Source organism: Hydra vulgaris, chromosome 01 (assembly GCF_038396675.1).
Source record: "Hydra vulgaris chromosome 01, alternate assembly HydraT2T_AEP".
NCBI lineage: Eukaryota > Metazoa > Cnidaria > Hydrozoa > Anthoathecata > Hydridae > Hydra > Hydra vulgaris.
This window is the reverse complement of record NC_088920.1, coordinates 2,397,703-2,455,000: the sequence shown is the minus strand read 5'-3', so window position 1 is coordinate 2,455,000 and position 57,298 is coordinate 2,397,703. Positions and strand designations below refer to the sequence as shown.

The 57,298-nt window shown below is 27.6% G+C and overlaps 4 protein-coding genes and 2 long non-coding RNA genes across 6 annotated transcripts; all 6 read right to left on the bottom strand.

The window, feature by feature from the left end:
- Positions 1 to 2,702: 2,702 nt before the first annotated feature.
- LOC136073961 (uncharacterized) lies at positions 2,703 to 3,380 on the bottom strand. Its single transcript, XM_065786259.1, has one exon. It carries the CDS (start codon positions 3,378 to 3,380, stop codon positions 2,703 to 2,705), a length of 678 nt encoding a protein of 225 aa, XP_065642331.1.
- Positions 3,381 to 28,620: 25,240 nt separating this feature from the next.
- On the bottom strand, positions 28,621 to 31,296 carry LOC136074731 (uncharacterized). Its single transcript, XR_010635377.1, has 5 exons — positions 31,154 to 31,296; positions 30,172 to 30,270; positions 29,416 to 29,574; positions 29,036 to 29,117; positions 28,621 to 28,951 (listed from the first exon to the last, which is right to left on the bottom strand). It is a non-coding gene; the product is annotated as an uncharacterized LOC136074731 (long non-coding RNA).
- Positions 31,297 to 34,026: 2,730 nt separating this feature from the next.
- On the bottom strand, positions 34,027 to 41,318 carry LOC136073960 (PIH1 domain-containing protein 2-like). The gene is made up of 3 exons (XM_065786258.1): positions 41,004 to 41,318; positions 40,819 to 40,899; positions 34,027 to 34,080 (listed from the first exon to the last, which is right to left on the bottom strand). The coding sequence occupies exons 1-3, from the start codon at positions 41,316 to 41,318 to the stop codon at positions 34,027 to 34,029; spliced, it is 450 nt and encodes a 149-aa protein (XP_065642330.1).
- Positions 41,319 to 41,477: 159 nt separating this feature from the next.
- On the bottom strand, positions 41,478 to 43,513 carry LOC136073959 (uncharacterized). Its single transcript, XM_065786257.1, has 2 exons — positions 42,995 to 43,513; positions 41,478 to 41,657 (listed from the first exon to the last, which is right to left on the bottom strand). The coding sequence occupies exons 1-2, from the start codon at positions 43,511 to 43,513 to the stop codon at positions 41,478 to 41,480; spliced, it is 699 nt and encodes a 232-aa protein (XP_065642329.1).
- A 2,374-nt stretch (positions 43,514 to 45,887) lies between these two features.
- Positions 45,888 to 46,556, bottom strand: LOC136073957 (uncharacterized). The gene has a single exon (XM_065786256.1). It carries the CDS (start codon positions 46,554 to 46,556, stop codon positions 45,888 to 45,890), a length of 669 nt encoding a protein of 222 aa, XP_065642328.1.
- A 2,279-nt stretch (positions 46,557 to 48,835) lies between these two features.
- Positions 48,836 to 51,060, bottom strand: LOC136074730 (uncharacterized). Its single transcript, XR_010635376.1, has 3 exons — positions 50,779 to 51,060; positions 49,978 to 50,108; positions 48,836 to 49,419 (listed from the first exon to the last, which is right to left on the bottom strand). It is a non-coding gene; the product is annotated as an uncharacterized LOC136074730 (long non-coding RNA).
- Positions 51,061 to 57,298: the final 6,238 nt, after the last annotated feature.

Below are 57,298 nucleotides of genomic sequence, written 5' to 3'. Positions count from 1 at the left end.
AATTGGTCTATCCTGTTTAAAAATTGGCATTGTAGATTAAAAAATTGGCATTATATCTCCATGTATAAGTTTGTTTACTATACAGATTTTACACTCTTCACTTGCATTGTCTTTTTGATTTTTTTTCCACTGCTATGTCTTTTTGATTGTAGTCTTAGTGTTAGTAATATTCTTGTAATGATCACCTATCTAACAATACATTTCTACAGTAAGTTTTTACATTTTTACATTGCTGGTGTTAATGGAATTTTCTTTTTTTTTTAATTTTTTTAATTCACCACCTCATAAAGGCCACTACAGTCATGGAGGAGAAACAAGTTAAGTGTGGTGCTACCAGGGACGTGGCAAGGAGCAAACTCGGAACCTCTTAATTACCAAGCAAAGTATCTGCCACTAATAAAATTTTTTAGACATGTTTTGCTTATGTAAATAAAACATTTATAAAAAACATGGATTTAAATGTTGTAACTTCTTAGGGTTTAGGTAACAAAAATTGGGATTAGTTGACAAAAAAAAAAAAAAAAATTTAAATTTAATGCAGAAAAAAAACTTCCGGTGGAGTGTTTTTCTTTCGTTTATGTTTACTTATTTTTATTAATGATACATTTCTTTGTAAATAAAAAATGGTGTCTTTAATAAATATATATAAAACATGGTGTCTTTAAAATAATGTCTATAAAAAATGGTGTCTTTAAAGCATTTTGTTTATGTTAACTTTTCAAATAAGGTAGTTATTAGTTTACTTTAGATTTTTGAGTTGACTAAATTTCTCATAAAGTAAAAACTCCAGCTTGTAGAAACTTAATAGCAAAAATCGCTGGTACCATAAATGGATAAAAATTGCTGGTAACAAGAATGGATAAAGAATGGATAACTACTTTAACAACTGTTGTAATAAAACAATGAATTTTTCAAACAAAATTGTTTAAAAAAAACTTTGAATTAATTGTAAAAAAAATATTCTTTTTTTCAGGTTTCAATTCATTTAGCTTTTAGATTCAATTCATTCTAAATTTTTTTAATACTTCTAATTTATATGAAATTATTATTTAAACAATAACTATTTATTGCAGAAATTTAACAAAATAACAATTAAAATTATTTATAACAAAAATTCAAATGTTCATAATGTTAAACATAATGCTAAATTATTAACTTCATCTTTTGTCTTGCAGCAACTTCTAACTCAAAAAGTGGTTGCTCGCAGGATTGCTGGATGTGATGTTAAAAAAAACAAAAAAACGGAGAGGGTTTAATAAGCTGGTGACTCTATGTTTGCTTTTAATATATTCATCTAATCATTTTTAGAAAACTTTTACTGATACAGATAGCACAAAAGATGGAGGAATACGACTCCATACAGTGACAATTCTATTAAGAATAAAGTTCTTTCTTAATGGACATTCTTTTTTAATTCCTTTTTGAATCATTTGGGATTTCTTCTGTATGCAGGTTATTCTTTTATTAACTGTTATTTAACTTTTGTAGCAGTGACCAGTGGTTTTAAAAATTTAATAAAATTAATGTAATATAATAATTAATATAATTAATAATATAATTTAAATAACTTCATTTTACAAACTGCTTAAAAGACATCTTAAGATATTTAAACATTTAAATTATAATAAATACCATAGTCTTAAATACAAAAAAGCTCTAAATCCTTAAAAGGATTTATTAATTGAAAAATTAATTTATATTTTTAATCTTTAAAAACATTTTTTACAGAAATGATCTAAACTGATTTCAATTAAAATATGTTCAAATATCATCATCTGACAATTGAAACTTACAAGCAAGCATTAATGACACCATTTTCAAAACATTTTAACAATGATTTCAAGTAGGAAAAACAACAACAAAAAATAAATTTACACCTGCAATTTTCACTTACAAAAATGAAACTAAAAAATGAAAATGAATTTTTATTGAATAACTTGAAAAAATTTAAAACGAAATTAAAAATCTAAAAAAAGATGAAATTTGAAAATTTTTCTAATAGAGAAAAATAAAAAAATATCAGAAAGATTATAAAGTGTAGTTAACAATAGAGAAACAATTCATAATAAAACCCTTTTTTGAAGATGAATGTATTTTCTTTGACAAAATTGGTTGAAGTTTTGATTACCTGAACTGAAAATCAAAATTATTTGTTGTGTATGAATTTAATTTGTTTACAAAATCTTTGCAATATTTTGTTTGTAGGCAAGACTGTAGTTTATTTTTAAAAATTACTTTTAAAATACAAATTCATAATATCAAAACATTTAGTGGTAATTATACTGAGACTTTTAAAATATATTTTAAGAGTAATGATGAAGCAGATGACATTGATGTTGAAATGGCAGCATTGTTAACACAAATGCTTTGAAGATTAGGCATTGAACATGATCTTGTGAGATGATTGGTGGAGAATGTAGGTTTCTTTACTGGTGACAGAAAACACTGATTAAATAAACGTGTGCCAATAGCATTTTTGTTAAGAGGGAAAATGCCAGTTCCCTTAAAACCACTTTTCACCTTTTCTGAAAAAGGGTGCGTAGTAGCCCTGGAAAAAATGTTTCTTGGATACTAGTCCATTATGTGTTCTTGCATATTTTATAAGCAAACTTTGCCATTTATATTTTACAGGTCGAAAAACTGATGTGTCTAAAGGTTGAAGAAGATGGGTGAGATGAAGTGAAATGCGTAGGAGAATAAAATTAATTTTTTTTTGCCAAATCAATAAGTGGGGAGCTTATATGAGAAATATGACCATCAAATATAAGAACACGTAGGCGGTTTGCAAGATGCTTTGTATACATTAGAAATATGCTTTGAAACCATTCTAAAAAATGAGGGCACTCTAGCCAGCCCTTACTAATAGTAGTATAAATAGCTCCATTAGGGCCACCTTTAACCCAGTCCATATACAAATATTTTCCTTTGTAGATAATATATGGTGGCAATATATGCCCACTAGCAGAACATGCACAATTGACAGTAATTTGCTCGCGGCCTGATTCACCAATGCTTTGCGACACTCGAGAAGCACCTCGTTTTGCTAATACAATTTGCTCCTTTGGGTCAGTGATGAACCCTGATTCATCAGAATTGAATATTTGACTAGGAAGGTTATTAGTTCCTTCATTTTTTAATGTTTTTTCGACTAGAGCAAACCAAATTTTGCTGGTCTCAGGATTTTCAGCATGGTTTCTTGAACTGCTTAAATGTTCAGTTTTTCTTGGCGTAATTTTGGGATTTCTTTGCAAGAAAGCATGCAACCAGTCTTTACTTGGTCGAGGATCTATGAATGGAGTATCAATACTGTTTGTTTTAAGAAAATCTTGTATCAGATCTTTAACTTTACCTCTAGTAAAACCCCATCCCCAATCAGCCATTAAAATAAGACATTCTGACAGCTCTTTTTCTTGCTGTGAGGTAAAATCTGTTTTTCGTCCTGGATGAGAGTCGACTGATAGTTCACCGTTTACTCTTTTCGAAAGAGCTCTCCTGTCTCACCTAAAATGTTTGGATGCTTGGTTTATTGACATTTCTTTATTCAAAACAGAACTGCAGGCAACTATCATTTCCTGGCTATTTGAGTAGGATTTCCTTCCTCCCTGCTTTAACTTTTTGTATGTTCAAACCATTCTGAAAAAAAAAAAAAAATTTATTTTCAAAAATACATTTACAAAATTTATTTTTACATTAAAAAGTTGCTTTTAATTATAGTCATTACTTTTTTAACTAAATAGTATAAAATTTATAGCTGATTTAAATTTATTAGAGAGTTTTGTCATTTTTTACTAGTCAGGGAGGGCATTAAGACCTACTTGTTTTAAAATAAAAGTTTTATACTTTAAGTAAACTAATAAATAAAATTTTTTGTAACAAGTATCTCAAATGAGTCTTACCTTAGATAGTATAACTAAAAAAAAATTGTGTGCAAGATAATTTTAAAGGTATATGTTTAAAATATTAAAACCTTGATTGGACGGCTCAATGACTCAATGACTTTAACTAAAATAAATATGACATTGAAATTATTAATTTTATGTCTAAATATTACTTAAGTAGAATGTGTAACTTTAAAAAAAGACTTACTAAACTTAAATAGTACTTTACTTTCAAGAAAAATAAAAGCAAACAACTTGTTATAGACTTTTAATTTAAAAACTGAGGAGCACCGATATTGGAAAAGTTTTTCATAAACTTCGAACAAAATTAAAAGCTGCCGTAAAAAACATCGATATTGAAAACCAAATTAATCGTGGTAAAAAATTAGTAGTTAGTCCAAGAAATGATTTAAACTACTCGCTTACGTAGAAAGTATATCATGAAAATATATCATGAAAAACTTTGAAAATTATTATTTACACAATAGCATAAAGGTATTTAGTATTAGCTCTGCTAAAAAAGATCTTATTGCCCCTCTGATCTTATTACCCCGCTTGACCCTATATATAAATATAAATATATACTAAATATATATATATATATATATATATATATATATATATATATATATATATATATATATATATATATATATATATATATATATATATATATATATATATATATATATATATATATATATATATATATATATATATATATATATATAATATATATATATAGTATATATATACTTATTTTTATTTCTATATGTAAATATATGTATATATATATATATATATATATATATATATATATATATATATATATATATATATATATATATATATATATATATATATATATATATATATATATATATATATATAATATATATTATATATATATATGCTTATATTTTTTCATTTATATAAATATATATATAAATATATACATAAAATATATATATATATATATATATATATATATATATATATATATATGTACATATATATATATATATATATATATATATATATATATATATATATATATATATATATATATATATATATATATATATATATATATATATATATAATATATATATATATAATGTATATATATACTTATTTTTATTTCTATATGTAAATATATGTATATATATATATATATATATATATATATATATATATATATATATATATATATATATAAATATATATAATATATATATATATATATATATATATATATATATACTTATATTTATTTATTTATATACATATATATATATATATAAATATGTATACATAAAATATATATATATATATATATATATATATATATATATATATATATATATATATATATATATATATATATATATATATATATATATATAATATATATATATATAATGTATATACATACTTATATTTATTTCTATACGTAAATATATGTATATATATATATATATATATATATATATATATATATATATATATATATATATATATATATATATATATATATATATAATATATATATATGTAATATATATATATATATATATACTTATATTTATTTATATACATATGTAAATAAAAATATAAATATATATACATAAAATGTATATATATATATATATATATATATATATATATATATATATATATATATATATATATATATATATATATATATATATATATATATATATATATATATATATATATATATATATATATATATATATATATATATATATATATATATATATATATATATATATATATATATATATATATATATATATATATATATATATATAATATATATATATATACTTATATTATTTATTTTTATATTTATATATCATATTTATATATATATATATATATATATATATATATATATATATATATATATATATATATATATATATATATATATATATATATATATATATGTATATATATTCTCTCGTTTTTACAAATATATAGTTTTAACAAGTTTTAACAAAATGATTCTAAAATAATTGAAATAATATTAAGATATATTTTATGTACAAAGTTTTATAGTTAAGTATTACATTTTAAATTTTGAGAAAAAAAGTCTATAAATCTAAACTTAAAGTTATGTTGTCAAGGGAAACTCGCAGAAAATTGTGTAAGATCTTGTCTTCGAGAACCAATTTTGAAATTAGTTTCATGAGATACTTATTTATATAATATGTTCACGACTTTTTGTTTGAAATATTTTGATATTTTAATAACTCATAAGATATCAGAAAATTTCTATATTTGTTTTTTCAGATTAGCTGATAAGGAATTTATATATTTCAGAAGTGACATTGAAAATTTTTGGTATAACTTGTTTTACAGATAACGGACTGTCCATTGTATAAGTCAACATTTTTTAGGCAATTCTTACATCCCCCTCCCTCTTGTCAACAACTTTTTAAACCTCCAGAGAGCCTTCTTCTCTATAAAATTGCGTCAACACAAAAAATAAACCCATTTGTTTTTGTTTTTTAGTTTCTGTTTTTTGAATATTCCAATTTTATTATTACTCTATTTAGTTTTTGAAACTAACAAAACTTATAATCATTTGTTGCCTATTTTAAATGATTGTTGATTTACATAAATTATAGCAAGATACCGTTAGAAGCCGCCAAAAAAGAGTAGATACTTTAACTGATCTAGTATCTATCTCTGTATCTGTTGCTTTAATGTCGAAACTATTATAATGATCAGTCATTAATGGCAAACTCTCTATCAGCAATATTTGCTCATACTTAATGACTTATGACAAACTATAGGTTGATAAGAATAATTGTACTCCTCTTAAATCAACCTAAACTTTAACAACGCGACTTAGTTTATCGTCCACTCAATTGTGTCATTTTCTCAAACCTTACAGGTTATTCAGGTAAAGGAATAGCTTTAAATATTTTGATCATCAGCAAATTGTGCAAGAAAATTAGATTTTGATGCAATTATAAAAAATTTTGCAAGCAAAGCGGTTATTATTTTTGCAAGATGGATTTTTTGGTTATTATTTTGGTTATTAATTAAGCTATTTTGATTTTTACTAATGATTAGACTATACCTATTTATAGAATACTTTTTATTGACGCTTCATTTATAAAGAAAAAATTGTAATAAATTAAGACAATGATAAAATAGTTTGAATTTTTTTATTTTTTAGACTCCAGAAAACCAAAAGCTCTAGAAACCAAAAATTCTTCAAAAAATTTTTTTAATTTAAAAATCGAAAAATGCTTTTTTTCATTGGGAACCGTAAAGAATTATATTATTATAACCTTACAAAGTCTATTGTTTGTTTAGCCATTAGTTAAATAAAAAAGAATATTAAGGTGGCTTGGCGAAAGATACGCGTGGCTTAAACCTACACAATAAAATTGATCCTATAATGCTCTTTTCCATTTTTCAACTTTTTTCAACACTTTTTCTGCATTTTGTTGTTTTATAAAAACTATGTATTATCATTGTTTAGAACCGCCTTTAGAAACGCAGTTACTTGCAAATTACTGTTAAACCACGTATACTTATGTTTTTGTGTAACATTTCTTTGCATGTAAAGTTTCTAAATTTGTAGTCAGTTTAATTTTCTTTCAAAAGCCTTGATTGTATTTTTAGAGGAGATGCTAAAATTATTTTCTCCTTAGGTTAACCTATCGCCATGTGCCTTTATATCACTAACGACGCCCCACCTCACACTCACGCTAATTAGCTATTTAATTAAAATAAACTTTAACAAAACATTGACAAAAAATGTTTTATAATTTTTCAGTCGAATTCCACGAAAGTCATGCTGTCATTTGCCTTAATTCTTATTTACAACCACTCGAACCAATACACGTAAAATAACTTCAATTCGTATGAGGTTATAATATAACGCCATTTAATAGCTAATTGTTCTTTATATCTAGAATATTTAACCGGCAAAGTAGCTAGGTAAACCTCTTTTCACAAACTTTGTGTTAATTCTGCATTTATAAAAAAAGACTTTTTTTCAACTTGATAATCTTTTACGCCATGTATATCTTTAGATCAAATACTTTGGCCTCAAGAAACTGACTAGTTATGTTGATTTTAAACAGCACGTCCACACTACCATGTTGATTTTAAAGAACACGTCATACCACACCACCAAAGAAAAAACGAACTTAAAACTAAAATTAGCTTTTGAAATAATTCTTGCATATGTTAGTGTTACCTTGCATATGTTAGTGTTTTATGTAAAACTCATGTAATACTTGCATTTACTTTGGGAAAAAAAATGAACTATGGCTATATTTATCTTTATAAATTTGATTGTATTTTGCATTTTTCTTGTCAAACGTCTTATTTTCTACGCTTCGATATTTATTTTCGACACTTATTTATTAACTTATTCTTGCATAAGTTACCGTTACCTTGCATATGTTAGCATTACCTTGCATATGTTACCGTTACCTTGCATATGTTAGCATTACCTTGCATATGTTAGCATTACCTTGCATATGTTAGCATTACCTTGCATGTGTTAGCGTTACCTTGCATACGTTAGTGTTTTACCTTGCTCATGTTAAACCTGCATATACTTCGGGGAAAAAAATGAACTCTGGCTATATTTATCTTTATAAATTTGATTGTATTTTGCATTTTTCTAGTCAAACGTCTTACTTTCTACGTTTCGATACTTATTTTCAACACTTATTTATTAACTTATTTTGACGAATAGCTTTTAAAGTTATCCGTCAAAATAAGTGAAAATAAGTTAAGGATTGTTACTGTCACGTGATCAAATAATTAATTGTTTGGTTTTCTGGCTCTGACAAAAATATCTTGTGATCTTTTTTCAAATCCTAGCTTATATTTAATTATTAGCAGTTTATGCATGTACGCATCTTTACATTTGTAAGTGAATATATGCTTATATTTATATATGTATATATGTGAATGTTATTTTTATTTTAATTATGCTGTTAATGGAATTTTTTGATTGTAACACGGTATATGCGGAATATATAATTATACTGTGAAATTTTAATGCTAGCTAAAAAAAAAAAAAAAAACTTGTAGAAGATTATTTGCCGTGAGTCGGTAAAAGAGTTTCTGCTACTCGTTTGCATTATATTAGACATGTTCTATCGCGTCCAGAATTTTTTAATACTAGTGTAAAAAAAATATCTTGTGATCTTCTTTCAAATCCTAGCTTATGTTTAATTGTTAACAGTTTATGCATGTGGGCATCTGTACATTTGTAAGTGAATATATGCTTATATTTATATATGTATATATGTGAGCGTTTTTCTTATTTTAATTATGCTGTTAATGGATTTTTTTAATTGTAACACGATATATGCGGAATATATAACTGTATTGTGAAATTTTAATGTTAGCGACAATTTGAGAAAAAAAAAAAAAAAAAAAAAAAAACTTGTATAAGATTATTTGCCGTGAGTAGGTAAAAGAGTTTCTGCTACCCGTTTGCATTATATCAGACGTGTGCTATCGCGTCCAGACTTTTTTATTACTAGCGTAAAAAACACGTTTAAGACAAAATGCACAAATACTTTTTAAAAACACTTTTTATTGATTCAATTTTTAAAATTGAACCATTAAAAATAATCATTGTTTTAAACTTCACTCTATTTTAAATTTGAAAACATATTACAAATCTATTTTTGAAAAAAAAACTTAATGTTCCTAAGAATACTTTTGGAAATAAATGAATAAAACAAACACATGACATAAGACAACAAAGTTTGATCTAATGGAAATTCCGCATCATAAAAAGAGTGTTTCAGAGTTATATTCATCTGTTCTTTTATCACAATATGGATCAGGATGGTCAAATATTGAAAATATTCCATTTGCAATCTTTGAACCTGTTAGTAATTTAAACTCTCTTCGAAAATCTTCGAAAGCATAAAACTCTTCACCTGGGTATTTTTCAGTTAATTCGTTATAGGTGTATCGATATGATTGAATATGACACGTTAAAACCAGACATGATTTAGAAACGTAAATTACACTTTTGATTGATCTAAAATAAAACGCACTTCTATCATAATATCTTGTTTAAATGATTCTCCAGCTCTTTAATGTAAAAATGATATTCATCTAAAGGAATATGCATAATTATATGACTTACTTTAATCTTCTGAACGCTCTTTTTAAGCCAAAATAAGTAAAGTTTATGATAGCGGCTTAAACCTTTCGAAACAGTTATGCATTTTTCTTTTGTTCCTTCCTTTATAAACTTAATTACTTCATTTCTTGTAATACTTAGTGAGAGTGGTCTTACAACTCCAAGATTAGATTTTTTTTTTTTGTTGTTGTAAAATTCAATTTTTGAACGACAGTCCCAAGGACATACTTCAGAAACCATGTGATCTATACTTGATAGAATTTCTCCGTCAAGTCCCTCCCATAAAATATACGATGGATTTTTAAGATGAAGAGATGTAAATCTAAAGAAAAAGCAAAGAGAACAATTTGTTGGGCAGATGCACAATATATTGTGGATGCCGGATGTGGATGATAACTAGAGAGGTTAATGAAAAAGTATACATTAAGGTATCATTGTATTTTATATTGACATTAAAATTTTATTTTTAATTTGTAATATAGTTTTCAGAAGTTAATTTGTTTACTTTAGGTAGTGGCTGACGGAGGCCAGAGTTTTCTAAAAATTAGTGCAACAATTTTACCAGAAACTGAGCTTTCCTAAAAAATAAGAAGATCCTTGTGTTCAGCTTTTTTGCTAGCTGTACCTAGGGTACCTTGTGTTCACCTTTTTTGCTAGCTGTACCTAGGGTACAGCTAGCAAAAAAAGGGAAGTTAACAGGTGTTCACAGATTAATAATGCTTTGTATAGTGCCTCAAATTAAAGAAATTTATGAAAACATGAAACTGCTGTTTAATCAAATTAAGTTAGATAGGATTCCTTTTGTTTTTGTAGCTGATTTTAAATTAATTTTGGTTGTCAATGGTCTGCAGACAGCCACTTCAACAAATCCTTGTCCATATTGCAATGTTAAATTACGGTCAATCCGAGGATTAATTACACAAGAGGTAGAAGATATATGCGATGTAAACCGCAATTTACATATTTTTTTGAAATCTTTGAACAATAACTGTGCAGGTTCGCAAACATATGGTGATCTGAGAAAATGCTACGACAGGTAAAATTTTACAACATTATGTTTTAAATAATTTTTTGTTATCAATGTATTTTCACCTGTTTAATAATAAACATTTAATATATGTTTGATATATATTTTATTAGATTTCAGCGAAAAGGAGGAATAAAAAAAGAGATGCCCCAAACACTATTAGCACAGTGAACCTTCCACTTTTAGACAAACCAGATTTTATGTTGGTTATAGCTAAATGCCCTCTTTTTGAATTTCATTTAATACAAGGATTCGTTGGTCATATTTTTTGGAACAGAATTTTGCCACATTTAGGCAGAGAAAAGCCATGCTATGGCCCTTAAAATTAAAATTGATTTCAAAAATTTACGAGGTGAGAATTTGATAAAAAATTTAAAGACAGTTTTTACTAATCAAAATCAAAATGAGTTACCATATGCCAGATGAAAAAATATATTTTGAATTAATGACTAAATTAAAAGTTAGTTATAAATCATGGACGAGCAGCTAAGATTTTAACTTCAACAGATTAGTGATCTACAAAAAAAGTATAAAAAGGATCTGCAAACAGTTTTCGTTGACATTTTTATCGATTATAAATTTGTTAAGGACCAGTGTGTGGCCTTATTACTTTAAGACCCGAAGCTTTGACGTGTTTCATTGTGAAGCGTGTCTTACAATCGTTAGGTAAAAAAAAAGGAAAAGGTAAAAAAATATTTCAATTATTTTTTAGCATTAAAAAATTATAAACATGTATTGTTTATATAACTTATAGAATAAAAAAAATATTTCTAATAATTATATCTGATTTGATTATTTTGTTAAAATCTAAAGTTAAGTTAATAAAATATTTTTAAAAAAAAGTGACACATAAAAACTTTACATAAAATTTTATTCCATTGACATTATTTACAAGTTCTTTTTTGTTTTTTCTGTGCTTTAAAAATATTTCGTAACTTAGGATGAACGTAAAAAAGGACACAAAAATAATGCATAAAAATAAGGATTCGATAAAGACATAACGGAAAAACCTTGATTATGAGATGGTTTTTAAATAGGTCAGACGAAATGTTTTTTTGACAACTTTGCAGTTAATCTTAATTTTTTTTTTTTTTTTAATCTTTTTTTCTTACAAGCCTCAGTATATATTTCAATGTTTACAAATCTATAATTTATATATAAGCGCAAATTCCCACAAAAAATACACCCATAAACGTAACTGTACCGCATATATTTTCAATACATAAAGAAGGTTAATAATAGCGTTTTGCACGGTCCACAGTGGGTTGAAATAATTGAGTTGAAAATTTTTGGTTTTTAATGGCTGGCTATATAATTAAGAAATGTATGCAACTCCTTCGTACCACTGTGTTACTAGAGACTTGCCAGTCGTCGTTGTTGAAAATATATAATCTATATAATAGGATTTGCTATAGTAATAGCAAAGTCATTATTATTGTTAATCATTGTTAATGCAAATTTAACAATGGTTAACGATAAGCATTTCGGTAAAAGATAATTTATAGAAAACTAGGGTGTCTTATTCTCGAGTACCTTAATTTAATGGTTTACACGGTCATCATTGTTAAATGATTGCAAATGATACACATAAATGTTCGATACATATCAATAAAACTGTTTAAATTGAGTATGAGGTACTTAAATTTTGTTCAAAGTTGCATTAAAAATTTGAAAATGCAGTCTAGTAACTTGTTAGGGCTTTTCTTTAAATTTTATTTTATTTCAGTTAATCGCGCATAGTATTTGTTATGAAAAAAAGTTTTAGAAAAAAATCAAGAAAAAAGTCACAATAACTTATACAAAGCAAAGTGTCTCAAAACCATCCAAAAAACACTATTGGTAAGGGACATTTTGAACGTCTTTCTTTTGAACGTTTTGGACGTCTTTTGAACTTTAAGTTTGTTTGTTTTTTACCATATAAATAACTTATATGCTACTATGGTGATATTTATATAAAATAAAAAAACTATTTTGTTTGCATTTTGTACTAATATTTTTAACATGGAAAACATTGTTAACTTTGAGTTAAAAAAGATGTAAATATATCATTTTAAACTATCTAATCAACCTGTATCAAAAGCTACAAATTAAATATCATTAAACACCTGAAATCGTGGTTTATAATTGGTTTATATAAAATATAACCTACTTAAAGGAATGCTCTTCTAACTTCAATTAACGACGTTTTTAGTGTTTGAGTTTTTTTAACGATAACAATCAATTTAAGACATTTAAAATGAAAAAACTGCAGTTTGACATAATAATAATTTTTATTATAAACTTGAGTTTCAAAATACCTTTTTATTTTGATGCTTTCTAGTTACATCATAGTATTCGCTTAATAAACATTTAGATTAAAACCATTGTCACTCATTTTAAATTTCATTATAAAAATATTTACAAAGTAAATAAAAAATCAGAAACTCCAAAAAAAAAATTGTAACTTTTTTAAGCTGACTTTAATCCTTTTTGACAATCATATGGAAAAATTGCATAAATTTTTTCCTAACATTTTTAAAACAACTTTTTTAAATAAAGTGGCGTCAGAGCTTCTGACCCATGTTCTCCTCAATCAAGCGGATTAAGCAGTACGTCACAAACTTCACCACAATCAGAGGAAAATATATTGGGGGATTCATTGATATGGGCTGCTCCATCAGTAATTTCAAAGAATATATCTTAATGAATACGAATTTTTTCCCATAACTTTGTTTAAAAGGGGTCCCAAACCTATGAGACATGTTATGTCATGTTAAAGAGATTGATTTAAAAAAATATTTGGGCTATATTTTAAGGTTGTTCACGGAAGCAAAAGCTGAATTTTCGATAAAAAAAAAAAAAGCGTTTTGAAACTATATTTTTGTTTTGGTAAGTTCGAAATAATTTCAAACTAATTAATTTTGCATCGAAACGATTTTTTCATATCGAAATTGTAAAATTTGTTTCGAAACATTAATTTGATTTCGAAATTCTGAAAAAATTACCGAAGCAATTTTTCACATTCGAAATTTTAAAATTCATTTCGAAATATTTTTGCGATTTCGTAATTCTGAAAAAAATACTGAAGCAATTTTTCACCTTCGAAATTCTAAAATTTGCTTTAAAATATTTTTGCGGTTTCGAAATTCTAACAATAACACCAAAACAATTTTTCACTTCCGGAATTCTGAAATTTGCTTCGAAATATTTTTTGCTGGGATTAGAACCCCAACGGTTCTTTTGCAGGGATTGGAACCCTCAGAATAAGATAGGGGGTCGATATTTTGTGACGTTTTATTTAAAAGGGAGGAGGGGGATCTAAAAAATTTTTGGGTGACATAATTTGCAAATGACCCCTTACATCTACACGGCGAAATGTTTCATATAAAGTATTAGCTCTCTCAAAGTGAATAAAACCTAACTATTGCAAAAGCTATTTTAGTGTTCTGTTTACAATTTAAATTGTAAATTTTGAACGTATAATTTTTTAAATTTTTACTTATTCACTTCCCAATAAATATTGAACAGTTGGTAAGTAGTTGGCCCGATCCTAATAACCAACTATTAGCTACAGTTGGGCCAACATTTAGTTGGTACTGTTGGTATTTAGTTGGTACCGTGAAAAAAACGTAACGCTTTTACCAACATTTAGCCAACTGCTTTTTAAACTGTTGGTACCATTAACGGCCCAACAGTAATAAAACAGTTGGCTAACAGTTGGTACCATTACCGGCCCAACTATATGGTTTTTTTCGCGATTATTTAAATTCGCTTTTGCACTTTTTTGCACAATTGAAAGTGCAAATGCTATAAATATTTTAACTATTTTTACAACTTGACGTGATGGTGAAAAATGAGTTGCATATTTGAAATCAAAAGGAAAATGCTATACAAAAAAAAAATTGTTTGCTCTGCAAACAATTTGTTTTTTGGATAGCATTTTGTTTAGCAGAAATTTTTTTTTTTTCTGTTGACCTGTGTAATAATTGGAGTTGTTAACCGGAATATTTCGTCCAATTCCGGAAAAATAAAATTCTTTCGGAAGGATATTGAGAATCAGGAATTTTTTTTTTTCGTACCGAATTTTACGAAACAAAAAAACCCGCCGAGGTTCATTTTGCAAATGGTACTTACGAAATATTACATATGAACATTTTAAGGTTTTATTATTTGAAATAATGATAAAAAATCAAATTTCTTTCGAAACGAAACTCTTTCGCACTGCAACATAAAAATATTTAACTACGTTTTATGAATCAAATACGTATAATTAACTAGGTAACTAAAATACTAATTATTATAAGTATAATGATATTGCTAAGTTTCAGTTAGTAAATTTTTTTATAAATAGACCTAGACTTTCATAAAATATACTAAAAATGTTTTTCAATGAATATGAGTTAAATAATGAACATAACTTGAACAACATAAACTTTCCCATATTGGGGAAAAGAGAAAATTTAGAGCATGTGAGTCATTTGTTTGGGATCATGTAGATTTGCCTCAAAAAAATAGAACGTATATGTATATATGTATATGTATATATATATATATATATATATATATATATATATATATATATATATATATATAAATATATATACATATATATATGAATAAATATATATATGAATAAATATATATATATATATATATATATATATATAACTATGTTGTTTTAAGTCTGAAAGAGTAAAGATAAATGTACAAAAAGATATAAACGATTTATCATATGGTTCGCTCACACACGATATTTGGACTTCAATTTCGCAAGAAGCCTATTAGAGTGCAACTTTTCATTATGTTGATAAAAATTATCGTCTTTGTAGTCAAGTTCTGGGTTTATATCACTTGACCGAATCACATAAATCTCCATACCTCACTTCAAAAATCAAAGAAATATTACAAGAATGGAATATCGAAAATAAGGTACAAAATTATAGAAAATTAATCCATAGATTGCAAATGCAGTGAAGGCTTGTAGAAACCTACATTTTTTTCAAATATTTCACAAGAAGAGTATGGATTATACAATGATACAATGATAACAATTTTTTTTTTGGCTAAAATTTAGGAGTATTTTTGTTCCCAGACTTCCATCTTCGCGATTATTTGCAAAGTCTCCTAATTTGTCATAGACATGAACATACTTAAGTTAGAAGTTAGCCCAATACGTGAAAGTATCATATCTGAAACATATATAGGATTAACGAAAAGACTTAAAGAAAAACAAGATATATTACAATATGACGTAAAGATAAAATTAGTGCAAGGTGTTAAAACTAGATGGAATTCAACATATGATATGCTTGATTCAATTTTTTTAAATAAAGATGCTTTATTATCTATGAAATATCAAAATGGTGCTGAATGCATATTTCAATATGTGCCTTCAGATGACGAGTTTATTATAATAAATGATTTTTGCAATTTGTTTGAATCACTAAAAGATTTAACAATAAGCTTAAGTGGTCGACATTATCCTACAGTTTCTTTATTATTTCCAGCTGTTTACAGTTTATTGAATAGTAAAATAACTAATATGGAATTCTGTACAGATCTAATAAAAGCATTAAAACTTTTACTAAATTCTTCAAAAAGTCGCCTAAATTATATTTTAACTGATGATATTTTTGTGGCAGCTACTTATCTTGATTTTCCATATAAAAAATTTGAATTTGTAGAAGATATAACCTAATGTCTTGGTTTAATAATTCGAGCAAAAAATTTTGTTAAAAAAATATTAACACCGCTGATGCAACAAGTTAGTTTGTTATCGCAAGATGCCAATCATTTAACACCATCAATTCCATCAAACCAATTGTTAAATAATGCGAGTAATGGAAATGCACCAAGACATAAAAATATATCTTTTATTTCACAATTAACACATAAATTTTTCATGAAACCATGTACAAATCTGCTTGAGGATCAAACTCATCAAGTAAACTTGGAATTTGAAAAGCATGATGCACATTTAATGATAGTTAATGAGAGAAACAAATTAGCTATAGAAGAAAATGGGTGTATGGCTTTTTATCAAACAGAAGGTGACACTTCTGCTTAAATGCAACTTCAGTTGCATTCGAAAGTTTATTTAGTGTAGCAGGAATTATACAAGATGAACAAAGAAACCGGTTACATCCCATGCTTTTGAGTATGCTTAATTTTATAAAGTTTAATATTATGCAGAAATATTAATTTTAACTTTCAATTAACTATTAATAATATAAACGATTTTTATACATTGATTTTAGCAACACTTTTTATTATATTTGTCAAATAATTATCTTAATAACGTAATAATTGTCTTAATAATAATTAAAAAAAATAAAATAAACTTTTACTAACATGTTAACATTAAATAACCAAATCCTAACTTTTAAAGAAAGAGTTTTTTATTGCAAAAATTGAGTTGTTTTGAATGAGTCGGTTAAAAAGAAAAAGGTCATTATCGAACTAATTTTTACTGTAAACTTGTCGTTAGTTTAAATCAAAGGCAGTTTTTCTCCTGTTCCTTTCTTTATATTCATTACTTACCCGAAGTTGAGAGAGAGCAGTTAATTAGTCCCTGAGTCAGTAAGTTAATGGAAAAAAAAAAGACGGTTTTATACAAATAAAATTGCGTGATTGGGAAACAATGCTTTTGTTGAAATCAAAATAAGACATAATTTAAGTAATCAATCCTAAAGAATAACTACTCCATAAAGTACGTACGCTCTAAATTTGATCCTCCTCTCCCCCGCAATTTTCAACATCCCAACTTTATTGGGACTATACAACCGCTGAAAATTTTAATGCTCTTGCTATTTTGTAGGGCAGTAAAAATTTAGTTGCAAGATTTTGCAGCAAAAAAGCGTTCGTACAATTCAACCCTATCCCGGATCTTCGCCCCTGGAAACAATTTAAACATAGAAGCAGGGCTATACAAGCGCTGAAAATTTCAGAGCTGTAGCTAGTCTCAAAATCAGTGATAGTTTAATAAAAAATGTAATGGAACCAAATATTTTACTAAGTTTTTATATATGAGAATATATATAGTAAACCTCCATTTCTGCAAAGCCAAAGACAATAAACAACCGAAAGTCGGAAGTGAACCAAAGTCGGTACTTGATAAATATTAATGCATATAAACACTGGTATAGGGACATGTTGCGGAGGAAGCGTTGTCCTTTCCCTTAAAACTAACTTTTAGTTTCAGTTTTTTCTATTTAAATTTTAGCAACCCTAGTAATAATACAGTAATAATCATTGTAATAATAACAGTAGTAATAACAATAACAACTACAGTTATAATAATAACAGCAGTAATTTACAACAGTAACAATACTAAAAAACTAGCAGTAAGCAACCCCTAATACGGGTTATGAGTAATTAAATCATTAATAACAAAAACAAATTAATAACTTGATATATTATCTTAAAAATTAAATACAAATTTATCTAAAATAATATTTTAACTTTGACTCTCTATCAGCAAAGTCATTGTTTATAGTTAACGACAAAGACCGCATTAACATCAGTTAAGTACTTTTTAAAATCTGTCAAAACACAGGCACCAGAAAAGGAAAGTCAAGCAAAGCCTGCAAGTATCTAAAAAAAGAAACGAAAAAAAATATTACAATTTTTAAATAAAAAAGTATTATTTGCAGATTATTGTAAGTAGAATTAGGATAATAATATTACAGAAAATATAAAGAATAAAAAAATTGCTATAACAGCCTAGGTTTATCAACACAAAACACAGTAGCAATAGCGCATAGCATAAAATATTTGTAAGCACACATTACTGTGTCTCCAGAGTAACTAAAAAAGAAAAGATTATAAAAATGCCAGGCAACACAATGTAGTAACACTAGCATATAACATCACGGCTTATTAGGCAAACGTAATAAAGTTTTACTTACCGCTAGGGAATTACGCAAAAAGATAAAATATACAAACGTCTTCATTAACCCAAATATGACACTCGTCGAAAGGCAAATCGATTCTCAACTTAGAAAAGAAAGTAATAAGAAAAACCAAATACTCCTTGAAAATTAACCCTTTCGATGGAGCATTAGGCGCAACGAAGTCATCAAACTTGATTTTAGTAAACAAAAAATATAAAAAAACTATAAAAAATTGGATTAATTTTCAAACCATTAAAAAATTTACTGAAATTAAATCCGTCAAAGCTATATACACAAACATTGACTCCTTCTTAAATAAACGCCACGAGCTCAAACAAATTGTAAACAATCAGAAACCCGAAAATATTTTTTTAACAGAATTGAAGTTAATGATCTCGAGTTTGCTATTGAAAATTACTTACTACATATAAATCACAAGAATAGTTCTTGCCGAAGAGGTTTAGCAATATTTATACATAACAAACTAAAGTCATCCCTAATAAACCTAGATATATTTCCATCTGAATCGCTCAGTTGTGAAATTGCAATGAAAACTTCTAAGCTATTGTTAAGTTTATATTACAGATCACCAAATAGTAACAATGAAAACACTAACTGCATAAATCAACATATTGCCAAACTTTCAAACAAATATCCAAACACTCTTATTATAGGAGGTTTTAACTACCCAGATATCATCTGGCAAAATCCAAAACAGCCTATTACAAATTCCTCTAAATCAATTAAATTTACTGAAAATATTTGCGATTCTTTTTTAACCCAGCATATATCAAAACATCAGACAAAATCAAAGTCCTTCTAGAATTGACCTCTTATTTACTTCTGATAAAAACATGATTTCCTTTTTAACTCATTTACCACCCATTGGCAAAAGTCATCATCAACTACTCTACTTTACTGTATCGATTAGATCTATTATAAATATATCACAATACCATACAAAGAATTTATACACAAAAAGGAACTATGACAAAACTAATAAAGACCTTGCAAATATTAAACTCTGTCCAACATCTAATTCAGACCAACTATGGATTATCTTTTTCAATAAACTTAAAACTACTATCAACAATAATATCCCAAAGTCTAACTTTAATAATATAAAACGCTCAAAATGGATTGACTTTCAAATAATCAATGAATTTAAATTTAAACGAGAGAAATATCGTCAATATATACACTGCGACCATTTTCTATAGACGCACGTAGAATTTGGCGAATTTACAGTGTTGCAGTGGTAATAAAATTGTTCTAACGGTACTTTTGAATAAGTGTATGTAAGAAAACAATGATCCATTATGCATCTGATTATTAATTGTCTTGATTGTATTAAAATAATTAAATTTTTAATATTCACGTGGCAATTTTCTATAGACGCACTAAAGTTTTTACGAGTTTTGTCGCAAATTTCTTATATTCTGTAGTATTTTTTATCATGTGAGTCGAAATTAAGTTGAACTTAACCAAATACCGAAGGGAAAGGTCCTTACTGATATTGAAAAAGGTCAAATATTGGCTTATCATCGAGAGAAAGTTTCAAATCGAGAAATTGCTAGAAGATTGAAGAGATCAGATCACGTTATCCGTAATTTCTTGAAAATTCCAACAGATTACGCAACAATCAAGAGGAAACCAAAGAAATCTAGGGTTTCAGACCTTGAAAAACGCAGAATTGTTCGACTCGCATCAAATTCATCAAGAAGTTTGAAAACAATAAAGTCAGATTTGGGTTTAAATGTTTGCAAGGAGACGATTAGAAAGTTCTTAAAGACATCCCACACATAGTACGATCAAAAATGAATAAAGCACCAAATTTAAAGCTCGTTCACAAACAGAAACGGATGGAATTCGCCCGTGAAAACATGACACGCGTTTGGGAACAAGTAAGAAATTTCAGATTAAATTCTCATGAGTACTTAAGATGTCTAAATAGCTGAATATTTTTGTTTTCAATACCAGGTGATTTTTTCGGTCGAGAAAAAGTTTAATCTTGATGGGCCTGATGGTTTTAGTGGCTACTGGCGTGATATGAGGAAAGAACCCAAATATTTTTCGACAAGGAATTTTGGTGGTGGATCTTTGATGGTTTGGCTTGATTTTTGTGCAACAGGAAAGTTAAATTTAGCATTTACATCTTGCAAAATGAAAAGCTCTGAATACATTGATGTGCTAAAATTATGTTTGATTACATTTAAAAACAAATATCGACGCAAAAAGTTTGTTTTTCAACAAGACAACGCCAGCATTCACACTAGTAACGAGACTAAAGCTTGGTTTGAAGCTAAAAAAATTGAGCGAATGTGGTGGCCTGCTCGCAGTCCAGATTTGAATACTGTTGAAAACATCTCGGGAACCATTGTAAGACGTATCTATGCTGACCAGAAGCAATATAACTCTGTGGCAGAGCTAAAAGTAGCGGTATCAGAATGCTGGGAGGATATGGAGCCAAAAGTGCTAGAAAACTTGGTGGAAAGTATGCCAAAACAAATTTATCAAGTAATTGAGCAAAAAGGAGGTCCAATCGAGTACTAAAAATGTGATAAAAACATTTTTTTGGATAGCTTTGTTAAAAAATGTGAGCTGCGTCTATAGAAAATAGTCAGCTATCTTTTGAACTTAATTCATTTATGATTAATCTCTTTTCAAATTTGATATTATTTTTTGATAATTTTCGTTATTTTTTGATACTTTATTTATAATTTAATGAAATACACTATAAAAAAAAAAAGTTAAGTACGTTTTTAAGACATAATCCACATGCGTCTATAGAAAATGGTCGCAGTGTATTGAACAGAAATGAAGAAACATATAATGAGTACCGCATTTCACGAAACAAAGCAAAAGCAGCGTGCAGAAATACAATTATTGAATTTGAAAAAAAAACTGGCATAAAAAAGACATAGACCAAAATCCGAAGCATTTTACTCGTATGTCATATCAAAAAGAAAAAACAAAGAAGCATTTCCTGACATCCAATACAATAATATTGTTGCAACTACTGATCTAGATAAAGCTCATCTATTCAATATTTTTTTTGCTGACACTTTTTCAAACAAAAAAATAACAGCAACACCACCATTTAACCTAACATATAAAAATGTAAATCCACTAACAAACAATATTGATCTAATTCCGGAAAATATCGAAACATACCTCAAAAGTCTAAACTCATCTAAATCACCAGGCCCTGATGCATTACACCCAATAATATTTAAGAAAACTTGCTTTCAAATGACTAAACATCTATCTGCTATTTTTAACAAAGTACTTGAGAATGGATCAATACCCCAAATATGGAAAGACGCAACAATTACACCCATATTCAAAAAAGGAGACAGATCAAAAGCATTTAATTATAGACCTATCAGTATAACTTGTACTTTAATAAAAATCTTTAAAAAAATTATAAAAAGTCATATTAGGACACACCTGATTAAAAATAACTTATTAAGTTCACACCAATATGGATTTCGTCCAGATCATTCCTGCTTAACTAACCTTTTAACTGTAATTAATTATTGGTCGTTATCACTTGATAATAATATTCCCATCGACAACATTTATCTTAATTTTGAAAAAACCTTTGACAAAGATCCACATAAATTTCTTATTTCTAAACTTAAAGCTTATGGTATAAATGGGTCAATACTATATTGGATTAAAAACTTTTTGAAAAACCGTAGACAAAGAGTTGTTGTTAATGGAAATTATTCAATCTGGGTACCCGTTAAAAGTGAAGTTCCCTAAGGCTCCGTCCTTTCAGCTTTACTTTTTATTATATATGTCAACGATATCCCTGAAGTAATCAAATCAAAAGCTGCTCTTTTTGCTGACGATACCAAAATCTTCCGTTCTATTGAATATACTCAATCTGCGCAAGAATTACAAAATGACATCGACGCTTTTGTTACATGGTCTCAAAAATGGGGAATGAAATTTAACATTGATAAATGTTCTGTAATGCACTTAGGAAACAACAACAAATCCCATACTTATAACATGCATGATCCAGAAATAAATATCAGAGTAAACATTAAAACCACAAATTGCGAAAGAGATTTAGGTGTTCACATAGATTCGAACTTATTATTTTCCAAACACACAACTATTCAAGTCAACAAAGCCACACATATAATAGGAATAATAAAAAGAACATTTACATCATATCCAGACTTATTATCCTTCAAAAAACTATTTTCAGCACTAGTCCGCCCTCACCTAGAATACTGTGGATCAATCTGTAACCCTGGCCTTCTCAAAGACAAACGGCAACTAGAAAATGTGTTAAGAAGAGCTTCAAAACGAATCAATGGATCTACCGTATGAACAAAGATTGTTGGCATTAAATATGACAACTGTAAAATACAGGCTACTTCGTGCAGACCTAATCAACGTCTACAAATGGTGCAAAAACAACAATAGTGACAGAAGTCTTTTTAAAATAGATAGTAAATTTATTACTCGTGGTCATAAACTAAAAAAACAATCTTCGCGATTAAATTTACGTATGAAATTTTTTTTCTCTAAGAATAATAAATAAATGGAACTCTCTTCCTAATCACATTGTATCAGCGTTATCTCTAAAAACGTTTAAACTGCTTCTAGACAATCATCTAAAAAATGAATGGCTTCTCTACGACTAATCCACATTTTATTTTCTATTAGTTATACAAACTCTGTAATTTTCAAGTATTATATAATTAGGTTGACAGGCAGTTTATGCCTACACAATTTATTGTAAAACCTTAATTTTAAAAAAAAAAAAAAGATATTTTATAAAATAAAAAACTTGGACTAAAAAGATTTTACTTATTACAATATTTAAACAATCGAAGGACAATTATAGTTAAACAATTTGAACAATTATACCATAAATAAGCAAGCAACTCGTAAAATATTTCTTATAAATGGTCATTATCAACTGAGCTATTAAGAAATACGTAAGAGCTCAGTAATTACATAAGTTTTATTAATTCTCTCTCTGATCTAATAAAGAGTGGGAGAGAAAGAGTTTCCAAAGCAGCATGTTAAAAAAAGTAAAAAAAGCACGCCATAAATAGTAGTAACTGATTTTATTATGTCGTCAGTAAACAAAATTATATTTACCTTGATTTAATTTCCAGCATTTCTTAATTAAACTCCAGCTTTTCTCTAACTGTTGACTAATGATTAATAAAGTAAATTTCAGGAGATACTTCTTCTTTTAAAGAAGTTGTTGAATCTAATCCTTACAAGGAGAACGGAATTAACATTGTGAAATGTTAGTGTATATTGGCCATGTGCAAAAGCGATTTGGTACTAGAGTTCGAAATTTAGTGAAAAACTTTAAGGGACAAAAACTCCAATACATGGTAAAGGAAAACTTAGTGATACTATTATTAATTCCATGCAAAACTACTATGGTCTTGCTATTCGGAGAAACTCTGATAATGTATACGCAATGAAGAAAGCTATAGGAGCCATTCTCTACCATTGCATCGCACTTAATGATCCTGCAGGTCGCCATGCTATGTGTCCCAGAGATAAAAATTCTTGGTGTAAGTGGCAACTTGATCAACTAAATGGTACTAAGTTTCATAAAGATAAAATTAATTTATCAATAAAGATCTATTTAAAGCTGAAACCAATTTTTCAAGATTTATCTGATGATAAATTGCGAACCAAATGCCTCCATGGACAAACGCAGAATGCAAACGAAGCATTTAACGCAATAATATGGACTCGCTGTCCTAAAAATGTATTCTTATCCAGAGGAACGTTTGAATTGGCAATTAACTCTGCAGTCAATCATTTCAACGGTGGCGGGGAAGGAATAAAATCTGTTTTGGAAAGTTTTGGAATTAAAGGACAAATAACTTCCAAGAAACTAATGGAGGCTGATAATAAACGTGTTAAACATATGAAGCACAAATCTTCTAATATAGTGTTAAAACAGCGTAAAAAACTAACTAAAATTAAGAAAGGCATAGTGGATGTTGAGGTTTCAAATGAAAAACAAACTTCATATATACCTGGTGGTTTTTGAACATTATTTTCGAAATATTTTATTAAAAGTCTCGTTTCCCAGGTTAATAATTTTTGAGACATTACACATTATAATAATGGTTATTTAAAAATTATATGGATTTATGAACTGAAATTTTCGGAACACTTTTATAAGACATTGATAAATCATTTCTCATAGGATTTTGTAATATAAAAAGCAAATTTCAGATTTATATGAAATTTAGTACTTATTTGAGTGACTAAATAAATAAACTCTGAAACATTTTGCATAACTTTAGAGTTATCGAGGCAAATCAAAAAATCCTATGACAAATAAAAATATTATATATAATAAGCATTTCTGCAAAATGTTAAAGCTGTAAAGTTATTATTTAGTGAGATATTATGCTTTCAAATTTACCCCATTGTTTGAGGTTTAACTAATTTATTTTTGGATAATCAAGGCAAAAAATTTTTTGAATGATTTTTTATTTTCATTTTTTGAAATAGAATCAAGTTTTACTACAAAATATCAATAAATAGCTTAAACTCAAAAAATAAATTATTTCTAGGCTTACCACCTTAATAAAGTTAGATACTCCATAAGTTTGTAACCTGTCAATCAGTTCTTGCAGACCAGAGATTGTTGGACTTAGCAAAAGTACATCTTTTGCGTATGAAATGACACCAGTATAGATACCATTTATTGTTGAACCTAATTTATATTCTGAGACGATTTCATTTAAGATATTTTCAGTATAAATGCAATACAAATGTGGCGATAGAATAGACCCTTGACGCACCCCTTGTAACAGACTGAATTGATTTGAGGTAACTCCCTGATAGGATACGTTAGCAGTACCAGAGAGATATAGCGTTGAGATTGTGTGTACTACAGATAAAGGTAATTTTTTTTGGAAGCAGAGCTTCTCAAATAGTAAATCCCAGTTGCAAGTATCAAACGCTTTATTTGCATCTAAACTGCACATATATGGTGGCGTGCTATTGTTACTATAGTGCTTAATGGTTTCGCTCAATAAAAATTCTGCGTGGAGTGTAGAACTGTTTTTTTTTTGAAATTAAATTTTGAAATTATAGTTTGAATGACTAATACTTTTTGAAATCGGCTAAAAGTCGATTAAGTCAAATTGTGAGGGGAGGGGGGGGGTAAGTTATAAAAGAAATCTAGTAATGTACGTCTGCTTTATATATTTTTAAATTATATAACTTAATAATTAATGAAACAAAATAATATAAACGCCACGCAGGATATATTTTCTTAGGAAATAGAATCAAGTTTTACTACAAAATATCAATAAATAGCTTAAACTCAAAAAATAAATTATTTCTAGGCTTACCACCTTATTAAAGTTAGATACTCCATAAGTTTAAATGAATTAATATTGTGAAAAAGTCCTTTTGCTTTCTTGATAAATGTTAAACAAATATAAGTCTAAAATAGTAAAATAAAAATAAATATAAGTTTCAAAATAAACTATTTAGATATGAAGGGTCTCACAATTTAAATATCTTTAGAGCAATAGTTAAAGAACGGAACAGATCGGCACTGTATATCGGATCGATATTGTATGAAAATCGATATAATCATATGCAAAGATTGCTAAAAATATAAAAAATAAAAACAACAGTACATAACTTTAAAGTTTTTTAATATAATAATTATTGTCATATGTTATGAAGTTGTTTAATAATGCAGGGCCGTCAGGAAAAATCTTTTGACCATAAAAAGGCAGATGCTAAAAAGCATGCGGAAAAACCTTTTTTGCCGAGCCCTCGTTAAATGATCAGTCATAAACCCAGAAATACAGAAGCTGACTAGCAATATTTTGAATTTAAATTAATTGGGGTATCGAAAATCGAAATTTGCAATTTTGATTATTCAATATTTATGAAAATACTAAAGAAATGAAAAAATAATATTAATAAAATGTCAATATAGTTAAAATAGAGAAAAAGTATACAAAAAAAGTGTAAGATGATAATAATATTATTTTTACAAACACACACCCAATGAATCTTTCCCAACCTCTTTTCAGGCCTGGTTGTTTGTGTATTATTTTTTAGATACTATGTTATAACTATGATTCGGCGAGTTACCTACTGTTAACATTATAAATTGTTAACTTTGACGGAATTTAATTCTAGTTACCAAACATAATTACCAGAAGACGTTGTGAAGCTGCTTTCAGTATATTACAAGTAACACTTGAGTACTTTTAGTTGTTCTCAAGTGACCGCAGATACCGGTACCGGTAACTAATAGTATTTTTTTTTGGAGTTGCTGAAATCCTCAAACCCTAAATAGAACTTGAAGAGAGTAAACAAAAAACTTAGTGCTGGATTAGGAGAGAGGTCATTGGGATGAAGGGAGATACTATATTTTAATTTTTTAATTTAATAGGAAGGGAAGGGGGGCAAATATTTTTATCCGGCTCTGAAAAAAACTGCATTCTATTTAACAGCCATATTTGCTTTTGTTAACAAAATAAAATTAAAAAAATTTATAATGTTCAATCAAATAAAAAGATATTAGAAATGCATGTATAAGTACCATTATTCGATTTGATCCACTATTAGATTTTTCAAAGTCGACTAATTTTGACTTAGTCGAAGTCAATGGCAACATAATTTTTAATTTTTAATTTTCATAGCGTAAGTTTAAATCTTAGATTTAGAATTTACATAAAAGTTCGTGCGCTTTACATCAAAACGATATAGTTATGAAGTTTAAAAGTTGTAATTTGCAATTCCCTGAGGGCCTCTAACGCAAGTATATGAAATAATTGTTGCAACGTAAACGACTAATTACTCTTTAGTGGTTATTTAGATGAGATTTACAACGATTTCAAACAATTATAATTATACCTTAGCAATCTTTTTGTTACATAACTCTAAAATGTAACTAAGTTATAATAATCTCCTTAATCGCTCAGTAACCTAAGTGAAGTAACATGTGTTACACATTTACTAATAACATAAGATAATAATTTACTAATATTTGTTGTATGCGTACGAGTAAAAAAACTACTTGCTTTTTAGTTTGAATAAACATGTCAAAAACAAATAAATCCGTTATTAAGAAAGGAATAAGAAAACGAAGCTTCATTTGGACATATTTCAAAAAAGACCAAAAGGATCCAGCAAAATGTAGCATACGTTATAAGATTCTACCTTACGACAGTTCGACCAGTTCAATGCAATCCCATTTATCAATTGATCAATGGGATTGCATTGAACAATTGATAAATGGGATACATTTATCAATTGTTTAATGCAATTATTTCAAAACTATCTAAAAAATTAACAATTTTACTCAACGATGACGATATATCCGATATTGAGAGCTGTAATGAAAATAGTTTTGAACTCAGTAGGCACAGCGACGTGACAAAAACGTGAATTTCACGTTATTTTGGCACGTGACAATTAGGTGACTTTTCGGTCCCCATGAAATTACCAATTCACGTGATTTATGGACGTGTTTTTCGCGTTACTTTTGGCACGTGATATTTAGGTGACTTTTTGGTCCCCATAAACTGTCCGAAAGACGTGCTTTTTACGTTAATTTTGGCACGTAATATTTAAGCAATAATTATGCTTTATAATTACAATTATAAGTGTTTGGATTCGTGTTAAGAAAAAAAACTCATCTTCGAGGAAATATTGAATACGTATATTTAATACGTAATATTTAAATTACATGGTTTTAATAGTCAGTATATTAGTTCTTGACATAAAAATTTTTAATTTGTAATAAAAGCTGCACTTTTGTTAAAATATCCTCCTTATATTCAATAAGTAATAAGTACAAAGTCGTAGATCTGCAACTTACGAAGAGCACGCTTCAATTCACAAAGAGCACACTTCAAACTTATATATCTATTCTCCCATAAAAGCGTGCTTCAAACATAATCTAACGAATCAGTCGATATTTTCTTCTATAAGAGCACGCATCAAACTTTAGCTAATGAATCAGATTTAGCTGAAAAGAAACGAATAATTCTTAAATAATAATATGATTATTTAATAATTATCTTAAATCACAAACTTTTAAAACAAATCTTACTTTGAGAGTTGCTAACTTCTTTGAGAGTTGCTAACTTCTTTTGGCAACAAGATTTTCTAGTGTGTTATTTGTTTACTTTTATCTAAATCATTAAATAATTTTAAGAAAACAATACTACATACAGTGTAAAAAAATAAGTCATTTGCCTTCTAATTTTATACTCTGATTGCTAAAAAAGTAATAAAGTATTTAATAAAAAAAGATGTAACAAAAAAGTCGACAGATGATTAAAAAAAAGAAGTACAAAATGAAAAATACAAGTTTAAAAAAATATTTTTTATCTATATATATCCATATCTGATATCTATCTATAGATTTATCTATATCTATATATAAAGTTAATAACTGATGGGCGTGATTAGAAAAAGACCTGTACTCACCTTATGTGATAACATCTGTGTACTATGTGATAACATGATAATTTGTTATCTTTGTTTTCCATCTTCTTATATTTGCATCTGTTTCTGCATTAACTTGTTCATACATTAACTCACTAGATGCAAAGGTGACAGCCCACAAAGTTACTTTAAATGAGTAAACTACAAAGTTTTAAACAGCATTAAATGTCATTTTAGAATGCACACAAAAATTAAAACAATTTATAAAAATGTAATAGTTATCACATAACCACACAGCATTATAGTGGGGATTTTATATCATGATTTTCCTTACCCATGGTGAGATTTTCACCTTGAGGCTCCTTTTGCTGTGGAAACATTCACACGGCTAAGGAGCCTAATCTACCCCTAATTATATATAATATATTAAGTATAAAACTAAAAATATGTATAATAAAGTATTGACAAATTAGGTCACCAATAAATACAGAGTGCTAAAAATTTAACTCAGAATCAAGTTGCATTCTCCAACAAGATATGAATTAAATCAAATTCTCAAATTTTAAAAGTTAAAAGGTTATTGGGTCTTACTACAGAATGATATTCCCAGGCAATAACATAACAATACCATTGGGTCTTCCTAGTCAATAATATTTTATGCAGAACTTATCATTTGTCATGTAGCTTAATAAATTTAATATTAAATAAGTTATAATAACTTATTTATTATCAAAATAATTACATCGACAAATTTGACAGTCTAAAATAATATACAATATGGTAGGAAAAAAAGTATACCTTGTAGTAGGGTTTGATTTTTTGCGTGTTGCAATATGAGAATTATCTGCCATAACGTTACACAATTTTGAACTAAGCTTTATAATATATTTATTAAACCTAAATTGATAAAACTTAGTTATAAGATAGTATAATATGTTTGGATAAAATATTATATATGTGACATTTCATTTTTGTCTAAAAAAAAATACATTGCGACGTTATAAGATATCTTACGCCCTACTTTTTTAATTAATTATTATAAAATTACAATGCAAAATAATTACATTATTATAAAAGTAAAATAAAAAGTAATTACAATAATGAATATATAAACTACATATTTTATCTAATCATTATATTTAAAATAACCGGAAAATTGTTTCAAATACAATAGCATCATAATCATCTTTTTGTGGGGAAAACATCGAACAAATCCGCGTTAATAACCTGTTTTATATTGTACATAATAACAATAGTAATAAAAGTCATACAATATATACATTAATAATTTCATATAACTCGAATATATATATTAATCATATAATATTTAAACAATATAAAAAAAGGAAATAAATAAGTATTAACCTTTTTTAACAAGTAAAGCACGAGAACAAGGTGTCATTTATTATAAAAAGATAAAGTATTTAATAATAATATATACATATATCAATAATAAATAACATAACACATTTATTATTAGATATTATCTTGGATAAATTCTTTAACCTTGTTGATAAAAACCAAATAAAGAAAGAAAATCTATTTTGGGTTTTTATCTAAACGACTCTTGAGTAATAATGTATGCAGAAGTTCTACAGACATTATTATTGCTCAAGAATCAAGAATAAGTTCTGCTAGAACTTATAATTTGTCCATGTAGCTTACTTAATTTAATATTAAATTCGTTATAACATAACTTATTTCGTACTAAATTAAGTAAGCTAAATGGATAATTTCGCCAGTCTAAATTATTATATCATAAAGTAGAAAAAAAGCATACCTTGTATTTGAGTTTAATCTTATTTGTGTGGCAAATAGGGACGCTTGGTATTAATTTATTTAACTTAATTTGATATAATTTGGAGATTAGATATTACAACTTAAAATATATTGTTCTTTTTAGTTCTGTTTTAAATGCATTGCGTTATAAGATATTATATAGACCAATTTTTTTTTTTCAATTATGATAATACTACAATAAAAATTAATTATATTATCATAGCAGTAAATAATTATAACTAATATAATGAATGCAAAAACTATACTATAAAAATAATTAGTATATTAAAAAAAATTATTTCACATTTCGTATGCCAGGTTTTTTTGAGAATAAAAAAAGTTCCGAAAGACGAGATATTTTGGCACGTAACTTTCACGTGACTTTCACGTAAAATAGTAACTTGGACGAAGTCACCTAAAATACACGTGATTGAAACGTGAATAAAAAGTTGCGTGCCTACTGGGAAGAGACTGGTCATAAAAAATTAAACAAGTAATTGGTGAGTTTTTTTGTTGATACTGATCAGCCGATTTCGATAGTACGTCATCCAGATTTTATAAATTTAGTTAGTGAGTTAAACAAAAGCTACAAAATGCCATGCATAAATACAGTGAGCAAAAAATTAATTCCATCAGTTACGGACAATCTTAGATCAATTTTAATGCTAGAATTTAAAGGATGTCGTTTCATTACAATTACTTGTGATGTTTGGTCATCATTGAGTAAAAACAGCTACCTCGGTGTGACTTGTCATTTTATTGACAATATTATGATTCTGGTTGACCGAAACCTGGATCTTAGGTTTATGTCTCAAGCGAAAACAGCTAAATATCTATTTAATACGTTAAACAAAATCTTAAGTGAATGGTCAATCAATAAAAAGATTTTTGCACAAGTTACTGACTCAGGTGCAAAAATTTTCTCTGCAGTAAATAAGTTTGATGATAATGTTCTTAGGATTCCATATGCTGGTCATTGTTTAAATTTTGTGGTTAACAATCTTCTAAACACGAGAGATATAAAAGTAAAAAAAAAGTAAAAAATGGTTCAAAACGTTACGAAGTAAAAGATTACAATGGTAATGGAAAATTAATTAATAAAGAAATTACAGAAAGCGAAGTTAAGGAAATTGAAAAAATTAACGAAGGCAAATTGGAAATCGCCAAGGTAATTTCATCCTGTAGGCACATTGTTGATTCATTTAAGCATTCGGAGATGTTACAAAAAAAGTTAAGAGAAGTTTAAGAAACACTTCAATATGAAACCAAAATAAAGTTAGTACAGGATATAGCTATTCGCTGGAATAGCCAATTCGATATGATTGAATCTTTATTAACTAATAAATGCGATGGATATGATAAGCATCGAATACCAAAATATAAAAGACTATCTTCCCATTGCTAATGAATTTTTGGTGCTGGAGGATTTATGTGACACGGCTGTTTCACTCAATATAAAAACGAGCGTGACGTCATGAGTTTATAAAAAAAAAAAGTATTTCCGCATAAAAAGTATAAAAATTCACAAACTTTAAATTAATAGTAACTTTTTTATATAAATGCTTTCATCTTGCAATTAAAAAAATATAAAAGATCTATCCTTCCTTGTTAAATAAATATTTACATTAATTGGTATAAAAATAAATATTGCCAAAATATTTTTAATAATTTAGAACCACTAATTTTTGCATATTTCCCGGAAAATATGAGTTGGGCCAACTAAGATTTCATAACATAACTTTGTGCTTGATATTTGAAATTTGGAACACTTAACCCTAAATGTCCATTCTATCAGATTCCTGCGTCATCCTAGAGAATTTTTTACAAAAAGACTGTTTTTAAAGCATTTATATTTTTAAATTGATCGTTTTTAAATGCAAAACGTAACTTTTTTGATGGATGACGTAAGTTAATGAAATTTCAACCTTTTATGCAAATGAAAATAAAAAAATTATTTTACGTGTCTTCAGCTATGTTATGAAATATGTTTTCAAAAATGTCATGTTTTACAACTAATCTTGTTAGTTTTAGGCGTACATTTGTGTTGACGTTTTTTTGCGATGACGTAACCTTTATGCGTTACGTCCAAAACTATTTATTAACGAATATTCTCCAAACAACTGTTTCGGCGAGTCAATTTTTGAAGTATAAAAGTAAACAAAGTTACGCGGAATTTTTCTCTTTGGATTATCAAACTAATATCAGATAAGTTGTTAAATCCACTTTTATCTAGTGCATATATTTGTTAATTAATATTATTTTATTTGTTTTTATTATATTTATTAATAAGTCAATATTATTTTGATAACAATGTATTCAACTGAGAGGGAAATTCTAAAACAGCATATTGGATGGAAAAATGGTTGGGAAGATAGGTATAACTTTCCTTTTGTTAAGCGATTAATTAGGACAGATAAGATCAGTAACAATGTCATTTCCATTTTAATGACAGTCTTTAAAATAAGAGGTGATTTATTTAGTTTTATGAGTTTTCTTTTGCCAATTGGTTTTGATATGCCTAATAATGACGAGTTTGATAAAATGTTCCTAAAGTTAACACGCCAAAAAAGAAATAAAAAAAAAATTTTAAAGCTATAAAAAACGAAGAATTTTTTAAAATGCAACTGTCGCAAGCTCCACCTAAAAAAAAAAATCAGCAGATGCAGATGACTTTTTCACTTTAAATAACAGTCAGGAGCTACTTAATCAAATTGATCAATTAACTTCTGAAAATAAAACAAATATGGAGCAAATAGAAAAATTTTAAATGCAAGTATTTTAAGTTGGAAGCTGAAATTACAGATTTAAATTCTAAAAATAGGGCTCTCAACACACATTGTAACTAATTAAGTTCTCAATTAGAGACTATGAGTATTAGGCTAAAACAGGAGGAGCAGTTCCAACTTCTCCAACTTCTCCCAAAAAAAACTATTTACAAGTAAGATAAATTATATGAGATCTTTAATTTATATATAAGAAAATTTTATTCTGTTCTAATATTTGTGTAATGTTAGTTTAAAATATTATTTTTTAATATATTGATTTTATATATTAGGTTGGTGCCCATTCTGTTCCTATCTTTAGAAGTTATTTATACCTATGCAATACCTTCGCTCAGGTTAAAGAATGGAATACTAGTCTTGCATCAAATGTATGTAAAAATCTAGCTTTTATATATTAACTTGTGATCAGAGCACCTGGTATGTTGGTTGGGTATGATCTTGTATGTTTGTGTATTTAATTTCAAAAATCTATTGTCCTTCATTATATGTAACATTTTTTTATAGATGTATTACATATCCATTCGATGTTTATCACCAGAAGTTATTTCTACCTTTGCAGTACCTCTGCTCTACATACCTCCTCGCTGGTTAAATAATGGAATATAAATCTCATATCAAGTTGGTGTAAAAATTTAGTTCAATAAATTAAGAATTTGTAAACGTTATCAAAATTTTGAGTGGAGCAATTGTTTTTCTGGTTTAGCATGAGTATGAATCTGATATCAATTGGATGTACAAAGATAGTTTACTACTTAAAGAACCTATCAGTAAACCAACTGATTTTAAAACAGTTTTTAATGGGAACAAAAACAAATTTTCAAAAGATTTCAATTAGCTATTTGTATATTCAAACACTTTATTTACTGAGAGAAGATACTATAGATTCAAGTGCTATAAAATAATTCTACTACCAAAAGCGAGGTTAATTCAAAAACTTAAACTCAAATTTGGTCATGAATTATTTTATCAGACTTGGTGAGTGTTTATTTATTAACAACTTAACACCATATTATTAGAACTGTATGCACAGAAAAAAATAAATGCTTAAGCTTTAAATGTTTTGACTAAATATTCCAAAATCGAAATCTGGCTTTATTTTGCAATGCAATGAATTTATTGCGTTAGGAAAATAAGTTTTTAAAACAAGAACTCCTAGGTTTAAAAATGTACTCTTTTAACAGCTAATCCCCCTTTTAACTACATTTTTCATAACTTTGCGAAAAGTGCGGTTTGCTTTCAGACCTCAATAAAGTCTGTTTTAGCTATCCTTAAAGAATTAAGCAAGGTTTTTTTGTTTTTATAATGGTCAAACAATGGGTATATTTGAGAATAACTATCAGAAATAAACTTTTCTGATTTTTTTTTGATAAAAAGTAACATCAAATTACTTGAATTCAGCCAACTTCATCATTTGTCGCGTTTTTTTTTAAACTTAAAGAAGTTTTTTTACTAATGCATTAAATGTCGTAAGATGAAACATTTTATTGGTGTTTTTATTCTTTTTACAAAACATAGAAGTTATAGAAGTTTTAGTAACACCCCTTAAGTCAATATTTTCAAAAATAACAAGAAGCCGTTAAGCTCGGTTTGAAACAGCCGTGCCCTCCCTACCCCTTTTTCCCCTTCCCCTACCCTTTTTCTTCCTCCCCATGGTCTCAACGCAAATACGACCATGGTATTGATACATAGAATTAAAATGTGACAATAAGTTGAACAAACAAAAGCAGAAAAAATACGACAAAAACTCCATTATAACACAACATCACGTATAATGCTCTTTTAGATTATAAAACTAAGATTATAAGATATTACAAAAACATTAACAGATTCGTATAACAGTTAAAATGGAGAAAAACAAATTTTTTAATTCTGACAAATTCACTAACGTAAAACAATTATACGAAAAAATACATATATAAAGCTGCCGTGGCGCAGTGGATAGAGCGCTTGCTTTATAAGCAGGCGATCCAGGTTCGAAACGAGCTCTGAACAAATTTTCGCGTCACGGTAAGGAAGGAGGCGTGAACTTTCTGGTTAAATGCACTTCCGCGGTGCTCTGTGACAAGACCGTTAGGACTTCTTGGGGCACCTAAAATAAAAATTGAAAAAAAAAAAAAAAAAAAAAAAAAAGCACGTGCTAAGTTTCAACATCCACTTTGATATAAGTTCTAAAAAACTTTTTTTGTGAGTCTATTTGTAAACTAAAAAGTAAAAAAACTTTTGACAGATTTTTAACATAAAAAATCTCCATAAAAAACAGAGAAATAGTTAAAAACCTAACAATACATATTACCAAGGTTTAAAAAAACGCACCGGTGAGGCGGTTTGGCGTACGCTTTTTTAAACCTTGACTATAGTCAAGTTTTAAAAAATCTTGTAAAAATCAGCTGATTTCGTAAGCTGTAATCCTTGTGGATTTGTGCGATTGTTGTTAAAGTCACCACTCCACTCCTTCATCATAGAATACTTTTTATTATCCATCTAAAAATTGAATAATACGCATACTATAATAGACAATAATAAAAAAGACATGCACTTATTCTATAAATGAATTGAATTACTAGAATTCAGCAATACTACTACTAATAAAGCAATATTAGATAAAGAATTTAAAAAATCAGAAACAAATAAAATATAAGTAAAATTGTTTATTATTACAAATTAAAAATTGCTTTCAATTTAGTTTTTAAAATCCAGTATCTATTTTTATATAATGAAAAAATTTTAAAATTAAAAAAAAAAAAAACTGAGTTCACTTTCAAGTTTGAAATTTATCTCATAATTATTTTAAGCAGTTTAAGTTCTTTTATGTTGAGCAAATTTTTTACTGCTTCTTTGTATAATTTGTTTTGTTTCTTTTTACGCCAACACTTTTAACCAATAGCACACGCATTCTTTGGAAATGCAAAAATATTAGCTCATGATGGAAATTTTCTTTTTCTTTTTTCGCACTTACAGGTAAATTGAAACAGAACACTTGCATTCATATATTTCAGTAACCATTTTATATTTGCAGTCTAATGTTATTTTACACTTAAACACTGATCAAGCAATAACAATGATTTTTTTTTAAAATCTTCAACTCACTTTTTCTTTATCAAATTTGAAGAATTTCATAAGATAACTGTCAAGGTATCCAAGATAACAGGACAACTTTGTGAAGCCTTACTGTTGGAATTGAAGTAAACACAGATTTAAACATTAGCTTAACTTATTCTTAACTTTATCGCTTGTTTAATTTTAAGATTAGTAAATAATTTTCATTAAATCACTAGACAACCACTTCATAGTTTAGAAATTTATTTACAAATAATTCCATTGGATGCCCGAATATTTAGGCAGTTAAATTCCCTAAAAATATTTTTTATTAAAGTAGCCAAAACAGATTGGTAAATATTATCTATAAATCAGTTGTTGTTGAGACGAGAAAGAGGATTCTTGTTTTAATAAGTCTTATGTTATATAAAAAAGAAAATTTTTTAATGGATCCTTAATCAAAACAAAAAAGTATTACAATCAACATGATTGACTAAAATTATTTTTAAGTATTTTTAGTTACTGTGATTAGTATGATCTATTCTTACTAGCAACAGTGCAATAATCAGATGATACAAAAAAACTAACCAATCAAATGAAGAAAGCATTTGGTTAAATGTTTTCTTTATTTGATTGGTTATAATTTTTAAAAAAACTAATTAAGCATTATATACAAAACCAAAAAAACTTTTTTAGCAAAACTTGACTTTGCTTTTGTAAAAATTTGTTTAACTGTAACTTAAGAAAAACCAAGCTCTAAAACTTAAGTTGCCATCACCATGGCTATAGAGGCTCACCTGCCCAAATATTTGCTCTTTGTGCAATAATGCTATTTTCTTTAATTGCATTTACTTCCGCAAGACTGAGGGGGATACTTATGAACATACATTTTTAATTGTTGTCTCTCTCAACCGTTCAACTCTAAAATATAAGTCTTGACAAACAAACCCCCTAATCAGAGAAAGTGTTAAGGCCTACTTGAAACAGGGTAAGTATCAAACTAAAAACTTCCTGCTTACAAACCAAGTGATTTAATGTTTTCATGCAGCAAAGACTTATTATATATTATTATATATATACTTTCACATAATAATAAAACTACATACATCATATTTTTTTAAAATCTTCACTCAAAAGATATTCGCTATCTGAGCCTCTAAATACAATTTTATTAAATTAATGAATGTGCAAAAAATATTAGGAGAAACAAAAACAACAGCTGACAACAGACAAATTTAATATTAAAAAAATTATATATTATTTTGTATTTAAACGTTATCATTTATTTTAATATTTATAAAAACAAAAAATATTTATAAAAACAAATGTTTATTTAGACAACTTTTATTGTTGACTTTTATTCCTCTCTGTACTTTAGCTTGATAGTATTTTTGTTCTAAATTATATTTGAAATTATTTTAAATTGCTTTTGAAGGTTGAACTTTTTTTCCCTAGGTTGTTAAGGTGCTCCCAGAAGACCTCTTGTCACAGAGCGTCATGGAAAAACAATTAACAAGAAAGTTCAAAAATCCTTTTTTACTTATATGGCTTATTTGACTAAAGCAGTCTTTGAATCTTACACCTGATTCTAAGGCCAATGGTCTAACCAATGGCTGCTCAGACTGTAGTGCAGCCCTATACATATTCTTTAATATTTTATTATGTATATTTAAATATATATATATATATATCATCATCAGCATATCTAAACATATATACATTCATGTATATACATATATATATATATATATATATATATATATATATATATATATATATATATATATAGAGAGAGAGAGAGAAAGAGAGAGAGAGAGAGAGAGAGAGTTTTAAAAAACCCTTTTATTTTAAACTAATCAATAGGACATAAAATGACCAATAGAATCAAAAGTGCTCCTCTAAATATTTATGAAGAAATTTGTTTAACGTTATATCTCTATTTAAGCATTTGTTAATAAAAATTAAAAAAACCTGAAAACGGTTTGTTTACTCTAAATTAGTAAAAATTTAATTTGGATAAACTTTCAACATTAACTCAAGTTAAATTATTGTACTAAGTTATGTTCAAATTTAAATTCTATAAAATATTCTGACTGTTTACAATTTTACGCTAAAACCAAAATGTAAATGCAAATAAATATTAGGTGTCAAAGTCTGTTATAACAAAAACAAAGGCTCTAACATATGCAGAAAACTTAGCTAAAATAAGTTTTTGAAGCTTTCAAAAATATTTGGATGTAAAAGAGACTCAATACTTGCAAGAATTTGGAAATAGGTCATTGAACTTCTGCAACTTGCTCTGTGACAAGACCGTTATGACTTCTTGGGGCACCTAATTAAAAAAAATAAAAAAACTTGTGCAAGATGTAGACAAGTTCTTCTTAAAATTGAAAATAAAGAGAAAACAAACAATGCTGTACAGTACTTCTTTTTAGTTGTTTAAGATGCTTCAAGAAGACCTAACGGCCATATTACGAAGCACCGCGGAGTAGTATTTAACCAGGACGTTAACACCTCCTTCTTTACTACTGTTGCAATTACCAAGTTGCATATATGGCCAGAGCCATTTATTCAGTTCACTTCAGTGAAAAACCTTTTGATGAGACGTTTATTTTAATGTTGTATTTTCGTGAAGCTGTCTATAAAAAAAATTGGATATGAGACTTCATTTTTAATTATATCTTTTTAAATAAGTTAAAATTATCTGTAGTAATTATATTGTCTAATAAAAAAGCTGAATTTGATGTTGTTCTAGTCAGCTTTTTTTTTAGGAGATCGTTCTATTATAACAATTTTTTAGAAAACCCGAAGTATCACATTATATATAAAATTGGAAAGGTAATCTGGAATATTATTTATTTAACTACAAAATGAACAAATTATAAAATTGGAAAAATTGACCAAAGATTAACTTTTTCTTCAATTCATTTCGAGTTATTTTTATGGTTAATCTATAACTAGTCTTGGTTAATCTTGTACTAGAATAACCAAAAAAATGATCACGTAAATAAACAGCGATGATTGGGAATATTACGTATTTGACTCAGCAGTTTTTTTTTGTTTCTTTTAAAGAACTTTTGATTTTATTTATTTCGATGAAAATCTCGTTTATCTTTTTTAAAGAACTTATTAATTTTTCTGTAAATCAATTCTGCTTTACAAATTGAAAGAACTTGCTTACACAAGACGTATCGAAATAACGCATTTAGACATTTCAACATAAAAGACCTCAATTAAAATATATTACAAGCGCTCAAGTTTTAAAGTTTGCAGAAATAACCAAATATTTTATATTCAAAACTTCTGGTAATTTCAGGAATTTTTTGGCTTGTTAGCATAAAGATGAATAAAAGACCTTTGAAATAATATAGTTAGGTTGTCTAAATAAAATTACAATTTTAATAAAATTATGTTGCGCAAACTCAAAATTGTGTGCTTGCTTGCTTATAAATCATTTAATCTGAAAATCGCCTCCTTTCATTATTAGATCATCTGCATTCCCCAAACCTAAAAGCATTTAAAATCGCCCACCTTACGACATGGTCTGGATCTGCGCTTGGATACAGGTCGATAGAAAGAAATCAATAACTGATTTGGTTAAAAACTAAACATTATTCCATCTTAAATATCTTGAGAAAAGATTTGGATTTTATTCTATTTACAAAACTTGTAAATAGAATAAAATACATATGATTTTAACTACGTTTATCATTTAAAAATGACAAGTATCACTAGAAAATTACAATCGCAAATCAATATAAAATTTTTAAATTAGTATGTAGTAAACTTATTTGATTAAAAATGGCGCAGTAATGAGTGAAATTTGTTCATCTTTAATAAACTTTACTTTTGATGTATTTACGTCAATACTTAAAGGTAAATCTAGATGAAGCTCGTATTGTCCGGTCACCACTAACAACAGTTCGTCCTAAAAAAAAAAAGGCTTTGTACATATAAATAAAGTATATAGCCTTTTTAGAAATTACCAAAAATTTAGATAACTTACTTGACATTAAAATGTGTGTTTCTTACCTCAGTTAACTCAAGAATGCACTCGCTTACACTATCTACACCTAGCAGTTCTATGGTGAAACAAATTTGCTTGGATATTTTATTGACATCCATTTCTGCTTTTGGTGTCAGAAGAACATATTTTTTAGAGTAAGTTTGGGAAAAAACTTTGGATAAAATTTCTTTGAGAGTAAAACAATAATTGTTGATATTTGTTGTAGATATTGAAGAGTCATGGTTTGGCTTATTTATTGTTTCGTGATTGGATTGCCGAATTTTATCTTGATCCAATATAGAACCAGCTTTTTCTATAGAATCGCGTAAGGTGGGGCACATAAAGTTTAAGAGATTATCTTCATTTTCAGTTTATTTTACATTGAGTATTGTATAATTTTTTGATAACTTTAAAGTACATTTTGACTAAGCGTATAATAGAGATGCTTGGAGTCTCTCAAAAACATCTGGATAAAAAAGTCGGTTTTTTTCGAATAAGATTTATTTTCGATAAGGATTAACCGCAATATTGATTAAGTTAGCCCATTCTTCATCAATCAGTTCTTTACGTTGTTCAGAAATAATCATGGTAATCGGGCTACAAATATTTTCAGGCTGTGGGACTTGAGTCCATTTTGTCACATTTATAAAATATTTTCCAGAAGGAATAACAGGAGGTATCTATAAAAACTTGGATAATAATACAATATCATAATTTTCAAAGTTTTCACACTTCAGTTTTTGTCTTCATTACAAATAGAAGTAAGAGAATATCAGTAATATCACCTGAAGAATATAACGTAGAAAGATAACATTACTAATTTATTTATTATTATTATTCAGTGATCAAATACAAATACAATAATCTATTTATAATTTATGAAGAGGTGCTACTCCAGGTCCCTCTATGCTCACAAACATGGAGATACAGACGCAACAGACAAAGCAGCAATTGTATCTATAAAGTTACTTTCTTTTGTTGTTTTTGAAAGCGTTGATGAATTGAGCATTCACTGCTTCTTGCGAAAGCGCATTCCATGGGGCGACAATTCTATTTGAAAAAAAGTTATATGGCTCCTCACAGTTTTTTACCATCTGACGTTCTAGTTTATGGTTATGGTCTCTTAGAATATACTTATCTTTACTTTTTGAAATTTTTTGCGGGACGACAAAACTAACAAGCTCGAGTTTACGAGTGATTTTGAATTGCTCGATATGATCTGCTCTTTTGCGGCGTTCTTCAAGAGTTGTTAAACCAAGCCGTTGGAGTCGATCATCATAGATCAGGTGTTTAATAGTCGATATTGTTTTTGTTGCTCAATGTTGGACTTGCTCGAGAATGGCAATGTCTGATTTTAAATGCGGTGACCAGGCTTGTACAGCAAACTTAAGATTGGGGCGAATGTAAGTGAGATACTGAGTGCGCCATAAATAAAAACTGCGACTGTGAAATATTTTTTGAGTCGCCCTAGCATTCTATTTGCTACTGATGCGGCTGACTCTATTTGCGGTCTAACGTTAAGGTCATTCGAGACCATCACACCAAGGTCTCTTTCGACTGCGGTTTCTTCGAGAGGACGAAGGGTGCCGTCGATGTTAGACATTGAGTATTTGTACGTTGACTTGTTTCATCCTCGCCCAACATGCATTACTTTGCATTTCTCAACGTTGAAATGCAAGAGACAAATATGTGACCATTCTACTGCTCTGTCAACGTCATCTTGGAGAGTGATGTTGTCTGACTCCTTTTTAATTATCCCTATTATTTTACTGTCGTTGGCAAGCAGTTTCATATGATGAGTAATTCTGTCCGGCAGGTCGTTTACAAAGATTACGAATAGCAATGGGTCCAAGACCGAGCCTTGAGGCACTCCACAAGTGTCTGTTTTCCATTCAGAAGTAATGCCGTTTATAACCACTCGTTGACATTGATTGTTTAGCCAAGCTGCGATACAGTCAACGAGAGCGCCTTGAATACCCTACGCTCTCAGCTTATGAAGAAGGCGTTTATGTGGTACTTTGTCAAACGCCTTTGCAAGGTCTGTGTAAATGACGTCTACTGCGTGTCTGCAGTGAGTTGCTTCCGTCATGATATCCCGAGTTTCTAAAAGGTAGGATATGCATCCCTTACGATGAACAAAGCCATGCTGGTTTGGAGAAATTAGACCATTAACAACGCAGTGTTCCATTATTCTTTTTTGTAAAATACTATCTATAATTTTGCAAGGTATGGAAGTGAGCATGACTGGCCGGTAGTTGGATGCATAAAGCCTACTTTCCTTCTTGAAAAAAGGTGTTACATTCGATTTTTTCCACAAGTCAGGAATTACACCATTTGCAAACGAGCACTTATAGATAAGCGAAAGAGGCTTGGCAAAGGTAGCAGAACATTTACTAAGTACCCTTGGATGTAATCCATCGTAGCCGGTTGATTTTCTTTTATCAAGGTTGTTTAGACATTTTTGTACTATATCGATAGAGAAACTTGGTGAATCGATGACACAAACTGCTTCAATACGACTTTCAAAGCCTGGCATTGAACCTTCGGGCTCTAAAACAAAGACTGATTGAAAATAGTTATTTAACGATGCGCTTATATCGCCGGTATCGGTTGTGATGTTGTTATTGACTGTTTCAAGCGATGTAATGTTGTTACTGACGTTCTGCTTGCTTCTTACATATGCATGTAAACCATGGCTATCTTTATACTAACAGGCCGTGTAAACGTGCAAAATGTGCGATAACTGGGGGCCAGTTTTATTCAATGTTAAAAAAGCGAGAAGTTAGGAAGTTCACTTGAAGAATTATATTGATAAAAAGTTTTTTTTAAAGGAAATTGTTGTACTTAAGCTTTATTGTATAAGATAGAAGCGTATAGTTGGTATAAAATTTTAAGAATTCCAAAGAAATAGTTGTGTGATGAGTTGCAATGGCAACTATCATAAAGAAAATAAAGAAAAAGTGTTTCGGTTACCAACTGATAAAAAAGAACGTGCTCGATGGATTTCTATAATACCACGTGATAATATACTTGATAGTGACAATACTGTTATATGTGAGCGTCATTTTCCACCCAATTATATAACAATAATTGAGCTTGGTAAAATGAGACCTCGTGACCCACCTTCACTGTTTACTTGTGTGAAAAAGAGTCTTTTTCCTACAAAACCTGGTCCATCTTGAACAAATAAAACTTTGTCTGAAGTTTGGAGTATAATTCCTGGTGAACTCCATCTTTTCAGTCAACAAAATAAAGTATTCAATTTTGAGCATCTTAAAAATAAGGTTAAAACTGGCAGTCTTGATTTTTTGAAAAGTTTTATTTGGTACTTCACCAACAATTCGTTATGCATACAGTCTACTGATTTTGAAAAAAATACGTCAATACCCAGAGTTTTGATAAAGATTAAGAATTATTTGATCTTTGAAGGATTTCATTGTGGTATAAAAATACCATCCAAAGTTTATCAAAAAACAGAATAACCAAATTTAAATCATATTCACAACTTGAAGAATGTTGGAGATATCTTAATACTTTAACGAAAAGCAACAAAGTTTATGTACTTAAGGAACATTTTGATGCAATGAGTCCTGTTATCATTGAAACAAAAATGTTTAATACTGAAATGATTATTCGTGGTTTTGAGTATTAATCGTTATCAAGATCCCTTTATGACAGATTGAGACAAGACTACCAGCTTCCAAGTATTTCACTTCAAAAACTTACGCCAAAAATTAATTCTTCTTTTAATGATTTTGAGTTAGTCAGTTAGATATTTAAAAAAGCGAAAAACGTTTATGAAAAAAAAATGTATTTTATTTATAGATGAAGTCTACATATTGACCGTTCTAAGTTTTATGTTGGTTTCAATTTGTGGTGGTCCGAAATACTTATGTCGTATGTTGCAAGTATTTGAACTCAATGCTGTTCAAGTAATTGAAGTTAGTGCAAAACAACTGGCTAACTGAGAAAACTCAAACTCTAAAGTTCGAAGATGATGATGAACTGAAATCAGCATTATGGGCTGATTTAAAAAATTTACATGAAACTGAAAAAGGAAGTTTAGTTAAACTTTCAAAACTTGATGATGTATCAATAGCACAAAAACCCATAGAAAGACAAAAGGTATCTGCTTGTCTCCGTATATTTTGTGGCAAAACATTAGCTGCACTGAAGACATGTTCTAACATAAGTAAAACAGATGGTACCATAAGATTTATTGAAATTATATTAAGGTTTTGGAAGATTGTTAATGTTAAAGAACCATATGTAGACTTACGTTATTGTAATGATGATAGAGCTGTTATATTTACAGAAAATAATGAAAGAAAAAATTCTGGATTTCGATACGTGGTACTTGGTAAATTTACAACAGATCCTTTAGAAAAAATGTTTGGGAAGCTTTGACAAAGGTCTGATAGGACTTATTTTATAAACACTCAGCAAATTTTAGAAAAAGTCAGAATATTTAAAACCAAATTAATTTTGCAAGTGGGTGTAAATATAGATGAAGTTGCAGAAAATGAAGCAGGTCATGATTGTGAAAAGTGCAAGTTTTTATTAGATGATGATTCATCAAGTGTTTTTCATAAATTACCTGATCTGGAAGAAAAGCTGGATGTAAATGTTAAAAAAGCCCTAATTTCAGGCCCGGTTCTAACAGTTTTCTATGTGTAGGCGAGATGCACATTTGCCGCCGCAAAAATTAAAAATGCAATAATTTCCAATTTGAAGGAAAATAGAAAAACACTGAAAATCAAACTTTAATATATTTTTATTTTATTACGAAAAATTACACAAAAACAAAGTAAATAAAAAAACTGAATTTATACAAAAATAAAAAACAAAACAAATTCCATTAATGAAAAAATAAAAAACAAATCGTAATTAAAAGTGAATTTTCCTAGCTTTTAATTCTGCGAAATCTTTAACCAAATCTTGTCCAAATGATCAGCAATTTCTTTCTCGATGGAAATCGTAGCTAGACCAACTAAACGATCTTGACATATTTGTGATCTGAAATAGGATTTTATTATTTTCAGCTTTGAAAAGCTTCTTTCAGCACTAGCAACTGTGACTGGTAACGTTAGTAGTATGCGAAGAGCTATCGAAAGGTTTGGGAATACTTCGACAACATTAGATGTGTAAATACATTTTAATACACTTTTTGGATCGCTATTGGAAGTATCAAGTCGTCTCCCAATAGCTTTAATTTCATACCAAAGTTCAACCCCGTTGATATCAGATTGGCCATCAGACATAAGCGCTAACTGCAAGTCCTTACAGTGTTTCAATAACTCATCATCCGTAAAGTGTTTGCTGCCGATATTGTAAAGAAACCCAAATAACTCGTTATATTCCGATAATTGCGTAAATCTTTCATTTATTGCTTGAATTGCGATGTCCAATATTCGATTGAAAAAAGATACTCTGAAGTTTTGTTCTGGTGATACTATCGGTTCATCACGACTTTCGTATAGGAATTGTCTACTCTTTCTGTGTACGCGTACGGGATCATCCACATCAAATCCTTCAAAAATTTCTAGTTCAACTGCCAATTTTTTTGCATTTTCAACCATTGCGGCAAATGCAATCACAGCGATAATCGCATAGGAAAGATTTGGTAGCGTTTAAATGCTCTAGAGCAAGCGACAAGTCTAAAGCCTGTGATTGGAGCATTTTGCTGACAATATTAATTTGGAATAAAATGTCATACCACAATACCAAAGAGCAAACAAATTTGAAATTTGAAATAATTCTGGCTATTCCCTTAGCCTCTGCGCGACTCTTGTTTTTTTTATTTTTCTTGTCTTTTATTTCTTTTATTTCTTGTCTTTCTTATTTTTATATTTAATAATAATAATAATAATAATAATAATAATAATAATAATAATAATAAGTTTATTCAAATACATGAAAAAGAAAACGAAAAAACAAACTTTAACTACTTACTTATAAAAATTATTGTTAGACAAATATTATTCAATTTATAAAAGGGTATAATAATTTTTTTTTTTTTTTCAAAGTTAAAGTTCGTTTAATAATACACTTTTATAACAATTTACAATAGATATCTCAAAGATAACTACAATAAAATTTTTAAGAAAGTTTCTTAGGAATATTCTGGAACTTAAATTTGCTTAGTCAGCGTATTTTATGAACCAATAGAATTCGTTTGTTTGTATATTTGGCGGTTTGCTAACATTCATCCCTGAAAAAGAAAAAAGAAACTTTTTTTTACTGTTTCTTCTTCGCCAAATCCCAAATGTAAAACATGTATACAAATAAACGCTTTTATTACTATATTATTTATTTGAAAAAATTAGTATGTATTAAAGTTCCCGTAAAATACAACGCCGCCTAAGCAAAAAATTTGTGGACAAATAGGAAATGTTATAATCTACAAAATCCATAACTTTAAATTATAAAAATGGAGTGAGTACGTAGAAGAACTTGGAAATTTTTAAAAAAAATAAAATAATTTCTTGTTACAAAAAAAAAATTAAAAAATTTTTTTTTTTTGGGAAAACACAAAATAAATTAAGAAAATGCCGCTCTAGAAAAGTGCCGCCGTCGGCTGTCGCCGACGTCGCCTACGCTTAAAACCGGGCCTGCCTAATTTACATTTCTGGGTATGTTACAAAAGAAGAAACAGGCGAAGGAACAAAATTTTATTATGAAAAATATGGTCGACTACAATGCCTGTCAATGTACATTTTGTTATGCCATGTTTCATCCACTTACTGATTAAGTATGTCGAAAGTGTTTATGTAATATATTTATGTCAATTTCTGATTTTTATGGTTTCAGAATGAAAAGAAATCTGGAGTAATTTTATGTAATATTTTGTTCAATAACCATACTATTTTGTATAATCCCAGATCATCAAAAGAACCAAAGCAAAAACTTATAAAGTAAATAGAACTTTTATATTTTTTCATATTTGTATTTGTACTTAATCTAATGACTTTTGCGGACATATTATCTACTAAACTCATTTTATTTTTGTCTTCTCCATGAATGTATTATAAGCCAACTGTTTTTAATTTAAAATAACTTTTTTTAATTATGCATTTTATCTATTTTGTATCAAAATTATTAGATTCGTTATCTCGTTTTCTAGTTATTAGATTCGTTATCTTAAAAATCTAGATTCGTTAATAAAACATTTACTTCACAGATTTAACTTATTTATTGCTAAGTTAGAATTATTAAACTTGTTTTTTACTTGAATAATGTTAAATCTGTGTTTTCTCATTGAAAAGAATTTATTACAAACGTTTATTTAATATGATACATAAATCAGCTGTATTATTCAATGGCCCCCAGTTTATCGGATATTTTGTACGTTTACACGGCCTGTTAGTATAAAGATAGCCATGATGTAAGCGTTTAGGGTTGCTTTCGGAATCCTTGACGAGGTCGTACTTTTGCCTCCTCTTCGTACTTTTGCCTACCAGCTTTGACTATTTTTTTAACTTTTTTGCAGGCAGTGCTATGCGATATTTTGTGAAATTTGTGCGTATCTTGACCTGCATTAATGTACTTGGCTTAAGAGATGCGTTTAGCTTTGACTGCCTCAATAAGTTCTGGTGTTACCCATTGCTCCTGTTTTTCTGTAAAGGGAGTGGTAGTTGACGGAATGTGTAGGTTAGGTTACTAATATTACTTATAAAAATATAACTTTTCTTAGAGACAATTATTTATAAACGATCAAAACTTATTTAAATTTTGTAATATAAAAAAATAGGATTTAGTGTAATTAAATTTTGCAGCAAAAATGTTATAATATTTTGTTATAAATACAAATATATACAATATAATTTTATTACTGGAAATATAAAGATTTTTCATAAAATAAATAATAAAATCACTATTTTTATATTTACATATACAGGAAAAAATATATTATTACATTTTAATATAAAAATACTCTGTACTTGGAATCAAGTGATCAGTCAAAAATTTATTGCCATTTATTGATTTAGCAAAGCAAACAAAAAGTGAAAGTATAAAATATCAGAAAAATGTTTTAAAATTAATTTTTGACTGTTTCTTTCGAATTCTGCCTTATCTCTTGCGGCCTGAACAGCCAACAAATGATCTCTGTTGGAAATTTGTTCTTCTCTGGCTTGACGTAACTTTTTTTCAGCTTCTGTTCTGAGAACAAACATATTATTTGGATTAATAATATGTTTGAAAAAATATATATATATATTTATTTATTTATTTAACTGATAAGTTGATAAGGTTTTCAGTTACGTTAATACTTAAAAGCATAATTCCAAACCAAAATTATGAAATGGTGCACTTTTTGCTTTAATATAACAAACATTTTTTTTCAAAAGATTAAAAAAATCTCGCTTTTTTATAGCACTTTTTCTTTTTTTTTTTTTCTCTATTCACGATCAATTTCTTCTTGATTTTTTTTAGCCCGTAGTGCTTCCTATAATGAAAAAAAATTTAAATTTGATTAAAATTCATAGATCATTTTTAAAGATTGATGTTATGTATGATAATAGTCAGCCTTATGAAGTTTATATTTAATATTTGAAGTTTAAGTTTTTTTGATAACTAAAAGTAATTAACAAGGTTTCAATCTTTTGCTTTAGGTTCACTTTTTATTTACTATTTTGATGCGACTAAATTATCCATAATGGATAATTTAGTTGCTTCGCATTTACAAAAATTTCAAATGAACATTTTTAACTGTATACTTAAAAAGTCAACAAACCCAATATATTATCATCGAAACTCAAAATATTGTCATAAATCTGCAATTTTTTATAAAAACTGTAAAATTTTAAAGGTAAAACAAATAATCTTGTTTTAATGATCATTCTTTTTTTTAACATTTAAATCACTTTTTACTTAAGTTTACTTTGGTCTGATACTAATAAAGTTGTGTTTCAACTTTTTTTAAATAGATTATTTGATTTGTTATTTTCATTAAATTATTAATAAAAATAACATTTAAATTGTAATTCATTTAAAGTACACCTAACTTTTTCATTGTGTATTTAGCATTCTCAACATTTAGCATTCTCTTGCTGTTTTCTTAGATGAGCTATTTCCTTTTCTTTCTCAAACTGTAACACTTTTTTTTCTACTTTGAACATTTCTTCTCTCAACTAAAATACAATATATAATGATACTAAAAAAAAATTAAAACAAAATAGATTAATCCAAAATACAATATATAAAAATACTGTATAATGATCAAAAAGTTTTGTTACAACTCTTGGTCATTTGCACAGAGTATAATAATTAAAACTATAAAAAATAATTACGATAAAAAATTATAATAACAAAAATAACATTTTAATTATGTTTACATAAGTTAAAAAATTAAAAAATGTAATAACAAAATAACGAAAAAAAATAAAATAAACATTAATTTTCAAAAAATATTTAAATACTCGCTTAGCAGTTTCAAACTGTTATTAACAAAACTTAACAACTTACAATGATATTATTACAATTATTGTAGTAATAATAAATATAATGAATTTAAAAATCATAATATTTATAATAATAATATAATTAATACTTAGGAAACTGCATTGCTACAAAAAACAAAACGAAAGCAAATAACAAAAAACTAGATTAAATTAAAAATTCTAAGCACTTTAACAACAAAAAACAATTTTAATATAGTATATAAAATGAAGCTGATTTAATCAAGTTACAAAAAAAAAAAAAAAAAATAACCAAAAGTAGTATATAACAATAGCATATGAAATAAAAGACTATAAAATAACATTTAAAATCAAAAGATGTTTATAAAAACAATAATAAAACCTCTTTTTCTTTAAGATACTCAGTAACTTTTTTATCTTCTAATTGTTCGAGTTGTTTTTGCCGCTCTTTGATCCTTCACAAAATGTAAATACTCTTTAACATTTAATAAAATGTAAAAGCAAATCATTAAATTCCATTCATATCCTTTTTTTTTTAATTTTTTTCAACCTGATATGCTCTGGCAACATCATGCAGTAGAGTTTTTTGGTTTTCGCGCTTTTTTATTAATGCATCTTTATCCTCTTTTTGCAGTATTTCTAAATATTGAAGCATAGCCTAATAAGTAAAGGTTTTATCACCACAATAACAGAAAAATATATATATATTTTAAATCTTAACAAAAGTTAATATGTTTTAAATCTTAACTGAATAAAGAAGAAAAATTTCAAAAATTTCGTAAATTGTTATAATACCCTATAATAACTCTTTAAATACTTTTTATTTTTTTGTATCCAAAAAAACTCTTTTTCATTTATTCAAATTTCTCCTCTCAACGACCTTTTGACTTTTTTTATATAGTGTATACAAAAAAATTTATAATTATATAATCTCCTTAAATATGTAGTACTTTAAATCTCATTGCTGTATATAAATATATATTTATATACAGCAGGGAGAAAAACCATTATTACGTAAATTCTTGAAAATCTGGAATATTACAGTTTTTACTGCAGTTAGCAAGTTAATTGATAATTTGTACTGGTTGATATTTTTCGAGTAATTTAACATTATAAAATACAACATAAAAAACAGCTTAATAGCTCCATAAAATAGTCAGTTTTTTTTTTATTTATCATCTACAAAACAGAATGCTTTCTTTCTTTCTTAGAAGCAAAAATTTTATCGCCAATACTCAAAAAAAGTGTAGCATCACTGTCATTAATGTCATGCAAGTAGCATGTTCTGTATTTTTTAATCAGTGAAGAAACTGGTTTTCAACGCACTACCTGATTCCACAGCTAGAATTTGGTTCATTTTACACTCTTGTGTTTATATGCATTTCTCGTGCTTCATACATTTATCATGCTCTATACATTTACTGTGCTTTATAAATTTATTATGCTCTGTAGTTTATTTTGCTCGATTCGCCCAACAAAAATATCCCTTAAAAAACATTGAAAAACCTTGTAATCAATAACTTTTTTATTTTCTGTTGAAAAAGCAGTAAAAATTCCATTCAATGAACATAAACCATTGAAACTTATCGATAACCACAAAATTAATTTTGGTATTACTAGATTTTAAGGTATTCCGTAATCATGACTGCATCATCTAAAATAGCATCCACATTACCAATACAGACTGAAAAAAGGTATGTTTTTATACCATCATATTTTGTAATTAAAGTAAAAAAGGAAAATTGACGTTATCAGCGTCAATTTTTTTTCTTTCTTTAAACAACAATTACTGTTATTTAAACAGCCAATAGTTTCAACCGTTGTCATTTATTTAAATTGCCTTAAAAAACTTTTTTTATTTAAAAATAAAACAATGTTTATTTACAATCGTTCGGAGTCATTCTTTAAAAGCAATATCTGTAGTATTGATGGTCAATCACAGATCCAGGAATTAGATATAAGGGATATGCATCCCCTCCCCAATCTGAAAGTCCTACAATATCGCAGAAACGTAGGACTTTTTTATTTTTTTTTAGGAGACACAAATGTGGTACAAATTACAAAAATATTTCAACATCTCCCTCCACTCCAAAAAAAAAAAATTCCTGGTTCCATCACTGTTGATGGATCATTATGGATCCTCCATGTTGGCGGAGTATTTTATTTTTTAAGTTGCAAAACGAAAGAATTGCAATTGAAATTCATTTAAAGTTTATTCAAACAATCGGTAGCTTTCTTACTAAGATGTTTCTCGTCAAATTTATAAAACGTCAAATTTATCGAATCGAAAACAGTTTTAAAATCGAAATATTTTATTCCTTTACTGTTTTTATCTACTTTTTTTTCCAATCTTTCATTCCTTTTATAAGCTAGGAGGAATGAACGTAAGGCAGATGGAAGGCGGGGAAAGGTGGAAATTGAGGCAAGATGACTTTGTTTAAACGAATTAATAAAACTATTAAAAAAGTTAAAATAGTTTATGGAAACTAAATCTTATTCACAATTTACATTTTAAAATATTTATTTTTATTGTTATACTCAAAGAGTAAATATAATATTATTATTTTTTTGTGTAAATAATAAAAAGATTTTTAAAAAGGCATAAATTTTTAAGGTTTAAACTTGAGTTACACTAGTTAAAAAATAAAATTTTTAAAACATTAGTGTAAAGACATAAGAATTAACATAAGGACACATTTATTAATAAAAAAAAAAGTTTTTTGACGAGACTCACAGTGGGCTAATTTTCAAAAAAGCTGGCCAAAAGTCAAAAAAAAAAAAAATCGCTATTGTGATTTTATTACTTTGAAACTACATAAACAAGGCCCTGTTGCATTTTATTGTATAGGAAAAAATTGAATAAATTTTAAAGTTACCTAAATCTACGCAGTTAAACATCTGTTATTAAAAACACTAAATAGGCATTTTAAAAACAAAAAAAAAAATGTGGTCAAATAAGTATCGTTTACAAAAAAGTTATTTATCGTTACTAAAAAACTAACTATGGACAATACTATTCAAGGTATTTATATAATATTTTAGTAAAAAGTTTTATATTATTTCTCTAAATTTTATGCGAAAAGTGCGAACAAAAAAGTACAGAATAAAGTTTATTTATTTTTTTTAACCTATTTTTCAAGCATTGAAAAAGTAGTTAACCCGCGAGATTCCGCTTAGTTATAATTTGGATGTTGTTCATAAAAGTGTATTCAAAAGATTGATTAAAAGAAAAGGCACCTATTTTTGCCTATTACTTCATTAACTTATATTGTGTAGTGCTAGTCATGTTTTTTAGTAAACAAAATGGCGGTGTTTTGTTTTCTTTACAAAATCAGTCAAATTGTATATAGATATAGTTATTATGTTTCTTGAGAAACTGATTTTGTTAAGCGCAATAAAACTACAAAAAAAATTAGTAGCACACATGAATGAGATTTTGACAAAGTTAGAGTGTAGGGGGGGGGGGAGACAAACCCCCTCGGTTACGACGTCTTTTTTACCTCAGCTACGACGATTTTTGTATAGTTTTTTTGAATTTTACAAAATCAGTTTCTCAAAAAACATAATAACTATATTTATATACAATCATATGATTAACAGTATATTTTACCTTTCTCTTATATATCGAATTTATATAATATAATATATTATCGATTACTTTTTACTTTATTTTTAATTAGTTTAGTAAAGTTATAATTTTTTTATGATTTTTTCAATTATTATATTTTCAATTAATATCTAAGGTTCACAAAATGATCATTTGCAAATTCGTCGAATTGAAATTTTTGAAATTTTAAAAAACGAGTTATCTTCAGATCTAGATGACCAGCTTAATATTTTGCAATCAGAGTAGTGTCTAAGAAGAAAAATTTGTTTCCAATTTTCAACAGATGATAAAAAGAAACTAAAAAATGTATTGACAAAATTTAAAATAAAATGGAAAAGTAGTAACCGAACAAAAAAAATATTTTTGAAGACACATGACACTTGGTTAAAAGCCTCAACAAATATTTGTGTAAGTTATTTATTGCCTATCTCTATTAAAGTTTTTAACTTTTTTATATTTACTAAACATTTAAATAATTTCAGATTGTTCAAGCACGAAATAAAGAGAGAAAAAGCCATAGTGCAATGGGTCGACCACCTTTGAATTTTGATGAAGCTAGTGAACGAACGAAACGGCGAAAAACAGAGGAAATGCGTTCGACATTTAGTTCATCCGAGTTAGCATTTGCTTCTCAGATGAGTCTTCGGGTTTCAGGAGAATGCAATGCCGGAGTTACAGTTAAAGATTTACCTTCCACAATTCAACACCGAGTCGCAAACTATATAGAGAGCCTTAAATTGTCCTAAATTTCACAAACATCTGAACTATGTGCTGAAACAGCTCTTTCTATACTAATGGAAGCAAAGCTTTCTAAACATCAATATTGCATTATAAGAAGTGCTGCAATTGCGAATAGCTCTTCTTTTTTACCATCTTACGAAAAACTTAAAGAAGCCAAGAAAATGCGTTACCCTGAAGATATAACGGTAACTGAAATAAGCGCCGAAGTAAAACTGCAATCTTTATTAAATCACACTTGTTTAAGAATTATAAAAACTCAACAAAATGTAATTGACTCCTTGAATGTAAATATTTTATGGCAGTTCCGGTCATAGCGAATATAAACAGAGATTTGCCGATGGAAGAAACTCAGATGCAAATGTTTTTCTGACTTCACTTGTACCATTATAACTTTTGTGTACAAATTCAGTTTTAGGTCAAGATATTATTCTATGGAAAATTAGGACACCCTCATCTACTCGATCAGACTTCAATTTCTTCACGAAAATGTCCATACAAGCATTACTGAAAAAGACTATATTGAAGATAAAATTAAATCACTGGTTTCTCTCATCATTGTTCAACATGAAATAGAAATTAAAATACAATTGGTTATGACAATGATTGACGGAAAAGTTTGCAATTCAATAACATTGACGAAATCAACAATGCGGTGTTATTTGTGTTCTGCTATTTCGAGTCAATTCAATAATATCAATTTTGTTAAAGAAATAAAAGTTGACGAATCAAAATTGGAATACGGTTTATCAACGTTGCACGCATGGATTCGCTTTTTTGAATGTTTTTTGCATCTTGGGTATAAACTTGGAATAAAAAAATGGCAAGCACGTTCTGACATTGAAAAAAGTATAATATTACAACAAAAATTGTTAATTTAGAATGCTTTTAAGCTGCAGCTAGGGTTAATAGTTGATCGACCGAAACCAGGATGCGGTAATACAAATGACGGAAATACAGCTCGAAGATTTTTTAAAAACTCACAAGTGTCTGCTGATATTCTAGGAGTGGATTTAGAACTAATAAATCGGTTTCATGTAATTTTACAGGTATTATCTAGTGGCTTTCCTATAGACGCAGACAAACTCGATAACTATTCTACCAAAACTGCACTACTTTTTGTTGAAAAGTATCCTTGGTACAACATGCCTACAACAGTACACAAAGTACTTATTCATGGAGCCTTAATAACAAAAACAGCAATACTACCCATAGGACAACTATCTGAGGGTGCACAGGAATCGAGAAACAAAGACTTAAAAAAATATCGCGAAGATTTCTCCAGGAAAAATTCCAGAAAAAATACAATGCATGACGTTTTTTGCAGACTTCTGGTTTCGTCAGATCCTGCAATATCTTCACTTTTAAAATCTCATACAAAAGTTAGCAGATCTTTGTCTTCTCAAGCTTTACAAATGTTATTACCTCCGGAGATTAACGAAAACTCTGAAACTCATTCGTCTGTGATTGAGTTTATCAACAATATTTCAACAATAAATGATTCAGATGACAGTGGTGATTTATTTTAAAGTAATATAAATGAAACAATTATGATAAATAATGCAAATAAAAGTTTTCCTTGTTTTCCTTGAACAAATAAATAAGTAGAATAAATAATGAATTTTTCAATTTTTTTTTTTTAACATTGCGGCATAATAAAACAGTCATAATACATTATATATCGGTATTATATATAATGTTTATATATGTAATGTAAATAATACATTAGTCTATTGAACTTAAATGTCGAATTAGAACTAATTGGTTAAACACGAATTACCCAAAGATTAAGCACGAGATGCCCAAAGGCATTTCTAATGATTAATGTTTTTAAAACACCGCCATTTTGGATCTACCATTATTGAATTTTGGTACACTTATGTCAAATTCAAAGTTGGGGATTCAAAAAAATGCTTTGCAGAAATTTTCCATTAATTATAATCATTTTTTGACTTTTGGCCAGGTTTTTTGAAATTCCGGCTTTTAGAAAAGCATAATTTTATTGTGTATTTTTTAACGTTGTTTAGATAAAGTGAGTCAAAAAGTTTTAGGCTTTGTAGTTAATTTCGACTTTAAAAACAATTCAATATTTTTAGATTAAATTAAAAATAATCGAATTAAACTAAAATTTAGTTTGAGAGTCACGGGACCACAGTGTACGCAACTAAGGCCGGCACGAATGATGGGATGTGACCCCCCTCTATCAAAGACTTTTTCGTTTATTTAGTCGGCAAATTTGATGCTTTTAGACAAGTCAGTCACCTCACTACCCCACGTGAAACCTATTCGCACCGACCCTGTACGCAACTAACGTATTTTTTTATTTGTTATATTGGTTCAGTTGATCATTGAACTAAATAAAAAAGCATAACTACGAATTGAAGTTCTATTAAGATTAAATCCAATTTTATTTAAATCTGTTAGTACTTTATTTTCTAAGTGAAAAAAAAAGCATTTATAATTGTTTATTGATAATGCCTAAACCAAATTTTTTCAAAACATTATTATTTTTTTAAAATAAAAATCAAAAGTTCTTTAAGGACTAACAAAGTTATTC

Bases quoted from the DNA above. Each gene is read 5' to 3' on its own strand.
- LOC136073961 (XM_065786259.1), bottom strand. From the start codon at position 3,380: ATGGCTGATTGGGGATGGGGTTTTACTAGAGGTAAAGTTAAAGATCTG.
- LOC136073959 (XM_065786257.1), bottom strand. From the start codon at position 43,513: ATGCCAGGCTTTGAAAGTCGTATTGAAGCAGTTTGTGTCATCGATTCA. The intron at 41,658-42,994 runs GTACCACATAAA...AAGTTTTTATAG, and splicing joins TTGCAAAGGCGTTTGACAAA to ATACCTCCTGTTATTCCTTC.
- LOC136073960 (XM_065786258.1), bottom strand. From the start codon at position 41,318: ATGTGCCCCACCTTACGCGATTCTATAGAAAAAGCTGGTTCTATATTG. The intron at 40,900-41,003 runs GTAAGAAACACA...TTTTTTTTTTAG, and splicing joins GCATTCTTGAGTTAACTGAG to GACGAACTGTTGTTAGTGGT. The intron at 34,081-40,818 runs GTAAAGTTTATT...ACTTGTAAATAG, and splicing joins TTGACGTAAATACATCAAAA to TTTTTTTTGGGAGAAGTTGG.
- LOC136073957 (XM_065786256.1), bottom strand. From the start codon at position 46,556: ATGGTTGAAAATGCAAAAAAATTGGCAGTTGAACTAGAAATTTTTGAA.